Source organism: Dasypus novemcinctus, chromosome 18, assembly GCF_030445035.2.
Source record: "Dasypus novemcinctus isolate mDasNov1 chromosome 18, mDasNov1.1.hap2, whole genome shotgun sequence".
Taxonomy (NCBI): domain Eukaryota; kingdom Metazoa; phylum Chordata; class Mammalia; order Cingulata; family Dasypodidae; genus Dasypus; species Dasypus novemcinctus.
The window spans coordinates 74,471,391-74,543,479 of record NC_080690.1 but is presented as its reverse complement, the minus strand read 5'-3'; the positions used below and the strand labels follow the sequence as shown (position 1 = coordinate 74,543,479).

The window sequence follows — 72,089 nt, the reverse complement described above, 5'->3', positions numbered from 1 at the left end:
AAAAAAAAAAAAAAAAAAAAGATGAAGCGCAGTAGAAACCAGGAACTGAGGTGGTACAAATGACAGGGAGTTTCTCTCCACATTGGAGGTCTCCAGGATTGAATCCCAGTGCATTCTGGAGAAGAGAAAATAAGAAGAGAAGACAACACAGACAGCAAAAACAACAAGGCAGGCAGAGCGGAAGGGGGAAAAATAAAATAAATAAATAAATCTTTCAAAAAAAAGACACTATGACCCAGACTTGGTAAAACCAAGAAAGCCTAAGCAGGCAATCTACACCTAGACACAACAGAATAAAGCTACAGAATTCCAGAGGCAAAAGAAAGATTATGAAAGAAATTAGAGAGAGAAGACACATTACCAACAAAAGACAAAATTTACTGACAACTAACTTTTCTACCAAGTCAATGGAAATCAATGGAAGCCAGAAAAGTGGAATAATATCAAAGTCCTTATCCTGTGGCAGCCCTGACTGCCAACCAGAATGAATTGGGACCCACATGTCAACTGAACTGCCGCTCTCCTTTCTCAACACACCTTACAACAGTATGGCAGTGCGGGAAATTGAGGCAGGCAAGATCTAAGGAAAAGCTGATGGGACAATCTGTTCCTATGACATAATAAAGATTTTTCATAGGAAATAAAGCAGATTTACTAGAGGTTGTGAATTCTTAAGCCTGTTAATCTGATCTGATGATATTCTGAACTATTGCATGTCAAACATAAATCCATTTGGAAAAAATAAACTTAGTTTCCTACCTAATTTCACACTCAAAAATAAACATTAAAAAAAAAAAAGAACCTATGAAAGTAATAGAGGCAAATATGAAATAAATTTGTGACACAAGTTAAAAATCCATAAGGGAAAAAGTGACAAATTTTGTAGGAGGAAAAATTAAAACTTCTACACTGAAAAAGATCATGAACAAAGGAAAAGTGAAAAATAATTTACATTAAACAAAAGAAAGGATCAAAACAAAAGAGATATTAGTCAGTAAGAAAGCAATTTTTTTAGATGCAAAAATGATAAGGTCAGACATTTTATAAGAAATCCAACTGACCAAAAAAGACACAAGAAATATTTCAACATCACCTCTGATTAGAAAAATGCAAAATAAAACAAGACAAAAGATTAGTGATCCATTCAGAATGTTGAAAATTATGCAATTTGATAAAGTTTTATTAAGTGCTGGCAAAGACTTAAGGCATGGATGATCTTATATCACTCATCTAAATACTATTCATAGATCAATTCATTTCTTTTGGGTATGACTAAACAAATGGAATTATATATGGTTACTATTCTTCAATGAATTGCGATCATCATTAAACCATACAATCTTAAGCCAAAGGGGTGGCTGCTATATTTTTGAAATATGAATCCATTCATGCAAAAAACGCCATAACAGATGTGTTTTGTACACACACATATATATACACACTGATGCACACACAGGTTCAGTGACAGCAACTATACATTACTAACCATTTGTTAAGGCAGCATGAGGGGATGAGGAAGGAAGTTAGGAAGAGGGAATTAATTTTTTTGCCATGTGTACTTTATATTTGGAGTTTATATTTGAACCTTTAAAATGTACCCACAAGTCATTTGTATAATTACAATAAATAAAGACAATAAAAGAAAAGCCGGTAAAAACTGGATTTGAAAATAGGAAAGATTCTGCATTTCTTAAGATAAGGTGAAGTTAAAAAGGAAACACCGTGGAGCCCACCAACTCAAGTCCCACCAGACATTTCTTGCATCTCCCCAATGCCACCTCTTTGTAGAGGACCATTTGAGGGACATACAATCGTTCCATTTTCTTAGGATATTTAGGTTTTATTCTTGGATAAACCCAGATAGCCACAAGGCTGGGCCCTTCAGTGACCTTGGTTGGCTCCCTGGAAAACCATGTCAACTGAGCTTGCTTGACTAGCGGCTATTCTACCCAGGGTTTCTCTGGAATCCTGTAATAAAAAGCCACAGGACATTTGCTTTTGTCTTATTAGAAGACTGCTGTTCTAAATGCCATCCACCCATGACATACAGGAAGAATTATCAAATTTTTCCTCAGACTTAAGTGCCAGAAATACTGACATCCTTTGAGACACTTGTCAGTTTTCTCCTCACGGTCACTGTGTATCACAGAACTCTTGATGATTCTCTTGTTGTGTTGGCTGTCAGAAATATTAGATATAAACTGACAGCTAACGGAACCCACAGCATTCTCCAGGCATACATTATGTGCCAACACTAGTGATTTAGTAGGAATCCTACAAAAAATATCTACCTGACCTACTTTGCCCTGATGCTGAAGTTGGAGTCAAAGTTTCTTTCTTTCCGGATCCTGAACTGATTTTTCAGAAGTCTCCACACATCCATTAGCGAATAAGGAAATAATAAAACAAATCAAAAGTCACCTGGACCTTGATCATTTTCTTCTTTTTTTGGGAAAAGGCCAGCACCTGGGATATTTTGTCTTTGTCTCTTCTGGATATACCCGAAATTTCTAGTAAGAAATCTTGGTCTCCAGTCAAAAGTATGCCCAGAAATGATGGTATCTAGGTCGCCGAACCTCCTCTTCCTTCATTCACTTCTTGTCTCTTGCTCCTTGGAGCCAGGTCCTAAGGACTGAAGAGCAAATTAACTTTCAGTGGCACATTCCTTTTGGGCCCAGGTACAAAAGCTGCAGTGGCTATGCACTCACCTTAACACAAGGCCCCAGGGATTTAACAACAGCCTCTTTATTTGGTTCCCCTGAGGCTTTAACCCCTTGGGCCAAGGAAACAGAAGACTCTCAGTGTGTAAGAGGGGTGCTTTCCGCTGTGAAATGGAAACAGCAGAATGGGAAAGTGGAGGTGGCAAAGGGGAATCAGCACTACCCAATGCCTCCAAGGCTGGTAATTCTCACCCAGCTAATTTTAGAAGTGAGACCATGTGGTCGGTGAGTATCTGGATAGTTTTCCTTTAAATGTGTTGCTCCTAACCTCTTTGTACACCCCAATGTACACACAGTTCAATATGACGAACAATGAACTAAGCAAATCATAAGCATTATCTTATTTAATTTCTCATTACCATATACCTCTTAGTATACTATAAGGTATTCGAATTATCAACCTGTAAAAGCATACCTGGCAAAAATATCCTTCAGGAACAAAACTGAAGTAAAGACATCACATAACAAAGGAGAGACTTCTTTAACAACAGGCTGCCTTACAGCAAATACTAAAGAGTATTCTTCAGGTAAAAAAGATAAGAGCCTCATGTAAACAGAAGAGAAAGAAAAAATGAAGAGGCACAAAAATGGTCAATATGATGTTAGTCTAAATGAGTACTGGCTGGACAAACAATAATGATAATGATATTTTCCCCCTACCCCAGATGGCTCCCTCATCTGTCTGCTTGTTGTCTGCTTGTCTTCTTTAGGAGGGTACAGGAACCAAACCTGGGACCTCCTATGTAGGAGGCGGGTACCCAAGTGCTTGAGCCACATCTACTCCCTGCTCATTGCATCTGCTTGTCTTCTTTAGAAGGCACCGGGAACTAAACCCAGGACCTTCCATGTGGGAGGTGGGTGCCAACTGCTTGAGCCACATCCGCTCCCATTGATATCTTACGAAGTTTCAAATACATGAAGAATTAAAATAGATAATACATGTGATGGATTGAATGTGTACCCCAGTTTGGACATGTTCTTGGTCTTGGTCAGCATTCTGGTAAGTGTGGACCCATTTTAAATAAAATCCCTACAAAATGTTCCTTCAGTTCAGGTATGCAATAAAATATACACATTTGTAGTGAGACAAATATAGTCAGCAAGGGAAAACATGCAAATAACAAATATAAGGAATTAATGGAAGATATGAGTACAATAAATTAGAGCTATAATTTTTTAGAAGAATACTATGAACATATTTTGTCATTAACTTTGAAATTCTGGATGAATTAATAATTTTGTGCTGCTAACTCCCAGAAAGATCCAGACAATATAGCAGGTAAGTTTCAAGTCTGAACAAGGAAACAGAGATGCCCATTATTACTCTCCTTTCACTGCTTTGTACTAGAGAGCCTAGTCAATGCACTAAATTAGAAACAGAAATAAGAGGCTTAAATATTAGCAACAGGGGGAGTGGGTATAGCTCAGTGGTTGAGTGCCTGCTTTGTATGAACAAGGTCCCTGGTTCAATTCCTTGTACTTCCTTAAAAAAAAAATACATGTGTGTATATATATAATATACACACAAATATAAGAAAGAGGGAGAGAAATTTATGGGTTTTTTTTTTCAGTTAATATGATCATCTATATACAAAACAGATTCAAGAATGGGACACACTCTTTTCAAAATAAGAAAAACCCTTCCCCAGAAACATCCACGCAGATTTCCTCTGACATTTATAGTTGTCAAGCATTGCACCACACACTTATTCCTATTTCTATAGCCTATGCTATCACAAGCACTGGGAACTGAAATCACCATTATTGGCTCAGACCATCGTGGATTTACCAATAAAATGGGATAAGGGTCACTGGGTCAGAGGAAAGGACATTTAACCAAAATGGAGATTCTATGATAAAAAGTGTGAACTGATGTCATCAGGTAAGTAACAGTATCAGCTACAATATGTTAACAGATCAGAGCAGGGGTTGGCAAACTTTTTCTATAAAATGCCAGATATTAAATACTTTAGATTGATGGATCACATGTTTATGTGGCAACTAAGCAGCCATAGAAATTAAGTAAATGAACAGGTCAGGCCAGACTCAACTCTATTAAAAAAAATAGGTGCTAGATTTGATTTAATCCATGGGCTGAAGTTTGTCAACTTCTGAATTAGAAGAGAAGAGCCATAATCGATCATCTAAATCTAGAATGGCAAAGTACTACCAAAGTCCTGGCCACGGAGTTTTGTAAACACAGTTTTACTGGAACACAGCAAGGCCCACTCATTTACATGTCTCAGGTTGCTTTCACTTTTAATGGCAGAGTTGAGAAGATGTGATAGAGACCCAATGGCCCACTAGCCTAAAATATTTATTTTCTGGTCCGTTACAGAAGGAATTTGCCAACATCTGATCTAAAAAAATTACATATGTTTCTTTTATAAAGGCTTCATTGTCAGCAACAGGTCATTTTTTCCCCTTAGTATTACAATTCAAAACCAAATAAAACTTTATAGATAATGTAGAAAAAAATGTACACATAAACTACTGTCTTAAAAACACTCAAAACTAAGACTTATACCTTGTTTGTGGATATATACATATTAAGCAAAAATATACTAACGTTCATGATATAAAGCAATGACAAGATAGTAATTAATATCTGGAAAGGAAAGGAAGGTGATAGAAGAGGGAATATGATTTGATCTTTATTAGTATTGGTTTATTTCCAGAAAAAAGTATCAGAAACAAATGATAATAAAAATCAAATGAGTAAATCATATATGTGTTTAACTAAAAATGAGGGGTCAAGGGAAGACCTCCTACTGAAGACATGAGGAGGCCAGGATGCACAGAATCACCACTATTTTTCATTAGTTTTGGAAACAGTAACCAAGATGTTTGAGAAAATAATCAAATGAGAATTATGAATTATGCCTAATTTGACTGTATAACTCTTTAGTCAGATAGCTGGTTACACAATTTAAATATAAAAATTGATAGCACTCTGGAAGGATAGTCTAGGGATGTAAATGTCTAAAGAAAGTTAGAGAATAATCTAGGGACTGAATAACCCTGTGAACCCAGAGGTGGATGAAAATTGGGTTAATAGTACAAATGCAAGAATGTCCTTCAGTGAACTAGAATGGATGTACATCACTATCGCAGGGTGGTGGGAAGATAGAGAAGCATGGGAAAAATACAATTAATGTAACCTTTGGATTATAGTTAAGAGCAATAGTGTAATATTCCTCTATCAATGCCAAAGATGTACTGTGTTAATAATAGGTGGGTATGGAAAAATATGCCAAATGTACATTATGAACTATAATTAGTGGTAATAGTCTGATGATATTATCTTATAATCTACAACAAATGTTCCACAACGGTTTGGCGTGTTGGTGAAGGGGTGTTGTATGGGAATTCTATACATGTGCACAATTGTTTTGTAAGTTCACAACTTCTGTAATAAAAAAGTATATTTTAAAAATTGATAGCACTCTATACAATTCACATCAGAAGCATTTCTTAGTTATGATTTAACACTATGTATTGAAAACTGCCAAACTGATATCATTACTAACCCAAAGCTCCACTTGTAGGAGTTCCTCAAAAGAAATCTTGGCAAAAATGTACAAAGATATATATAAAAGCATTAGGTCTATTAAAAGAAGATTAATTAATTGAATACTACTACATATATACAATGGAAGACTACAGAGCTCCTAAAATGACATCAATCTATATTTAGTGAATAAAGTTACCCAAAGTTTTACATAGTGTATTAGTCCTAAGTTTGTGAATCCCAGAAAAGCATTATATTCTTGAACTAATCCATTCCTACAGTTGTGGAGCCCTTTAATTGCATTAAATTTGGTTGAGAGGCCTTTGATTAGGTTATTTGATAAGACTACTTTAGGGCTTTAGACCCGACTGCGCAAGTAAGTCGTGAGCAGGCTCAGGTCTCCGCCCTCTTGCTGGGTCTGATATAAATAAAGACACAGAGAGAGACATACACACCCAGAGAAAGGATGCTGCCATATTGGTCCTGCAGTGTGAGAGAAAGGACTGGAGGAAAACAGAGAAGCCCTCTCTTTCAGAGAGGCTGAAAGAGAGGTCCTAGAGTCTGGAACCAGCAGAGCAGATAGGAATGGCAAGAGGCCCCTGAGGGGCTGGGCCCAAGAAGCAGGTCAAGGCAGAGGAGACAAGCCCTGCCATATAGCTGACTTTGATGAGAAAGCATCTCTGATGGACATTTCACAGCCTTGGAACTATAAGCTTTTACCCTAAATAAAATCCCCATTATAGAGAGCAAATGTGGCTCAAGCAGTTGAATATCCGCCTCCCACTTGGGAGGTCCCAGGTTTGGTTCCCAGTGCCTCCTAAAGAAAACAAATGGATAATGAGCAAAAACAATGAGCAGACAAGTAAAAGCAAACAAGCAGGGTGCTGATGTGGCTCAATAGCCAGAGAGTGAGCAAAAAAAAACCCAGAAGCAAACTCCCATTATAAAAGTCAACCCATTTCTAGTATTTTGCATCAGCAGCCCTGTGGCAGACTAAGACACACAGCATAAGTCTGTTTTTCTTTCTGAAAATAAAGTGTATATTTATGTTGTACACCAATGCGTGCAAAAAAACCCACAGCAGACATTGGAATTGTCCTGAATGACACTGCAGTGATGAATACAGGCCATTGTATATTGTTATAAGCTATAAAATTGTGCAGGACAGAGTGTAAACTATAATGTAAACTGTAATCTATGGTTAGTAGCATTGCTTCAGTATGTGTGCATCAATTGTAACAAATAATCACACTAATGAGGGATGTTGATGTGGGAAAGTGTGGGAGGAGGAGAAAGTGGGGTATATGGGAAGACTACATTTTTTTATGTAACATTTATGTAATCTAAATCTTCTTTAAAGACAAAAAAATTAACTAAAAAAGGATCCCCATAGCAAAATGTTAATGATGATTACAAGTCATTTTAAATTTCCTCTTTATATTTTTATAAGCACATAATAGAGTTTAAATCAGAACAATATCAGATCTCCACTGAAAAACAAAATGTCAAATCATTACTGTAAGTGCATGGTCTTTGGAGCTTTGATTACCAAGAAACGATGAAAAAGAGAAGGAAAATGGGTATTAATACAAAAAATAAATAAGGAAAACACAGCCATTACATACTCATATAGAACCTGAAAAGAAATATGCAGCAAACTTGCAGGAAAAAGGGGGAGAAAAGTACCATATAAAAAGTTTATTAATTTTAGATAAGTTGAATCTTTAATTTCTGCGGGTTCAAGAAGGGGTGATGTGGGAAGTCAAAGGGGATTAGGAAATTAGTTATGAGGAGACTTGCACCTGAAGGGCTTATAGGGAATGTTACTGTTCAAGTCTGTTCCATTTGCCCCGGTCTGAGCTGAGACCATCCACCAGTTCTGCTGAGCCTCCAGCCTTCAGCATTCGCTACACTGAATTAATATCAATACTTCAGATATTTAATCACCGATTACCAGAGCACCCCCATGACTGACCCCCAAAGACACCTCAACCACAGACATTCCATTACGGACTCCTATCTTCTCCCTCTCTAGAAAACACCGACGTTATCCCCACGGACTCCTACAAGCAACACACGACGAGGTCGCCGCTCCCCCCGCCCCCTCCCCCTAATCATCCAGTTCCACGGCCAGACCCACACCTTGGCCCTATTCTCTCTTGAAACCCACAGCGACCTCTTAAGGGCTAAATTTACTTCCCAGAACTTCTTGCACTTCTGGTCCCTGACCCAGCTTTCCCACTGGCGACAGTCGTCCGAGAAGGTTCCACAGCGTTTCTATGGAGAGGGCATCACTGGGTTTCCGGCTTTCCCTTATGAGGTAATAAGCGCGCGCCGTCGCCGTCCTGGCTTCCTCGGGGCGGCCATAGGGTGCCTGACGTACAGAATGTAAAGTGGCAGCTTTTGAGCAGGTACCCAGAGGGGCGCGACGGTGGAAGGGGGGCTCGAGGACACACAGGCAAACATGACTTAGGGTAAATTGCTTTGAGCGATTGGGCACACGAATGTCAGTCACCGCCTCCTCATACGCGGAAGAGTGGACAGCACAAACTTCACGACCCAAATGATGGGGTGCGCATTTTTGCCAGCGGCCGTTACGGCTGGGACGCCTCAGCTCGACGGGAAGAAACTGAAATAACGTCTGGGCACCCGAATCACTATGCTAAATGCGAAAAGGTTTAGCGGCTGGATAAAAAACTTGAGCAGGCTCGGAAAAAAACACAACTTTGGCGACGCGGTGGCATATGGTGTTTGCACCGTTAGGAACAGCGCGGGCGCGGCCATCTTAGAGGAAGTCCCAAGTCCGTAAGGCAGAGAAAACGCTACCGGAGGAGTCCGGAGCGTTACCGTACGCTACCCGTGAAATGGAAGCCTGGGGGAAAACCAAGAGGGTTTAGAGGGCAGACGTGGCGATCAGGACGCGCCGATCCCGAAGCGAGCCGGAACTAGTCATTGAGAGCACCTTTCCGGTCGAGTACAAAATCTGCGGCACCCTAGACGAACGCTGATCACCTGTCACTGTTGATTGGTTTTTATTTTTATTTTTTGAATGGAATCACACCGTGCATATATACTCTGGCTTCTTTCACTCAGCTTGTTTTGAAATTCATCCGTGGTTGTGACCGTTATTAATAGTTCGTACCTTTTGGTTGCTTGATATTCCATTGTGTTCCAAAATGTGTTTAATCGTTTCACCCGTTGGGCATTTGGGTTGTTTGCAGGATTGTTTTGCTTTAATTTAAGTGGGACTGCTATGGACATTCGCGCCTAGAAAATAAAAGGACTTCAAAGAACTGGACATTACATAATCCTAGGCATCTGCACCAACTCATCAAGACTTCTTGCTGGCCATTTGCAAGCCTGTTACTCATTTCTGTCCCTTTCCTAACTCAGATTCTGCTCCCTCCCTGGCTAAAGAACACGTACCTTGAGAACACAGGTTTTTCATGTTGCCTGCCACCCTCTGAGGTCATCATGACCCTTACAATCCACCTGGATGAGGTCATATCACTGGTAAAATAAGAGGTCATCTCCGGCTTCAATAGTTATCTCAGTACTCCGTTCCATCTAACCAATTCTCACATCGCTCATCAATACTCTGGTCCAAACCATCTTTCATCTCTCACCTGATAGTATGGGATTGTCCCTGCTTGTACCATTTGCCCATACTATTTAGTCACCATAGAGCAGGCAGGTAATTTTGATAACAAATGTATATTATGAAACTTACTTGTTCTCAATTATCTAAAAACTCAAGTGTTAGGATGGCCTACAAGGGCTGCATCTAGCCTCTATCTCTCATGTCTTACCACTGCCTCCCTCCCTCCATACAAGCCAGAATGGTCTCTTTGCTCTTAGGAGTTTGACAAACATATTCCTGCCTCAGAATCTTTGTACTTGTGGTTCCCACTGCCCTGGAATATTCATCTTTCATATATACACCTGTGCTCCTAAGCTCTTCCTTCATTCAGATACCTACTTACCCTACCGCCTCAGATCAAAAAGAGTATGTTCCCTCCTCCCTTCCTCCCTCGCCTTTTCTTTCTTTCCTTCCTTCTCTTCTTCCTCCCCCCACCCCCGACTCCCTCATCTGTTTGCTTGTTGTCTGTTTGTTTCTTCTTTAGGAGGCACTGGGAACCAAACCCAGGACCTCCCATGTGGGAGGTGGGTATCCAACTGCTTGAGCCACATCTGCTCCCTGCTTGTTTTTGCTCACTGTGTACTTGTTTGCTCGTTGGCTTGCTCATTTTTTTTTGTTTTCTGCTCCTTATTTTTGTTTTGTTTTTTTTCCCCCTCAATCTGCTTGTCGTTTGTCTTCTTTAGGAGGCACTGGGAACTGAATCCAGAACCTCCCATGTGGGAGGCAGGCGCACAACTGCCTGAGCCACATCTGCTTCCCCTTCCTTTTTTAAAGTTTTTTTTAAAAGATTTTTTATTTTTTTATTTCTCTATCTCCCCCCACCCCCCGTTGTCTGCTCTCTGTGTCCATTCTTCTGTGTCTGCTTGTATCCCTGTCAGTGGTGCCGGCAATCTGTGTCTCTTTGTTGCGTCATCTTGCTGCATCAGCTCTCCGTGTGTGTGGTGCCATCCTGAGCAGGCTGCACTTTTTTCACGCTGGGCGGCTCTCCTTGTGGGGCTCACTCCTTGCGCACATCAGCACTACGTATGGGCCAGCTCATCACACGGGTCAGGAGGCCCTGGGTTTGAACCTTGGACCTCCCATGTGGTAGGCAGATGCTCTATTCATTGAGCCAATTCTGCTTCCCTTAAAGCTTCTTAAGAGAATCCTGAAACAAGCAGCCCACAGGGTAAGCATATCCTATAATGTTCTGTCATTCCACATATTATGCTGCCTGGCTCCCTTCAATTCATTTAGATCTTGATTCAAATGTCCCCAGAAGACCTCAGAAAACTCTTTTTTTTTTTTTTTAATATTTATTTATTATTATTTTATTTATTTATTTATTTATTTTTTTTTAAGATTTATTTATTTATTTAATTTCCCCCCCTCCCCTGGTTGTCTGTTCTTGGTGTCTATTTGCTGCGTCTTGTTTCTTTGTCCGCTTCTATTGTCGTCAGCGGCACGGGAAGTGTGGCCATTCCTGGGCAGGCTGCACTTTCTTTTCACGCTGGGCGGCTTTCCTCACGGGCGCACTCCTTGCGCGTGGGGCTCCCCCACGCAGGGGACACCCTTGCGTGGCACGGCACTCCTTGCGCGCATCAGCACTGCGCATGGGCCAGCTCCACACGGGTCGAGGAGGCCCGGGGTTTGAACCGCGGACCTCCCATATGGTAGACGGACGCCCTAACCACTGGGCCAAAGTCCGTTTCCCGATTTTTTTTTAATTACATTAAAAAAATATATGAGGTCCCATTCAACCCCACCGCCCCCGCCCCCCACTCCCCCCACAGCAACACTCTATCCCATCATCGTGATACATCCATTGCACCTGGTAAGTTCATCTCTGAGCATCACTGCACCCCATAGTCAATGGTCCACATCATAGCCCAGACTCTCTCACGTTCCATCCAGTGGGCCCTGGGGGGATCTACAGTGTCCCGTAATTGTCCGTGAAGCACTATCCAGGACAACTCCACGTCCCGAAAACGCCTCCACATCTCATCTCTTCCTCCTGTTCCCCACACCCAGCAGCCCCCATGGCTACCGTTCCCACACCCATTCCACATTTTCTCTGTGGACATTGGATTGGTTGTGTCCATTGCACACCTATGTCAAGTAAGGGCTTAGATTCCACATGGGTACTGGATGCACTCTTCCCGCTTCTAGTTGTAGACACTCTAGGCTCCATGTTGTGGTGGTTGACCTTCTTCAACTCCATGTTAGCTGAGTGGAGTAAGTCCAATAAGTCAAAGTGTAGGAGCTGAAGTCTGTTGAGGCTCTGGGCCTGGGTGTCATATTATCAGTCCAGAGATTCAAATCCCCTACATATATCTTAAACTCAGCACCAACTACAATTCCAATAAAGTAGCATGCAAGTCTTGTGAAAAGAGATCCCCTCTGAGTCCATTTCCATCACGCATAAACACCAGTTCCAAAGAAGGGCCATCTGTCATGGCAGTGAACCCCTTCTGCCATGACCATAGAACCCGTGGGTCTCTTTATCCCTCAAAAGAACCAATACCTGGGGTTGTATCTACCTTATCTGTCTCTTAGACTCTGTTCAGTTGTACATAGGGATATTCCTTCTGACAACCTCCAGACTCTTTTTTAGAGACTCACAGCCTTATAATCTCATTTCTTCTTTCCATTTTCCCCTTACATTAGGTCAAACCGCTTCCCGAAGTCATGTTATTATATGTAGACAGGTATATTCTGCTGTTCCGCATTGAATCTTTAATTCAAGGTCATTTTCTAGTTGCTTCTTCAGCTGGTATGTGGTAATGATCCCTCGGTGCCAGGGAGGCTCATCCCCGGGTGTCGTGTCCCACGCTGGGGGGAATGCATCACATCTACACGCTGAGTTTGGCTGTGAGAGTGGCCACATTTGAGTAACATGAAGGCTGTCAGGAGGAAACCCCCAGGCACAATGCTACTCTAGGCCTTGTTCTTATTGCAGGTGCATAGGCTCAAAAGTGTAGCCATTAGTATCAAGAGCCCACTGTTGGGCCCTCCTTCCTTCCTGGTTCTTGCCGTTGCACCTGGAGGATTGCCGCTGCTCTCCCAGGGCCCACAACAGTGACCTCCCGGCCAGGAGCCCAGTACCCCCCCAGCTGTTGTTTTTAATTGTTTCCACTATGAGTATATATAGACATTACCATATACCCTGGGCATATGCCCTGTATAACTCCCTGTCAACCATATATATCCTGTCAATAACATCCCATATCAGTATTCCTCCGCTGCCATTGTTGAACCACTCTGTGATCCAAAACTTCCCGTAAAGTGAATCCCAACATAATGTCAGCTTCAGAAGAGTCTTAGATCACCAAAATTCATATATACCATATACAGTATTTCCCCAGATCCACCATAAAACCTTTTCCCTTCCACAGCAATAATCTTTTAACTTATTCATATCATATTTCCTGAAACTGATGTACAGATTCCGAAACTATAGTTTTCAAACAAGGTAACATTTGTGCTTACTATGTGGTCCATACTTTAGGTTGTACAGTTTTCTACATTTTTTAGTTATCCTATGTTTTGTCTTATGGTTTTCATTATTAGTCTGTCGTCCCCTATATGTTTTTGGTGTAATATTAGCTGTTTTATATTCATCCTCGTGTACTCTCACATAACTCCTCTTTTGCCCCCTTATTTACCTTTGTTCTATCCATTGCACGTCCATTTTCCCCTCCCCTTAGGGCCCACAATGCCTGCCAATCTAATGCCCTGGGAGCCGTCCTTTCTCACGAGAGATACAGTTCTCTCTATTCGATGGCATTAGTCTTCCCCAGGATATGGGTCCACCCCACCCAATGGTAGAACCCACCTTGGCAAAATGAGCCTTCAGCTATTCCCTCCGGAGTCCGTCCCGCATCAGACCATACCCGCTGAGCGTCCTAACCAGGTGACCCTCCTACTTATACTTTGATACGTTTTACTCAACATTTAGTTCTCAGTGAACTTCTGGCACTCTCCCATGTTTGTATGTTGCCCCTCCCTCCCACCTATTTCTTGGACCATATTACCCCTCTTCCCATCCCCAGCCCCCCTCAAACCCAGAAAACCCCACCCGAAGGTAACCCCTTGCCCCCATTTTGTCCCTTCTTTGTGCTCATACTTACCCCCAGCTCATCACAGATTCCACCCCTACAGACATTAACTCACATCCTTCCTCCACCCCCCGATTTCCAGTAAGCCACTTTTCCAGACTCTAGCTCTCTGAGGCAGTTAACCTATTTCATATCATTGAGGTCATATAGTATTTGTCCTTCAATGCCTGGGTTGCTTCACTTAACATAAGATTCTCAAGGTTCATCCATGTTATCACGTGCGATTGTAGTGTATTGGTTCTTACAGCTGAGTAGTATTCCATTGTGTGTATATACCACATTTTATTGATCCACTCATCTGTTGATGGACTTTTGGATTGATTCCAACTTTTGGCGATGGTGAACAATGCTGCTATGAACATTGGTGTACATATATCAGTTTGTGTCCTTGTTTTCAGATCTGATGGGTATATACCCAGCAGTGGTATTGCTGGGTCATATGGCAAATCTATGGATAATTTTTTGAGAAACTGCCAAACTGTCCTCCAGAATGGTTGGATCCTTCTGCATTCCCACCAGCAATGGATGAGTGTTCCCCTTTCTTCACATCCTCTCCAGCATTTGTATTCTACTGTTTTTTTCATGGCTGCCAATCTTATGGGAGTAAGATGGTATCTCATTGTAGTTTTGATTTGCATTTCCCTGATAGCTAGGGATTTGGAGCATTTTTTCATGTGCTTTTTAGCCATTTGTATTTCTTCTTTGGAGAAGTGTCTGTTTAAATCTTTTTCCCATTTTTTAAATGGGTTGTTTATCTTTTTGTTTTCAAGATATATGAGTTCTTTATATATGCAAGTTATAAGTCTCTTATCAGATATATGGTTGCCAAATATTTTCTCCCATTGTGTGGGTTCCCTTTTTACTTTCTTGACAAACTCCTTTGAGGTGCAGAAGGCTTTAATTTTGAGGTAGTCCCATTTATCTATTTGTTCTTTTGCTGCTCGTGCTTTTGGTGTGATATTCATGAAGCCATTTCCTATTACAAGGTCCTGTAGATGTTTCCCTACACTGCTTTCTAAGGTCTTTATGGTCTTGGCTCTTATATTTAGGTCTTTGATCCATCTTGAGTTGATCTTTGTATAAGGAGTGAGATGGTAATCCTCTTTCATTCTTCTACATATGGCTATCCAGTTCTCCAGGCACCATTTGTTGAATAGGCCATTCTCTCCCAGTTGAGAGGGTTTGGTGGCTTTATCGAATATTATATGGCTATATACATGAGGTTCTATATCTGAACTTTCAGTTCGATTCCATTGGTCTGTGTGTCTCTCCTTATGCCAGTACCATGCTGTTTTCACTACTGTAGCTTTGTAGTATGTTTTGAAGTCAGGAAGTGTGATTCCTCCTATTTCGTTTTTCTTTTTCAATATGTCTTTGGCTATTCGGGGCCTCTTTTTATTCCAAATAAAATTCATAGTTAGTTTTTCTAGTTCCTTAAAGAAGGCTGTGTTGATTTTTATTGGGATTGCATTGAATGTGTAGATCAGTTTTGGTAGGATAGACATCTTAATAATATTCAGTCTTCCTATCCATGAACAGGGAATATTCTTCCATTTATTTAGGTCTTCTTTGATTTCCTTGAACAATCTTGTATAGTTCTCGATGTATAAGTTTTTTACCTCTTTAGTTAAATTTATTCCTAAGTATTTGATTTTTTTATTTACTATTGTGAATGGTATTTGTTTCTTGATTTCCTCCTGATCTTGCTCATTATTGGTGTATAGAAATGCTACTGATTTTTGCGCATTGATCTTATAACCTGCGACTTTGCTAAACTCATTTATGAGTTCTAGGAGCTTTGTTGAAGATCTCTCAGGGTTTTCTATATATAGGATCATGTCATCTGCAAATAATGAAATTTTGACTTCTTCCCTTCCAATTTGAATGCCTTTTATATCTGGTTCTTGTCTCAGTGCTCGAGCCAGTACTTCCAAGACAATGTTAAATAGGAGTGGAGACAATGGGCATCCTTGTCTTGTTCCTGATTTTAGAGGGAAGGATTTCAGGATTTCGCCATTGTAAACAATGTTGGCTTTAGGTTTTTCATATATACTCTTTATCATGTTCAAAAAGTTTCCTTGTATTCCGATCTTTTGGAGTGTTTTTATCAGGAAGGGGTGCTGTATTTTGTCAAATGCCTTTTCTGCATCTATAGATATAATCATGTGGTTTTTTTCTCTCAATCTGTTTATATGGTGTATTACATTGATTGATTTTCTTATGTTGAACCATCCTTGCATACCTGGGATAAATCCCACTTGGTCATGGTGTATAATTCGTTTAATGTGTTGTTGAATACGATTAGCAAGTATTTTGTTAAGAATTTTTGCGTCTAGGTTCATTAGAGAAATTGGTCTGTAATTTTCCTTTCTTGTGGTGTCTTTGTTTGGCTTTGGTACTAGGGTAATGTTGGCATCATAGAAGGAATTAGGCAGTGTTCCTTCTGTTTTGATTTTTTGGAATAGTTTCAACAGGATTGGTGTTAGTTCTTTCCGGAATGTTTTGTAGAATTCACCTGTGAAGCCGTCTGGCCCTGGGCTCTTCTTAGTTGGGAGATTTTTAATGACTGATTCTATCTCTTTGCTTGTGATTGGTTTGTTAAGATCATCAATTTCTTCTTTCGTCAGTATGGGCTGCTTATGTATTTCTAGGAATTTGTCCATTTCCTCTAAATTGTCATTTTTGTTGGAATATAGTTTTTCAAAGTATCCTCTTATGATAGTCTTTATTTCTGTGGGGTCAGTGGTGATATCACCTTTCTCATTTCTTATTTTGTGTATTTGCATCTTTTCTCTTTTTTTCTTTGTTAGTCTCGCTAAAGGTTTGTCAATTTTGTTGATCTTCTCAAAAAACCAGCTCTTGGTCTTGTTTATTTTTTCAAGTGCTTTCTTATTTTCTATTTCATTTAGTTCTGCTCTTATCTTTGTTATTTCCTTCCTTCTTCTTCCTGTTGGGTTACTTTGTTGTTGTTTTTCTAATTCCTTCAAATGTGCAGTTAATTCTTCAATTTCTGCTCTTTCTTCTTTTTTGATATATGAATTTATGGCTATAAATTTCCCTCTCAGTACTGCTTTTGCTGCATCCCATAAATTTTGGTATGTTGTGTTATCATTTTCATTTGTTTCAAGGTAGTCATTGATTTCTTTTGAGATTTCCTCTTTGACCCACTGTTTTTCTAAGAGTGTGCTGTTTAATTTCCAAATTGTCGTGTGAAGTCTGGGTCTCTGTCCCTTGCAAATTTCCAGCTTGACTCCACTGTGGTCAGAGATATTGTTTTGTATGATTTTGATCTTTCTGAATTCATTAAGCCTTTCTTTGTGGCCTAGCATATGGTCAATCTTGGAGAATGTTCCATGTGCGCTTGAGAAAAATGTATATCCTGCTGTGTTTGGGTGTAATGATCTATATATGTCTATTAGATCCAGCTCTTCTAATATACTGTTCAAATGTTTTGTTTCTTTAGTGATTCTCTTTTGAGATGTTCTGTCCAGAGTTGATAGTGGTGTATTAAAATCCCCCACTATAATTGTAGATGCATCTATTCTTTCACTTAGTTTTTCCAGCGTTTGCCTCACATATTTAGAGGCGCCCTTGTTAGGAGCATAAATATTTATGATTGTTCGATCTTCTTGACAAATTGTCCCTTTCACTAAAATATAGTATCCTTCTTTGTCTCTCACAATTGTTTCGCATTTAAAGTCTATTTTGTCTGATATTAATATAGCTACTCCTGCCTTTTTTTGGTTGTTGTTTGCTTGTATGATTGTTTTGCAGCCATTCACTTTCAACCTCCATGAGTCTCTGGGTCTAAGATGTGTCTCTTGTAGGCAGCATATAGATGGGTCGTATTTCCTTTTCCAGTGTCCCAGTCTGAATCTTTTGATAGGTGAGTTTAATCCGTTGACATTCAGTGTTATTACGTTTAGAGAGTTATTTATGGTAGCCATATTTTGGTTGGATTTGTGTTTGTTATATTTTGTTTGTATTATTTTATTTTCCCCTTCTATTTTTGTCTTTCTTGTTGCTTTTACACTCTCCTCCATCTCTGACTGTCCTGTTTTTTCCTTTCTTCCTGCAGAATTCCCTTAAGAATTTCTTGAAGGGGAGGTTTCTTGTTGATATACTCTTTCAGTTTCTGTTTATCTGTGAATATTTTGAACTCTCCATCATTTTTGAATGCTAGTTTAGCTGGATAGAGTATTCTTGGTTGGAGATTTTTTTCCTTTAGTACCTTGACTATATCATACCACTGCCTTCTTGCCTCCATCGTTTCAGATGAGAAATCAGCACTTAATCTTATGGAGTTTCCCTTGTATGTGATGGTTTTCTTTTCTCTTGCTGCTTTTAGAATTTTTTCTTTGTGTTGAGCATTGGATAATTTGACAAGTATATGTCTTGGTGTGTGCCTGTTGGGGTTTATGACCAGTGGAGTGCGCTGTGCTTCTTGGATATGTACATCTGTCTCTTTCAGTAGATTTGGGAAGTTTTCATTCATTATTTCCTGCAACACTCCTTCTGACCCCTTTCCCTTCTCTTCTCCTTCTGGAATGCCTATAATACGTATGTTTGAGCGTTTTGCGTTATCATTCAGGTCCCTAAGTCCTATCTGGATTTTTTCTACCTTTTTATGGACCACTTCTACTATCTGTTTGATTTCCAGTGCACTGTCTTCCACATCACTAATTCTCTGCTCTGCCTCTTCTAGTCTGCTGATATTTGCTGCAAGTGTATTTTTTATTTCTTGAATTGTGGTGTTCATTTCCATCATATCTGTTATTTTTTTGCGCATGTCTGCAATTTCCCCTCCAAGTGTTGTCTTCACGCTGTTAACCTCTTTCATTACTTCATCAAATTTGTCGGTGATAAATGTTCTGAGATCTTTCATTGCTTGTGCGAAGTCCTGCCCCCCTTCCTGATTTTCAGTTTGTTGATTGGATTCAGCCATGTTTTCCTGATTACTGGTTTGGTTTGTAGATTTTTGTTGCTGTCTTGTCAACATTTTTTCTTGACGGGTTTAATCAGTTCCTTAGCTTCTTTGTCTAGTCTTGGAGATTAATTAGCTGTTGTTTTTGCGTAAGTGTTATATCTTCTCTTTGTCACTTTGTTCTTCTTATTCCAATTTCTTATTGCTAGTTAAGCTCACTTTAAAGGAAAGTATTAGTGCTGGGGAAAGTCAATTGTGTAAGGAAGGAAAAAGTGTGAAGTAGTATTGGTGATATATGTTTACAAAGCAACAATATGAGTTCTGGGAGGATGGAGGTTAGATCATGTAAATTGTGTAGAGTTATAGTAGTGGGAAAGTACCTATAATGAGGTAGACGACTGAATATGGGAGGAATGTGGTACGTACTAAGAGGCTATTGTTTTCGTGAGAGAGGGAAAGAGAAAAGAAAGGTAATAGTTTCAGGGACGAATACCAGATGGAAAACTAAGCAAAGGTATTAGAAATTAAGAGTTAGACACTTTGTGGATCAAAGAAAGGGAGATGGAATATAGGAGAGATAGCAGATGGTGGAGGATATCAAGTTGTAGGGGAAAGGGGATAGTGTAGATAGGCTAAATCTATTCACAGAGAAATGAGGCAGTGGAGGGTGAGGAAACCCAGCAAATGTGAGGTATTTCCTGTAGGACCTATTGTATTGTTAAGGTAAAATAGTATAAGAAGAATATTGGGGACAAGAAAGAGAGGATTGAAAAAAAAAAACAACAAGAACAACAATAACAAAAAATAAAAAAATAAAGAAAACAAAACAAACAAACAAACAAAAAAACCCAAAGAACAGAAACCCCGCCGCCAGGCTCGGCTGGGCTCAGCCGGCCCCGGTCCCCCGCCCGCCGCCCGCCGCGGCTCAGCTGGTCTCGGCTGGGCTCGGCTGGGCTCTGGTCCCCCGCCTGCCGCCCACCACGGCTCGGCTGGGCTCGGCTTCCCCTCCCGCCGCGGCTCGGCTGGGCTCAGCTGGGCTCGGCTTTCCCGCCCGCTGCCCGGCGCGGCGCAGCGTGGCTCGGCTCTCCCGCTCGCCGCCCGGCGCGGCACGGCTGGGCTCGGCCGAGCTCAGCTGGGCTCGGCCCCCCCGCCCGCCGCAGCTCAGCCGGGCTCGGCCGGAGTCGGCTTCCCCGCCCACCGCCCGCCGCCGCGGCGCAGCGCGGCTTGGCTCTCCCGCCCGCCGCCCGCCGCAGCGCGGCTAGGCTCGGCTGGGCTCGGCTCCTTCACCCGCCGCCCGCCACGGCACAGCGCGGCTCGGCTCTCCCGCCCGCCACCCGCCGCAGTGCTAGCTGCCTCGGCTTCGCCTACCCAAGGAGGGAGTCCTCCACTCGTAGCTGGGATCTCCGTGTATATTTCACAGATGGATCCTCTCTGTTACCTTCCCTCCAAATCGATGTCCAGATACCTCCGGACCAGGAAAAATCCCGAAACAGCCGGCCCCAAAGAGTCTCCGACGCCTCCCAGCCGATTCCCCCCAGGAGCTAGTAACCGGGAAGTTCACTCAGCTGCCATCTTGCCTCCCCCTCCTGAAAAGTCCCAAATTATATCTTATAGACCAATCCTTTCCATTACCTTCCCACCAAATCGATGTCCAGACACTTCCTGCCCTGAAAAAATCCTGAAAAAGCCTGGTCCCGGAGAACCTCCAGCAGTGCCCAGCTGCCTCTTCCCAGGAGAGACGGCAAGGCAAGCTCACTCAGCCACCATCTTCAGAAAACTCTTAAGTAGCTCCTTTGTGTACATAGTATCTTGGATTTTCTTCAAAACCCTAATTGCTACCTTATATTATATCTTTTACTGCCTGCCTGCCTCACTAACTGCAAGCAGTTACTTAGCCTCTTTCCCCCCCCCTCACTAATATATTCCCAGTTTTTACAACAGTACCTGCCACAGTTTAGGTACTTAAAATATTTGTTGGAGTGAAGTACCTGATATTCTAGCATTTGTGATGGAATTCTGAGATGGGCACTCACGGTAAATTTTAATTTTGTTCTATAAGCAGGACTCCCAGGTTCTGAGCAGGATATGTTAACTTCATTGGGCCAAGGGAGAGAACTCTGGAAAGAGAGAGGACAACAGCGCCACTCACAGAAGAGTTAGAATGATGAAGATAGGAGAAATCATATGTCCTAATTCAGCAGCTCACAAAACTGGGAACTTTGAAATAACGGCAAGTCTCAAATACGATAGGACTATGAACAAATAAATATAAGCATTTTTCAACAAAACCTCCCAAAGGAGTCTTAGCTCCTTTGACCTCCTCTACTTTCTTCCTTCTTAGACTGAGGCTTCATTCCTTTTTATTCTGTGTATTCTGGGGATCTTTTCCTTTTTCTGCTCTGTCCCTTTTATATTCAGACACTGACCCTCTTTAAGCCCCCCCCTCCACACACCCACACACACATTTTTGGGGACAACTCTGTTCTTTAGAACTGCCATCCAATGGCTAATCCCATACAGTGAGAAAATATTCTGACTCTAGTTCACTCACCTTCATTTTTTCAAGTCAATAAATAATAATTTTTATTCTTCTATGTCATGAGGAATATGATTCTAGAAGCCATCATGGTTTGAAAGAATACTAAATTTTAAAATTAATTTATATTTAAATTGTCACATGTGGCTAGCGTCAATTGAATTAGCACAAATCTGTTAAGAAATTTAGACTCCTGGGTTGCATAAACATTGTTCATAGCAATCCTTCCCCACCCCCGCCCCCACCCCTCAGGTCAAATCATATTCTGTCCCTTGGGAAAAAAATATTTTAGGATTTTTTTTAAACTCTACCTCATCCAAATCACAAAAATTCTAATTACTCTGTGTCCACCTTCACATAATGTGGATGTTTACATCCTCTGACTATGTTACATGGAGTAAAAAGTAACAGCTACAAATGATCTAGCTTACCCAATGTCCATTCCAGAAGGGCAATGACATTTCTGCTTTGTTCACCACTGAAAGGTGAAACAGTTACAAACTAGGTACTTGATAAATATTTACTGAATGAATGCATAGATTGAATGTAAGGCTATTGTTGCTAGGAGCCTCGGTATAATGTAAGATCCTAAAATTTATGTAGGTCCCAGGTTTCAATGGATCCTTCTTCACATTCTTCTGGGAAAATTGAACTGACATATGTGCTCCAAACTCCACTATTCAAATATTGTTCCTTTCCTACCAACCTACTATAAAGTTTTAATTTTTAGCAACGTTCAGATACCAATGATCTTATCTCTTTTTGCTTCATTTAGATGATACCAGGCATTCCAGGTATTAGTTGACAAAATCTAACAGCTCGTGTGTATGTGTCCTGTTTAACACTAGATTATGTCTCCAAATTTCTGTATAGATTTATGTAGGATAAGTGTATCAGACTTTCCCGGTATCTGCATCTATGTGATTTCTATACTTACTGGTCATATAGTGAGTCAAAAAGTTTTGCCCAACTGTTTTCTACATATAATATATCTGAGTTTCTCTCTTATGGGTCTTTTGTCACATGAAGGCACTACTACATTCGCTGCATGAGGAAGGTTTCTTAAATTCTCAGTTGCTTCCTGAGGGTGCTCATCTGGCCAGAGGCTGTTCCAAAAGGACTACATTTCCATTTGCTAGTCCACTGATGTTTAATGATAGCTGAGGGATCACAGAAGGCATTTCTGCAGGCACCGTATTAATAGGTTTTCTGGCATGTTAACACGGTTTCGCCTGTACGTAATGAGCTGTCATTCTCTGCACAAGGATTTCCAACCTTGACCGAACCTACATATTTCTCACTCATGTGTATTCTCTTATATATAGTAAGGCAAGACTTGCATTCAAAAGCTTTCCCACACTCAATCCATTCATAGGGTTTCTCTCTGTATGAGTTATTTTATGTACAAAAACCTGCTTCATTGTGATAATGCTTTCCTGCATTCACTACATTCATGGGGTTTCTCTCCTGTGTGAATTTTCTGATGTTTAATGAGTCCTGACTTCTATGAACAGCATTTTCCACATTCACTGTGTACATGGAGAATCTTTCCTGTGTGAAATCTCTTGATGGGATATGAGGCCTGTCTTCTGGATGAAGCCTTGTGCACCTTCACTGCATATATAAGGTTTCTATCCAGTGCGAATTCACCGATGCCCAATGAAACAGACTTTCTGGATGAAGCCTTTTCCACAGTCATTGCACAATGGGGTTTCTCTCCTGTATGAGTTTTCTGATATTTAATGAGATGTTATTTAATGAGGAAGCCTTTGCCACATTCACTGCATCTATGAGGTTTCTCTGCTTTTTCAATTCTCTTGTGGGTAATGAGCTCTCCCTTCCTATAAAAGGCTTTGCCACATGCAGAACATTCGTAACGTTCTTCTCCTGTGTAAGTTCTTGTGTTCAGTGAGCCAGGACTTTGTGGTATATGCTTTACCACATATTCTGCATCCAGGAGGTTTCTCTCTTGGATGAATTCTCTGATGATTAGTGGAGCCGAGACTTCCTGGGAAGGCATCCCCACATTTACCGCATATATGGGGTTTCTCAATTTTGTGAGCTCTCTGATGCTTAATGAGTTGACAAGTGGTGCTGATGGGTTTTCCACTTACAGAAACTTTAATTTCAGTATGAACTTGCTAGTGCTTTGCATAGAGAAAGGACTTTCCATCTCCATTACATTCAGCAGTGGTCTTTATTTCATAACTTCTGGTCTGGTTGGCTGAACTTAAATTTGATTTCATTTCCTTTGGCAATATGATATGGGAGGGTTACTGGTTTAGGATGTTGGATTTGTGGGGCATGCAGGACACGGCACACCTGGGCAGGCTTCAAGGGAGCATGTGAGTGTTTATCTTGTCATAATGTGTTGTATCATGGGTGGAGACCCACAGAATGAATGGGAAGGGTTGGATTCTCATCCCTGGCAGTCCTGCTGTGTTCTCAAATAGAGGGGTGAGAGTCTCTTGAGAGCATGAGGTGCCTAATAGAGGAGTTCAGACCAGTATGTCAAGCCCTCAATGCTGTTGCAAGTAACTATGGATCTTGTTCTTCAAGGAGTGAAACCTGGTAGTTGCCACGAGCTCAAAGGGGAGGAGGAGAGAGAATAGAATACATGAAACATGGGACATTTTGGGGGAAATGGAAGTGTTCTACATTATCTTGCAATGATGGACACAGCCATGTTAAATTTCATCAAAATTTATAAAAGTATATGGCCCAAAATATAAACCATAATGTAACCATTGACCATGGTTAGTAGCTATGTTTCAATATTTGTACATTATTTTAACAAATGTACAATCCACATATAAAACGTTATTAACAGGGAAAAGGGGAAAAGGGGGAGTATGTTGGGTATATGGGAATCCCCTCTATTCTGTACATGACTTTTCTGTCATCTAAAACTTTTTTTTTGAAGACAAAATGAAAAAAGTAAGACACTGGGGGAATAAATGGAAGAAAATGTCACTGTACCATACAAGACAACAGATCTTATAGTGATGAAAGACATATGTCAAACATTTTAAAAATATTTTTTCATTTTTTATTATTACAATTAAAAAATTTCTGTATTTTATATCTTATTTTAAAAACCATCATTATTACTGCATTTTCTTATTAATTGTATTTGGCTTTTTTATTGGCTTCATTTTTGAGGACGTTTTGGATCACAGAAGGGTTTCAACTATGACGGGGAGGATCATTGGTGTAAGGTGTCAGTGATGGGGGATACATGGGAGAAGGTTCACTTGGGGGCATACATATAAGACATAAAAATGTGTTCAAGTGTTCATAGGGCACTGTCACAGTGTGTGGAGATTCACATAATAACCAAAAGAATATCAAATTCCCATCAAGGGGAGCTCTCCCCCACTCTCTAATGGAATAGCAAGAATCCCCCAAGTACAGGGGCAATGACTAGTGAAGGAGGATGGTCCATTGATGGGCCCTTGATATTGGTGACTGTACTTATGAACCTTTACTTTTGAAATTGAAACTTAGCCTAGTATTACAGGATGCCTAAGAATTACCTCCTGAGAGCCTCCTTGTTGTTCAAATATGACTTTTTTCTAAGCTGAATTCAGCATATAAATGTATTACCTTCCTCCAAGTGTAGGACATGGCTCCTGGGGATGAGCCTCCCTGGCACGGAGGGATTATGACCAAGCACCAACTAGCAATGCAGCTGGAGAAAGACCTTGACCAGAAGGGGGAAAAGGTAAAGACAAATGAGTTTGTGTGCTTAAGAGACTTCAACGTGGGTCAAGAGGTTATTTTTATAACCTCAAAGTGGGTCCAGAGGTTATGTTTATGCATGTCTTAGCAGGATCTCATTGACAGTCAAAATAAATACTGCCTCAAATTTAGCAGGGCTCCTGAGGGCTCTGAAGACATCCAGATCCTATGATCAGGACAGATAGCTCAGGAGTTTAGCGCTATCAGTGGGACCTACTTTGGAATTTATGCTCCTCAGTGTGACAGAATTGGACTGCATTGTGGTTTCCCTACACATGGCTCTTCTGACCTTTCTGTTTAAACCTATAATTAGTCCTAGAGTTGGTAGGTGTACATCCAAGAGACTTAAATCTTTGGGCTGTCCATGTACCAGCTGGGCCCTGAATCTCAACAGAGTTGTAACACCTACTCTCTAGTTCACTGGACTCACCCAGGACAACTAACAAGGAGATGATGATGGACAATGACCATTCCAGGGAACTGAGAGAGTCTACAACTGCAAGCAAGAGAGTCCCATCCATCTGCCCTATGGGATTGAAGCCCCCTCTCAGTTAGAGGTGGAGTGAGCTTCACCATCCCAGAATCCTCAGGATTGGAGAATGAACTATGGACCAAAGTAGACTTACTGGTATTCTACTATAGACTTATTGTGATTCTAGCAATGTAAGAACTTATCCCATTGATGTGGAGGCAGTGGCCACTGGAGGTTCTGAGGCGAAGGAGAGGGAAAAACAGGTGTAATATAGTGGCATTTTCCAGACTTGGGAATTGTCCTGAATGACATTGCAATGACAGATACAGGCCATTATATATCTTGCCATAACCTACAAAATTGTGTGGCAGAGAGTGTAAACTTCAATGTAAACTATAATCCATGCTTAATGGCAATGCTTCAAACTGTGTTCATCAATTTTAATGAATGTACCACACTAATGAAGGATGTTAATGTGGGAAAATATGGGAGGTGTAGGAAGCAGAGCATAGGGGAATCCCCTTTACTTTTTATGAAACATTTATGTAATCTAAGTATCTTTTAAAATAATAAAAAACAATTTAAAAAATTTTAATTTCAGAGTTTTTCCAAGGTTTTGCCTTACAGGAGAATGACTTTGGTCTAGACAAATAATATTTTCAAAGGCAATACGTTCATGGCATTGTTCCAATCTCTTCAGATAGCCTTGGTTTGCGAGTGCCCCTGCAGATGACAGTTAACTTTCTTGATTTCTAGGAAAGAAGAGAACAATGAATGCCTAGTTATGGCTGGTTCTTAAGTGACACCTGCAGGATCTCAGTAAATAAGAATCTCCAATAATGTTCCTTATCTCTTGGACATAAGTAAAAACAATAATAAATACAAACAAAGTGACAAAAGCAATCAGTGTGTAAACAAGCTGAGATAATTCTTAAAAGAATAAATGTAGTGGGAAGCGGACTTGGCCCAATGGATAGGGCATCCGCCTACCACATGGGAGGTCCGCAGCTCAAACCCTAGGCCTCCTTGACCCATGTGGAGCTGGCCCATGTGCAGTGCTGATGTGTGCAAGGAGTGCCCTGCCACGCAGGGATGTCCCCGGTGTAGGGGAGCCCTGCGTGCAAGGAGTGCACCCCATAAGGAGAGCTGCTCAGCACAAAAGAAAGTGCAGGCTGCCCAAGAATGGCTCTGCACACACGCAGAGCTGAAACAGCAAGATGACGCAACAAAAAGAAACACAGATTCCGGGTGCCACTGATAAGAATAGAAGTGGTCACAGAAGAACACACAGGGAATGGACACAGAGGGCAGACAACTGGGGTGGGGGGGGGGAGAAGGGGAGAGAAATAAATAAAAAATAAATCTTTAAAAAAAAGAATAAATGTAGATATGGCTCATTTCTAAACAGGGCCTTGCAAACCATGGAGAGAAGGTAAAAACAAGCAAGTCACTGTTAGAAGAAAAAATAGAGGTTGAAAGAAAACCTAATCCAAAATTATAGGGCTGCATTCAGTCATTCCATAAATCCTTGTTAAATGCCTATTATGTACTAATCATGGTGCTGGTGTGACATATGAACATACTCCTTATTTTCATTGAGTGTGCAGTTTAGTTAGGGAAAACAAAATAAACAAAACTAAGAAAAATGGAAAGCAGATGTCAGTCATTCAAAGTGGTTTGAAGAAGCAAAAGAGACGGGAAGACAAGGAGGAAATGAGAATATATTTTGGGATAAGACAAGGCACACCAATGAATTAAAAATGGGATTGGACAAAATGAAATTTAGAAAGTGAGGGATTAAGGTTACTCCTAAGTATTGTGCTTATGTCAAGAGGTATGTAGATAGTGCCTTTGAGAGGGTGAATAGCATTGAGGTTTGGAATATGGGAAAAATAAATGGGCATTTTGAAGCATATAAAATTTCAGATTTTTATTAGCTATCAAAGTACAGACCAAATACCCAGTTGGATATCTAAATCTTTTTTTTTTTAAGATTTATTTATTTATTTTCCCCCTTCCCCTCCTCCTACCCTGCTGTTTTTGCTGTCTTGTTTTATTTTCTCTCCCCTGGGATTCACCGGGACTAGATCCTGGAAACCTCTGATGGGGAGAGAGGTTCCATGTCAATTGTGCCACCTCAGTTCCTGGTTTCTGCTGCACTCCACCTTGACTCTCCCCTTGTCTCTCTTTTTTTTTTTTTTAATTTTATTCATTTTGTAAAAATATTACATTCAAAAAATATGAGGTCCCATTCAACCCCACAACCCCCACCCCACCATTCCCCCCCCCCCCCCCAGCAACACTCACTCCTATCATCATGACACATCCATTGCATTTGGTAAGTACATCTCTGGGCATCTCTGCACCTCATGGTCAGTGGTCCATATCATAGCCCATACTCTCCCACGTTCCATCCAGTGGGCCCTGGGAGGGTTTACAATGTCTGGTGATTGCCCCTGAAGCACCATCCAGGGCAACTCCAAGTCCCAAAATGCCTCCACATCTCATCTCTTCCTCCCATTCCCCATACCCATGAGCCACCATGGCCTCTTTTCCCACACCAATGCCACCTTTTCTCTGTGGACCTTGGATTGGTTGTGTCCATTGCACCTCTATGTCAAGAGGAGGCTCAGATTCCACATGGATACTGGATGCAATCCTCCTACTTTCAGTTGTAGGCACTCTAGGCTCCATGGTGTGGTGGTTGTCCTTCTTCAACTCCATCTTAGCTGAGTGGGGCGAGTCCAATAAATCAGACTGTAGGAGCTGAAGTCTGTTGAGGCTCAGGGCCTGGCTATCATATTGTCAGTCCAGAGATTCAAATCCCCTAAATATATCTTAAACCCCAACACCAACTACAATTCCAGTAAAGTAGCATGAAAGTCTTGTGAAAAGAGATCCCATCTGAGTCCAGTTCCATCACGCAGAAACACCAGCTCCAAAGAAGGGCCATCTGACATGGCAGTGAACCCCATCTGCCATGACCATAGAACCCGTGGGTCTCTTTAGCCCTCAAAAGAACCAATACCTGGGGTTGTATCTACTTTATCTGTCTTTTTTTTTTTTTGAAGATTTATTTTTATTTATTTAATTCCCCTCCCCTCCCCTGGTTGTCTGTTCTCTGTGTCTATTTGCTGTGTCTTGTTTCTTTGTCCACTTCTGTTGTCATCAGCGGCACGGGAAGTGTGGGCGGTGCCATTCCTCAGCAGGCTGCTCCCTCCTTCGCGCTGGGCGGCTCTCCTTATGGGTGCACTCCTTGCGCGTGGGTCTCCCCTATGTGGGGGACACCCCTGTGTGGCAGGGCACTCCTTGTGCGCATCAGCACTGCGCATGGGCCAGCTCCACACGGGTCAAGGAGGCCCGGGGCTTGAACCGCGGACCTCCCATGTGGTAGACAGACGCCCTAACCACTGGGCCAAAGTCCGTTTCCCTTTATCTGTCTTTAGACTCTGCTCAGTTGTGCATAAGGGCAATCCTTCTGACAACCTCCAGACTCTTTTTTAGAGACTCGTAGCCATATAAACTCATTTCTCCTTTCCATTTCCCCCTTATATTAGGTCAAACAGCATTTTAAAGTCATGTTATATGTAGACAGGGATATTCTGCTGATCCGCATTGAACCTTTAATTCAAGGTCATTTTCTAGTTCTGTCATCAGCTGGTACTTGGTAGTGATCCCTCGGTGCCAGGGAGGCTCATCCCCGGGTGTCATGTCCCACGCTGGAGGGAAGGCATTGCATTTACATGCTGAGTTTGGCTTTGAGAATGGCCATATTTGAGTAACATGAAGGCTGTCAGGAGGAAATTCCTAGGCACAGTGCTGCTCTAGGCCTTGTTCTTATTTCAGGCATATAGGCTCACAAGCATAGTCATTAGTATCATGGTCTCACTGTTGGACCCTCATTCCTTTCTGGTCCTTACCGTTGCACCTGGGGGACTGCTGCTGCTCCCCTAGGGCCCTTGTCTCTCTTTTTGATGCATCATCATCTTGCTGTGTGAGTCACTTGCACAGGGCACTGGCTCACCACATGGGCACTCACGTGGGCACTGGCTCACCATGTGGGCACTCACGTGGGCACTGGCTTGCCACACAGACATGCTTTCCCTTCTTCTTTTTCACTAGGAGGCCCCAGGGATCAAACCCAGGTCCTTCCATATGGTAGGCGGAAGCTCTATCACTTGAGCCACATCTGCTTCCCTAATATTTAAATCTTGAGAAAGAGCTTAAGTGGGCATAGCAATGTGGGGAATATCAAGATACATATAGTTTAAGGACAAAGAACTAGATAAAATCATCTTCAGAGAATGTGAAGATTGAAAGAAGACTATGGCATATGGCCAAGATTTTAGTCTTTCAAACATTTAGATTTAATTTGGAAAAGCCCACACATGGAAACTAAACAATGACTACATTGATTGGGAAAGTCAGCAGACACATGTGACAATCTTTGCTATTCATCATCTTCTTTATTCAAAATCTAAATATGCTTTCTGCATATCATGCTATCATTCTCCATGCTCTCTACAACACTATAAACTCTATTTCCCTAAGTTTCTAAATATTCCATCTCTTCTGATCATCTTGACATTTAACTTCACACAGCTTTGAATTCTAGTGAAAATATCTTGTATTCAAAACCTGTATTATGTACGGACTTCTCATGTATTTGCTACAAAAATCTTGCTTTAGAAGTATTTTCTTTTTTCGCAAAAATTCAATTTGTTTTAGCATATATCAGGGTTGAAAGTCACCAAGTTAATGGTCACAGCAGCATCCCCGAGAGAGTTTTAGATAGTGAAATGTCCAGACTTATACCCTAACTATAATCCAAGCAGGCTTTCAGCGGAAGAGGTCTTGATGTATGTTTTATGCACATATACCACAACAAAAAATGAATATTTAAGAAATACTTGAGACATCTGGAAAAATGGTGGACTAGAAAGGCACAGGACTCTCTTCTCCAGAAAAATAGCTAGAGGATAGGCTGAAACAGCCTGGAAAAAGATCTGCTAGGGTTTGGGACACCAGGTGAAGGCTGGACACCACCCAGAGGAGAAAGGAACAAAGGAGGGGAATCACCATGACAGAACTTTAGAATTCTCAGGCCTCTGGGCCTGTAGTTACAGACAAAGGGGACTCCAGGGTCTACCACCCCAGGAAAGGAGAGAGGGATACAGTCTAAGGCTGACAGCTTTTTTTTTTTTTAACTCAGTTTTTGACCCACAGATTTGGTTGGTTGTGTCCAGGAGCCCTTTGAGGCCAGGTGGGGCTGCACCACTGTATGCCTTGGGGGCCAACAAAGGAATAAAGATATACAACCCTCTCAATCTCCTCCTCTACTAACAGGGACTGATTGTTGAGGACTCAGAAGGGAGTGGAAATATTTCCAACCCAGGAAAAGGGAGGGGGTTGCCAGAGAAGGCTGGAGAATTGTCACTGAGAAAGTTTGAATCGCAAGGCTCATAGCCCCCTGACAGGAAACTCAGTCACATTGGTCCAGTCTGTGTTGCAACAGATACACCCAACCAGGCATTGAACTGAGAACTGCCAAAGAGCACCATCTGCTGGAAGAACAAGGAAGTGCATTTGAGAAAGTGAAAAGTAGGAGACATTTTTCCGGCCTTTATAGCTTCCCTCCCCAAGGCCCTAGGAAGCTGGTCTGCAATCAATTACTGGGTCCAGAGCCCTGTTTTGAGCAACTAGCAGGGCCAATCCTAACAATCCAGGTCAAGCCAAGAATCTAAAAGCAGGATTAACACACAGCCTCCACCTACAAAAGAGAAAGAAATTGAGCCTCTGAATAAACTACATCCTAATCAGATGTCTAGACACCAGTAAAAAGTTATGAACCTTACTAAGAAAATGGAAGACATGGCCCAAGAGAAGGAATATAGCAAATCCCCAGAAGAGACAAACTATTTGAGAGAACTAGTTAGTAGATGTGCACAAATTTCCAAAATCAAACTAATGAATTGAAAGACAATATGACTAAAGAAATAAATGACATAAAGAAGTCATTGAGTGAGTACAAACAAAAATTGAAATCCTGAACAGAAAAGTAACAGAGCTCACGGGAATGAAAGACACAGTAGGTGAGAACAAAAACACATTAGAGGGAAGTGGCTGTGGCTCAATTGATTAGGCTCCCGCCTACAGTATGGGAGGCCCTGGGTTCATGTCCCAGGGCCTCCTTGTGAAGTCAAGTTGGCCTACCCCCATGGAGAGCTGACAGCCTGCACCTGTGGAGAGCTGGCACAGCAAGATGACACAACAAGGGGAGACAAGCAAGATACAGAAGAATGTGCAATGAATGGCTAGAGAGAGCAGATAGCAAACAAGCTGCAAGGGAGGGGATAAATAAATAAATAATAAATCTTAAACACATTAGAGGGAAATGGATGCGGTTCAACCAATTGGGCTCCCATCTACCATATAGGAGGTCCAGGGTTTGATTCCTAGGGCCTCCTGGTAAGGGCAAGCTGGTCCATGCAGTGAGCTGGCCCATGTGGAGTGCCAGCCTACATGGGAATGCTGCCCAGCATGGGAAAGCCGCCTTGGCAGGAGTGCCAGCCAATGTGGAGAGCTGGTGCAGCAAGATGACCCAACAGAGAGACAGAAGAGAAAATAAGAAGATGTAGTAGAACAGGGAGTTGAGGTGGTGCGAGAGAGTAATCACCTCTCTCCCACTCTGAAAGGTCCCAGGATCTGTACCTGGAGCTGCCTAATGAGAATATAAGCAGACACAGAAGAACACACAGCAAATGGACAGAGAGAGCAGACAAGGGAGGATGGGGGGAGAAATAAACAAAAAATAATAAATCTTTTAAAAAACAAAATACATTAAGGCAAACAACAGCAGACTCAAAATGACAGAAGAAAAAATAAGTGATACAGAAGACAGAACAGATAAAATTGAAGAAAGAAAAGAACAGAGAGAAAAGAATGGAAAAAATTGAGCAGGGGCTCAGTGAGTTGAATGACAACATGAAATGCAACAACATACATGTCATAGGAGTTCCAGAAGAAGAGAAGGGAAAGGGGCAGAAAGAATATTTGAGGAGGGAAGCAGACTTGGCCCAATGGATAGGGTGTCCACCTATCACATAAGAGGTCCACAGTTCAAACCCTGGGCCTCCTTGACCCGTGTGGAGCTGGCCCATGTGCAGTGCTGATGTGCGCAAGGAGTGCCCTGCCATGCAGGGGTGTCCCCCATGTAGGGGAGCCCCATGTGCAAGGAGTGAACCCTATAAGAAGAGCCACCCAGTGTGAAAGAAAGTGCAGCCTGCCCAAGAATGGTGCTGCACACACGGAGAGCTGATGCAGCAAGATGACGCAACAAAAAGAAACATAGATTCCCAGTGCCACTGATAAGGATATAAGCGTCACAGAGGAACACATAGCAAGTGGCCACAGAGAGCAGACAACTGGGGGGGGAGGGGAGAGAAATAAATAAAAAATAAATCTTAAAAAAAACAACAAAAAACCCCCACAAAAAACAAAACAAAACAAAAAGAATATTTGAGGAAATAGATGAAAATTTCCCAATTCCCATGAAAGAAATGAACTTACATGTCCAAGAAGCACACCATACCCCAATCAAACTAAATCCAAATAGACCTACTCCAAGACACATACTACTCAGAATGTCAAATGTCAAAGATAAAGAGAATATTCTGAGCACAGGAAGAAAGAAGCAAATGATCATGAACAAGGGGTGTCCAGTAAGTCTTAGTGCAGATTTCTCTTCAGAAATCATGGAGACAAGAAGACAGTGGTATGATACAATTAGGATACTGAAAGAGAGAAGCTGCCAGGCAAGAACTCTTTTTTTTTTAAGGGGTGATTTTCTATTTATTATGTATTACAAAAACTTCTTACACCAACTACAATGCAATTCAGATGCTAACTACCCAGTTAGGTGAGACTCCATGATTTAGGGCACAGTCGTAAAACTGCCATTACTTCAGACACCAGTGCAAGCTCAGCAATTCCCAGGCAAACCACACTTCTGACCAACTGGCTACAAATTTGGGGGTTCCCACCATCTCCTCAGGTTTGATAACTCACTAGAATGACCCATAGAATTCCTGAATGTGCTATACTTTTTATTATAGCAAAATGGTACACATAAGGAACCAAAAGAATTGCAGAGTGTGACATTAGAATAGTCCACACCAAGCTTCCATGTTCTTTCCCCATGTGATGAGAACACATCACCCTCCCAGGACACCACTGTGTATTACCAGTCAGGGAAGCTCACTTGAGCTTCAGGTGTCCAGATCCTCATACTATCTGCTTTATTTTATTTCATAGTTTTAAATCATCTTCATCTAATTTAGACTGAGCCTTGCAATATCTACAAAATTAAATATTAAAATGCTGACAAACAATTCCGATAAAAAGTTTATCTAAATAGCCACCTCAGATGAGAGCAGCAGTAATGGAATGAGTATGAATGTTTAGGCAAGAATTCTTTACCCAGCAAAATTTTCTTTCAAATGTGAAAGTGAGTATAAAACATTTACAAAGAGAAACTAAGAGAGTTTGCAAAAAAGAATCCACTTTTACAGGAAATATTAAAGGAAGCCTTACAACCTGAAATGAAAAGACAGGAGAGAGGGAAGTGGCTGTGGCTCAAGCAGTTGAGCTCCCATTTAATATATGGAGGACCTGGGTTCGATTCCCAGAACCACCCAGTTAAAAAAAAAAAAAAAGACATCCCAGACCTGCATGGTGCAGAGAGGTTCAGGTCCCTGTGTGGTGAACAATGCACCAAAAAGATGACTATATAACCAGACAAAATAAACAAATAAATAAGTAAAGAAAAAAAAAAAAAGGAAGGAAAGAAAGAAAGAAAAGGAGAAAGGCCTGTAGGAGAGTACAAAAGAAAGAAGAGAAATGAGTTAAAAGGCAGACAAAAATATGATATAAGAAAACCAAAGGAATAAAATGGTGGATGTAAATAATGCATTTACAGGGAAGCGGATTTGGCTCAACAGACAGCATCTGCCTACCACATGGCAGGTCCAGGGTTCAAACCTAAGGCCTCCTGACCCATGTGGTGAGCTGACCCACATGCAATGCTGATGTGTGCAAGGAGTGCTGTGCCATAGAGAGGTGTCCCCCATGTAGGGGAGCCCATACACAAGGAGTGCACCCTGTAAGGAGAGCCACCCTATGCAAAAAAAGTGCAGCCTGCCCAGGAGTGGCAGTGCACACATGGAGAGCTGATGCAGCAAGATGATACAACAAAAAGAGAGACAGATTTCTGGTGCCATAAGAATATAAGCAGACACAGAAGAACACACAGGAAATGGACACACACAACAGACAAATGGGGTGGGGGAGAGAAGGGCAGAGAAATTTTTAAAAAAATCTTTAAAAAATACATTTATAGTAATATCATTGAATGTGAATGGATTAAACTTCCCAATCAAAAGATACAGGCAGGGAAGTGGACTTGGCCCAGTGGTTAGGGCATCCATTTACCACATGGGAGGTCTGCAGTTCAAACCCCGGGCCTCCTTGACCTGTGTGGAGCTTGCCCATGCGCAGTGCTGATGCGCGCAATGATTGCCATGCAATGCAGGGGTGTCCCTCATGTAGGGGAGCCCCACATACAAGGAGTGTGTCCTGTAAAGAGAGCCGCCCAGTGTGAGAGAAAGTTCAGCCTGCCCAGGAATGGTCCCACACACACGGAGAACTGACACAACAAGATGACACAACAAATAGAAGCACAGATTCCCATGCCACTGACAACAACAGAAGTGGACAAAGAAGAAGATGCAGCAAAGAGACACAGAGAACAGACAACTGGGTGGAAGGGGAGAGAAATAAATAAATAAATAAGAAAAAATCTTAAAAAAAAAAGACACAGGCATTCAGAATAGATGAAAAAACAAAACAAAACTGTGAGCCATCCATATGTTGCTTATAAGAAACTCAGACCCAGGGATACAAACCAGCTGAAAGTGAAGGCTGGAAAAAGATACTGCATGCAAATTGTAACCAAAAAAGAGCAGGGGTAATTATATTAATATTGGATAAAACAGACTTTAAATGCAAAAAAATTATGATATAGAAGCTCACTATATATTAATAAAAGGGACAATCCACCAGGAACATACAATAGTCATATCTATGCACCTAAACAGGGTGCCCCAAAATATGAGGCAAACTCTGGCAAAACTGAGGGGAGAAATAGACATCTCTACAATAATCATTGGAGACTTCAACACCCCACTTGCATCATTAGATGGAACAGCTAGACAGAAGAGCAACAATGAAACAGAGAACTTGAAGAATATGATAAGCAAGTTAGACCTAACAGACATCTACAGAACACTGCATCCAAATTCAGCAGGTTATACATTCTACTCAAATGCCCATGGATCTTTCTCCAGGATAGACCACATCTTAGGTACAATGCAGTTATAAATAAATATAAAAAGATTGAAATTATACAATGCACCTTCTCAGATCACAATAAAATGAAACTGGAAGAAATAAACTTGCAAATGTGTGACAGCTGAACAACATACTCCTAAATAATCAGTGGGTCAAAGAAGAAATTTCAAGTGAAATCAGTAAATATAGAGAGACAAATGAAAATGAGAACACAACTTATCAAAATTTATGGGATACAGCAAAGGCAGTCTTGAGAGGGAAATTTATAGCCCTAAATGCCTTTGTTTAAAAAGAAGAGCTAAACTCAAAGATTTAACTGAACAACTAGTGAAACTAGAAAAATCACAGCAAACTAATCTCAAAGCAAGCAGTACAAAAGAATAAGCAGAAATAAATGAAATTCAGTTACTTGTAACAACACTGAGGGTTTGACATACTGGTCTGTCCTCCCCTATTGGGCACCACCCATGCTCTAGAGATACTCCCATCCCTCTATTTGAGAACATAGAGTGCCTCCCCAGTATGGAAGTCCAACTCCTTCCCATTCATTATGTGGGTCTCCACCCACTGATATAACACACTATGAAAAGATGAACACTCACATGCTCCCTAGAAGTGTGCTTCACATGCACCCTGTCCCAAATGCCCCCTACATCCAACACCCTAAACCACTAACCCTAACTTGCTATATTGCCAAAGAGCATTCCCAACATTGTAGTTTCAACCACATGCCTGCCAATCCCCAGTGTTCACTTGCTCCCTCCCCCAACCCTCCCCCCAGTTCCATGGACAATCCAACCCACACTCCCCACTCCCCCCCCAACAAACCAGCACCATCCAACCCAATAGTATCACTGCACCACTGTCATTCCCCTCCACTACACAACTATGCACTTCCACCTTATCGCAGATTTTGCCCATATGGGCCTTGGATCACAACATTCTTCTCCCTTTCTATTTCATCAAAATTTATAAAAGTATATGTCCCAAAATATAAACCATAATGTAACCATCGACCATGGTTAGTAGCTATGCTTCAGTATTTGTACATCAGTTGTAAAAAATGTACCAGCCACATATAAAATGCTATTAATAGGGGAGGGGGGGAGGATGTTGGGTATATGAGAGCCCCCTGTATTCAGTATGTGACTTTTCTATAACCTAAAATTTATTTGAAGACAAAATGAAAAAACTAAGACAATGAGGGAATAAAGGAAATGTCACTGTACATACAGGACAACAGTTCTTTCAGGGATAAAAGGCAAAATGTCAAAAAAACTTCTCAACTATTCTTTCATTTTTTATTATCCAAATTTTAAAATTTTTATCTTTTTAAAATTTTTAGATTTTATTTTATTTCTTGTTTTTAAAATTCATTATTTCATTCTCTTATTGATTGTATTTGGCTATTTTATATGGCTTCAATTTTTTAGCGGTTTTGGATCACAAAAGGTTTACAACTGTGGCAGGGGAGATTCATTGGTGCAGGGTGTCAGTGATGGGGAACACATGGTAGGAAGCTCACCTGGGCATACATATAAGACATATAAATGTGTTCAAGTGTTCATGGAGGGAAGCAGACTTGGCCCAATGGATAGGGCGTCAGTCTATCACATGGGAGGTCCGTGGTTCAAACCCCAGGCCTCCTTGACCCATGTGGAGCTGGCCCATGTGCAGTGCTGATGTGTGCAAGGAGTGCCCTGCCATGCAGGGGTGTCCCCTGCATAGAGGAGCCCCACACACAAGGAGTGCACCCCATAAGAAGAACCACCCAGTGCGAAAAAAGTACAGCCTGCCCAAGAATGGCGCTGCACACATGGAGAGCTGACACAACAAGATGATGCAACAAAAAAAAGAAACACAGATTCCCGGTGCCGCTCATAAAGATAGAAGCAGTCACAGAAGAACACACAGCAAATGGACACAGAGAGCAGACAACTGGGTGGGGGGGAAGGGGAGAGAAATTTTTTTAAAAATCTTAAAAAAAAGTGTTCATGGACCATTGTCATGCTGGGTGGAGATTTATACAATAACCAAAAGAATATTGAATTCCCATCCTGGGGAGCTCTGCCACATTCTCTGGCAGAACAGCAGGAATCCCCCAAGTACAGAGGCAATGACTAGTGAAGGAGGATGGTCCATTGATGGGCCCTTGATTTTGATGACTGTGCTTATGAATCTTTACTCTTGAGATTTGAAATTTAGCCTAGTGTTATAGGGTGCTTAAAAGTTACCTTCTGAGGGCTTCCTTGTTGCTCAAATGTGGCCTCTCTCTAAACTGAACTCAGCATATGGATACTTTGCTTTCCTCCCAGCATGGGACATGGCTCCTGGGGATAAGCCTCTCTGGCATGGAGGGATTGCTACCAAGCACCAACTAGCAATGCAAATGGAGAAAGGCCTTGACCAAAAGGGGTAAAAGGTAAAGACAAATGAGGCATACAGGCACTATTGTCAGAGCAGATAGCTAGGGAGTTATGTGCCTTACCAGTGCACCCTACTTTGGAATTTATGCTCCCCAGTGTGACAGAGTTGGATTCAGTTGTGGTTTCCCTATACATGGCTCTTCTATCCTTCTATCTGAGCCTATGATTGGTACTAGAGTTGGTAGGTGTATGTCCAAAAGACTTAAATCTTTGGGTTGTCCATGTGCCAGATGGGCCCTGAATCTTAATGGATTTGCAACACCTACTTTCCAGTTCATTGGTCTCATTCAGCATAACTAACAAGGAGGTGATGATGGAAAAGCACCATACCAAGGAACCAAGAGAGTCTACAACTGCAAGCAAGAGAGTCCCATCTATCTGCCCCATGGGATCAAAACCTCCTCTTGGTTGGAGGTAGGGTAGACATTGCTGTCTCACGGTCTTCAGGATTGAGGAACAACTATGTACTGGAGTAGACTTACTGGTATTCTACTGTAGATTGTTGTGATTCTGGCAATGGAAGGGATTGGATCATTGGTATGAAGGTGGTAGCCACTGGAGTTTCTGAGGGTGGGGGGTGGAATGGGTGTGGTATGGGGGCATTTTCAGGACTTGGGAGTTGTCCAGAGTGACACTGCAGTAGCAGATACAGGCCACTGTATATCTTGGCATGGCCTGCTAAATTGGGTGGGAGAGAGTGTAAACTACAGTGTAAACTGTAGTCCATGCTTTAGTGGCAGTGCTCCAAAATGTGTTCATCAATTGCAATGAATGTGACGCATTGGTGAGGGATGTTGTTGATGTGGGAAAGTGTGGGAGATGTGGAGGTGGGGCATGTAGGAATCCCCTATATTTTTTATGTGGCATCTGTGTAATCTAACAAAGAAAAAAAGAGAAGATGCAAATAAATACAATCAGAAATGAAAGGGGGAAAGTTACAATTGACCCCACAGACATAAAAAGGATCATAAGAGGATATTATGAGAAACTGAATGCCAACAAACTAGACAACCTAGATGAAATGGACAAGTTCCTAGAAATGCACAAACTACCTACACTGATGCTACAAGAAATACAAGAACTTAACAAACCAATCACATTTAAAGAGATTGCATCTGTCATCAAAAATTTCCCAGCAAAGTCCAACCTTCATAGGTGAATTCTATCAAACACTTCTAAAAGAATTAACACCAATCTTACGTAAACTCTTTCAAAAAAATTGAAGAGGGAAAATTACCCAACACATTTTATGAAGCCAACATCACCCTAATACCAAAGCCAGATAAGATACTACAAGGAAAGAAAATTACAGACCAATCTCTCTAATGAATATAGGTGCAAAAATTCTCAACAAAATACTTGCAAATCGAATTCAACAGCATATCAAAAGACTTACACATCAAGACCAAGTAGAATTTATTCCAGCTATGCAAGACTAGCTCAACATTAGAAATCAACGTAATTAAACCACATTAACGTTGAAGGAAAAAAACACATGGTTATCTTAACTGATGCAGAAAAGGCATTTGACAAAATCCAGCATTCTTTTTTTTTTAAGATTTATTTTTTATTTATTTCTCTCTCTTCCCCCGCCAAGTTGTCTGCTCTCCGTGTCCACTCGCTGCGTGTTCCTCTGTGACTGCTTCTATCCTTATCAGCAGCACTGGAAATCTGTGTTTCTTTTCATTGCATCACCTTGTTGTGTCAGTTCTGAGTGTGCAGTGCCATTCCTGGGCAGGCTGCATTTTTCTTTTGTGCTGGGTGGCTCTCCTTATGGGGCATCCTCCTTTTGTGTGGGACTCCCCTATGCAGGGGACACCCCTGTGTGGCACAGCATTCCTTGTGCACATCAGCACTGTGCTTGGGCTAGCTGCACATGGATCAAGGAGGCCCGGGATTTGAACTGTGGACCTCCCATGTAGTAGGCAGACACCCTGTCCATTGGGCCAAGTCCGTTTCCCCCAGCATTCTTTTTTTTTAAAAAAAATATTTATTTTTCTCCCTCCCCCATTACCTGTTCTTTGTGTCCATTCACTGTGCATTCCTCTGTGTCTGCTTCTCTTTAGGCAGCAACAGGAACCAATCCTGTAACCTCCCAATGTGGGTGAGAAATGCCACCTCAGTTCCCTGGTCTGCTCTGTCTCTTATTGTCTCTCCTCTGTGTCTCTTTTTGTTGCATCATCTTGCTGCACCAGCTCTCCTCTTGGGCCAGTTTGCTGTGTGGGCCAGCTTTCTGTGTGGGTCAGCTCACCATGCAGGCCAGATTGCCTTCACCAGGAAGACCTGGGAATTGAACCCTGGACCTCCCATATAGTAGACTTGAGTCACATCCGATTCCTGAGTATCCTTTTTTGATAAAAACACTTCAAAAGATAGGAATTCCTCAATCTGATAAAAGGAATATATGAAAAACCCACAGTCAACATCATACTCAATGGGGAAAGGTTGCAAGCTTTCCCTCTAAGATTGGGAAAAAGACAAGGATGCCCTCTGTCACCACTGTTATTCAATACTGAGCTAGAAGTTCTAGCTAGGGCAATTAGACAAGAAAAAAAGTTAAAGTATCCAAATAGTAAAAGAGGAAATAAAACTTTCACTTTTTGCAGATGACACAATCTTGCACTTAGAGAATTCTGACGTATCCATGACAAAGTTAATAGAGCTAATAAATGAATTCAGCAAAGTGGCAGGATACACATCAACATGCAAAGATCAGTAATGTTTTTGTACACTAGTACTGAACAATCTGAGGAGGAAATCAGGGGGGAATTGCCATTTTCAATAGCAACAAAAAGACTCAAATACCTGCAAATTAATTTGACCAAAGAAGTACAGGATATATAAGCAGAAAACTACAAAACAATGTGAAAAGAAATGAAAAAGGCCTAAACAAATGGAAAGACATTTTGTGTTCATGGATGGGAAGACTAAATATTATGAAGATGTCTATCCTATCCAAACTGATTTATAGATTCAAGCAATACCAATAAAAATTCCAACAGCCTACTTTATGGAATTAGAAAAGGCAATTACCAAATTCATTTAGAAGGAAAAGTACACCTGAATAGCCAAAAGCATTCTAAAAAGGAAGAGTGACATGGGAGGAATTTCTCTGCCTGGATTTGAAACATATTACAAAACCACAGTGGTCAAAACAGCACGGTACTAGCATAAAGACAGACACATAGATCAGTGGAATAGAATTGAGAACCCAGAAATAAACCCTCACCTATATGGTCAACTGGTTTTTGACAAACCTATCAAGTTAATGTTAATGGGACAAAACAGTTTTTTCAACAAATGGTGATGGGACAACTGGATATCTATAACCAAAAGAAGGAAAGAGGACTCCTATCTCACTCCCTATACAAGAATCAACTCAAAATGTATCAAAGACCTAAATATAAAAGCCAAGATGATAAAACTACTAGAAGAAAATGTAGGGAAACATCTTCAAGACCTTGTGATAGTAGGTGGTGGCTTCTTGAAAATACACCCAAAGCATGTGCAACATAAGTAAAAATAGATAAATGGGACCTCCTCAAAATTAAATACTTTTGCACCTCACAGGACTTTGTCAAAGGGTGAAAAGGCAGCCCACTCAGTGGGAGAAAATATTTGGAAATCACATGTCAGATAAGGGCTTAATATCCAGGATATAAAAAGAGATGTTACAACTTAACAATAAAAAGACAAATGACCCAATTGAAAAGTGGGGAAAAGACTTGAACAGACATTTATCCAAAGAAGAAATACAAATGGTACACACACACACACAAAAACAACACATGAAAAAATGCTGAACATTACTAATGATTAGGGAAATGCAAATCAAAACTACAATGAGATTTCATTTCACACCTATCAGAATGGCCACTATTAAAAAGACAGAGAACTAAAAGTGTTAGAGAGGATGTGGAGAGATAGGAACACTTATTCACTGTGGGTGGGAATGCAGAATGGTACAGCCTCTATGGAGGACTATTTGGCAATTTCTAAAGAAGCTGAATATAGACTTGCCATGTGACCCTGCAAAACCACTACTGGGTATATACCCAGAAAGACTGAAAGCAGTGACATGAACAGACATCTGCACACTGATGTTCATACTGACATTATTCATGATTGCCAAAAGTTGGAAACAACCCAGGTATCCATCAACAGATGAATGGATAAACAAACTGTGGTCTATTCATACAATGGAATATTATGCAACTGTAAGAAGAAATGAAGTCATAAAACATATGACAACATGGATGAACTTAAGAGGACATTATGTTGAGTGAAACAAGCCAGATACAAAAGGACAAATACTGTGTGATTGCATTACTATGAACCAAATATATTGTGTAACATATTGCATGATTTAAAAAAAAATTTATAGGTATCTAGTACATTTAACTGAGAAATGTATGTTTTTATTCAACTGTTTTCTTTTTAGTTTTTAATAGTTTATATTTTCAATTATTAAATGTACAAAATAAAGTTAAAAAAGAAGCTGTACAGTTTAAAAAAGTGGTTCAAGTGAAAAAAATATTACCATATTATGGAAGGGTTTCACAGTAGAAAACTTTCAATGTCATATGACAAGTAAAACAGTTAACTAGGACTTAGTGCCATCAGACTATAAAAAGAAAAGCTCTAGGGAGATGAATAGAGCAATAACATCCCTTTAATAAGAGCTTAACAGATAGAGAAGATACACAGTAACACCAAGATGGGCAGATAGAAGATGTACCATAGTTCAGAAGAACCTAAACTTAAGAGAAGAAAGAGGAAAGGGGTTTTCTTTGAGGAAGATGATTCCAGTTCCTTGAACAAAATGTCTGAATTCATAGGGTAGCTGTTCTGGAGATGGTAAAATATGATACTAGCATACAAATTAGAAATTAAAGGAGACAATTTTGGAGTCTCCATAGAGTACAAGAGCTTAATGCATTAGAATGAAGGAGACTTTTTTAAAAAGATTTATTTATTTACTTTATTTTTATTTTTTTAATTTTTATCCCTCTTCTTCCCCAGATGGTTCTCTGGTCTGTCTGCTCACTGTTCTTCTCCAGGAGGCACTGGGAACCAAACCCAGGAACTCCCACATGGCAGGTGAATGCCCAATGGCTTGAGCCACATCTGCTTCCTGTGGGCTGTGGCATCTGTTGGCTTGTGGCATCTGCTTGTTTAGGTGTCTGCTTGTTGTGGCAGTGTGGTGTCTAGCTCATTGCAGCAGGTGCGGCATCTAGCTCATCTTCTTTAGGAGGCACCAGGATCTAAACCTGGGACCTCCCTGTGGTAGGCAGGCCCTCAACTGGTTGGACCACATCTGCTTCCCTAAAGGAGACTTTTAAGGATTGTAAGAACAGGGCAGGAAATGGAAAACAGAAACTCTGGAGACCCTCAGAAGTGGGCAAAGAAGAAGCTAAGGAAATATACAACACACAGGGAGAGAACAGTTTATAGTGGGGGCATAGCAGCCAGATTGAATGTTAGGTAGGGAAATCAGTATTTCCCAATGAAGCAAGAAGATGCGCTATTTAGACGATGCCACTGAATTCAAGATCTCTCTTTGGAGAGAGGCTCGGAATGTGGAGTTTCACAGCAAAGGAGGTAGAAGAAATAGGCAGAAACACTGTGACAGTGGAGGAAGAAGAAGAGAAGTAGGCAAACAACTAGAAGAAATCAGAATGTAGATAAAATAAATGAGAATTGGATTCCAGAAGAGAAGAAAGCGGTGTATTTTCCTCTAAACTCCTACTAAGAAAAAGAGCTCATGTATGGAGAAGTTACCTGGAGGCTGTTTATGTATCCTCAGACATCCTCCCAGATGTGACATCTCTAAATGACTAGACTATGACTCCTTGGCCATCCACCTGCTGGCTCACTCATTCACTCACCTGGAAAGGATTAAGTGTAGATTCCTTTTCCTATTATCAATTCTTCTCCTCATTCTAACTTGGAAAGCACATCTGGTTTGCTAGCTTGATACCCTGTCATGGGAAATGATAGAAGACTGATGTTGGAACTGAGGCACAGTGGCCTCCCAAGGAGAGACATGCTGTCTCCATGGCTACACTTGTGACACAAGGAATGCAATGGTTGAATGCTTGATGGCTATCAGGATGATGCCACAGGCAGAGGTTAAAATGAGCACATATATTTTTTTTTTTTCCCTTTTTTTTTTTATTTTAATTTTTTTATTTTTTATTGACTTTGTAATAATATTACATTAAAAATATATATGTGAGGTCCCATTCAACCCCACCCCCCCACCCCCCCTCTCCCCCCCCCCCAACAACACTCGTTCCCATCATCATGACACATCCATTGGATTTGGTAAGTACATCTTTGGGCACCTCTGCACCTCATATACATTGGTTCACATCATGGCCCATACTCTCCTCTATTCCATCATGTAGGCCCTGTGAGGATTTACAATGTCCGGTGATTACCTCTGAAGCACCATCCAGGGCAGCTCCATGTCCCTAAGACGCCTCCACCTCTCATCTCTTCCTGCCTTTCCCCATACCCTTTGTCCATTATGTCCACTTTTCCCAATCCAATGCCACCTCTTCTATGTGGACACTGGATTGGTTGGAGCACATATATTTTATAGTAAATAGAACACTTAGACTTTGCACCTTGAGATAAGATTTTTTTGAATTCCTTAGATCATGAGTAATGTTATAAGTTAACTGCATGTTGCTGCTTGTTCTCATGTAGACTGGGGTATATATAGATCCCCTTGTAAACAATAAAGTTTCTGATTAGTCTCTACTCACAGACCCCCTGACCCCAGCTCTCTCTTTCTTTCTCTTTGTTTCATTCTCCTTTTTCTCTTTCTTTCATTCCCAATACTCTTTGGGCTGACAGTCCAACAACTGGCACCCAACATGGGATCTGAAGAAGTAAGTGAGTCTTTCAAAATCATATCAGGAACCTGCAGAAAAGACCTCATCAAGGGTCAAGTGAGACGTCCAAAGCAGTGTGACTGGAGTCTTCAAGATTAAGTAAGAAACATTTCCATGAAGTCATCAGGGTAATGGGTAATCAAATGGGACATGTGGAAGAATATTTGCAAGTGTTAAAAACTTTATTGAAAGTTAATAGGGTGCCTGTAAAAAGCTATGAATTACTAGAATTGTTTGCTTTAATACAAAAGCATTGTTGCTGGCTTCGGCCTCAGGGATGTAATGTTTTAAATTTGAAACAGTGGAGACAAGTAATGAAAGCTTTAAGAAGAGCGTATCAAAAAAGGGAATTCATTCCATTATCAGTGTGGGCCTTATGCCACCAGATAGCAGCAGCTTTAGATCCTTTACAGTCTGAAGGAGAGAAAAATGAAATTACCATATTTTCTAAGCTCATAAGTAAATTAGATATGAAAGAAAGTAAATTGGAACAAGAACAGGAGCTTGAGGCGAATGGGGAACTGTCAGGTTTTCCCCCTCATCCTGATATTAACCCTTTTATCAACAAAAGCTCAGTGAAGTGTCCTAATGAAATATCTTCTGTGTATCCAATACAACCCTCTGCACCTACTGAATTGCCTTCTATTACTAAGCCTAAGTTAGAAATGTTTTCAGATGTTGCTGATGCTTTGCCTTATGTTAATCAATTATTGTCTGCTTTCCTGGTAACATTATATGCAATACCACCAGATGTAAATAATCTGCAAGAGAGTGTCATTTCATCCTGAGCCAATACCTTTTAAACTATTGAAAGATTTAAAACAAGTAAAAATACTAAAGTCCTTGTTAGTGAATTCAGGCTTGTAAGAAAACTCTCTGTTAAAGTGTTAACTAAGATAAGGAAATTATTCTGGCAGCAACTCTGTAAACCCCCTGCTGTCGACATGATAATGTAGCTGTGGGCTAGTGGGGGTTAATAGAATTAAACCACTGGAAAAGGAGAAAAACATGGCAACATTTGTGTTCTGTTTTGTTTCCATGATAATTCTGATTGGGCCTATTTAACCAAGATAATAAAATCAGTACAAAATTTTTATCAAGGCATTAAAAGAAATTTTCCATTTTAAAGCAATAGTTTACTCCGGAACTTCCACTCTCAGTATAGTCTTACAGAGTAGTAATCCAAAAAATGTGTGTTAATGGTCTGTCTAAACTGCTAAATAAGAGATTAACTACATTTATGCTGCTCAAGTTATCTTAACTGATTGCTGATAACTAAAAAAAAGTTTCCAAGCACAAGCTTGCATGTTACAGGCAACATGGATTCCAGAAGAAATCTTAAAAAGTAAAATCTAAGATGTGATATGATGGAGAACTTAAAAACAGCTATACCCAAAAAGTAAGAATTATGAGTCAATTGTAAGCTGTATGTTTCTATTGGTGTGTTTTAATTGTTTTATGTTTGTCTGTCTGTTCAATGTCAGTGTGTATTTTGATACCTCTGAATGGTGATATAAATTAATAAATAAAAATTTTTAAAAGAGCTCTATTCAAATGGCCAAAAATTAAATAAGCACTTATATTAACACATAAGTTTAAATGTTAATAAGATCTCTACAATGATAAAAATTGTAAGTCTTGATTAACAAAATTACTATAAGTCTTTTCATAAAAAGTTGTTCTTGCCTAGATTGAAATGAATAGTTTATTTTTCTTCACAGGATAAAATGAAGGATGTAAAACTTAAATGAATATTAAAGAAGGTTAAAAGTTTGTGGGAATGCTGCCTGAAATTTAATAAGTTTTTTCAAAAAGGTGTGTTTTGTCCTAAAATAGGATGGCTAATTTTCATAAACTCATGGGACCTAAATGCATGTGGCAAGTTGTAGAAAGTATTGTGGTAACTTTAAGTAAGGGAATGTGTTCCATGATGATAAAATTTGTCTTAAAATAATATAATTATAGTCTACATGTTTATAAGTAATTATAAGAAGTTTAATGAAGCACTGTTTAAATTAAGGTATTTAAATGGCTAATTCCAAAGAGTTATTATTAAACAAAACCTGAATTAATAATAATAAAAATAAAAGGTAATTTTATAACAGGAAAACTTGTTGGCATCCAGCCTCCCCTGCCGACTTACTTCTAGGGGACTGTTTCTGGTATTGCATGCTACTAAGTATTTAAAGTGAAGAAAGGTTCATTATTTTAACAAGTTTGTTTAGTGCTGATGGTAATTATGCATTGTAAGAAGTTTGCCTGGTAATTTATATATGTGGGATGTATAGAATGTGTTTTTATTTTTAAGAAAACAGAAAATAATGTAGTCCTAAAATAAAATAATTGGTTACTAAGAAAAGGTAAAATGTGGGACTAAACCTGAATAAATACAGAAAGTGCAAAAGGTTCATGAAAAAAGAAATTTCTATGGTTAAAGTTAAATAAAATTTGATGGGTCTGTCTATAAAGTTTTAAAAGGCTTAGTATCAAATAGTATGCCAATGCAAAGTTAAAATTTTGTTCTTTATTAAAGTCTCTCAAGTCATTAGTCTGTTTTAGTAAAAGTTTATGAAAAGTTTTTATTGTAATTCAGTATACAAAGAAAGTCTTTTATCAAAATAGCTTCTTCTGCTTTAACCTCATCATTTCTTCGGTGTTCAAAGAAGAAAAGATCTTATGTCTTTTAAAGGAAAATAATGTTCAAACCTGTTTTCTCAAAGTCAAATCCTGAAAAGTAGCTTTTTATTCCAAACTAATTATAAGAGATTTGTTCTTTTACCTTGAAAGAAAAATTAAAGTAACAGTTGAGTTCATTTAATATGTTATAAGTTGAATGGAAGGTGTTTAAAAGTGTTATAAGGGAAACGGACTTGGCCCAGTGGTTAGGGCATCCGTCTACCACATGGGAGGTCCGTGGTTGAAACCCTGGGCCTCCTTGACCCATGTGGAGCTGGCCTATGTGCAGTGCTGATGTACACAAGGAGTGCCCTGCCATGCAGGGGTGACCCCGCATAGGGGAGCCCCACGCGCAAGGAGTGCACCCTGTAAGGAGAGCCAACCAGCACAAAAGAAAGTGCAGCCTGCCCAGGAATGGTGCTGCCCACACTTCCTGTGCAGCTGACAACAACAGAAGCAGACAAAGAAACAAGATGCAGCAAATAGACACAGAGAAGAGACACCCGGGGGAGGGGGGAATTAAGTAAATAAATAAATAAATCTTAAAAAATAAAAGTGTTATAAAATTAACAGTTTTTTTAAAACCTCTTTTAATTAAAGTTGTATGAGTAAAATATTCATATGAATGCTTAAGAGTGTATAAATTCACCAATATTTCAACATAATATTTAACAAATGTACTATATGGTTAATTATGGTTTTAATTAATATAAAAAGGTGTGTGTCACAGAAACAACCTCTTATCAAAAAAAAATTTTTTTTAAAGATTTCCTTTATTTATTTCTCTCCCCTTCCCCCTCCACCCCGGTTGTTTGTTCTCTGTGTCTATTTGCTGTGTCTTCTTTGTCCACTTCTGTTGTTGTCAGTGGCACGGGAATCTATGTTTCTTTTTGTGGCATCATCTTGCTGTGTCATTTCTCCGTGTGTGCAGCCCCATTCCTGGGCAGGCTGCACTTTCTGTCACGCTGGGCAGCTCCCCTTACGGGGCGCACTCCTTGTTTGTGGGGCTCCCCTATGCGGGGGACACCCCTGTGTGGCAGGGCACTCCTTGCACACATCAGCACTGCACATGGGCCAGCTCCACACGGGTCAAGGAGGCCCGGGGTTTGAACTGTGGACCTCCCATGTGGTAGACTGACGCCCTAACCACTGGGCCAAGTCCGTCACCCCTCTTATCAAAAATTAAAGTAACAACATTGTAGTATGCAGCAGTCCCAAATATTGCTAGTTTGTTGCAAAAAATTAATATCCAACTAATTTATCACTTTGTTTTAAAATGTGCCAAGACTTTCTTTAGTATTTCCTTAGACAAGTCAAGTCAGCCTGCATTTTCCTACCAGTAGAAAAATCAACAGACTTTTGCAGTGCCTCCCCAAGGCTGTACCCATAGCCCAACCATCTGTCCTGGCATGGTGATAATAATCTGGCTGTGTAGAAAAATCTGTGGTTGAAACTCTACTGATGTAATCTTTTTTTTTTTTTCAGAATGTAAAAGAAACATCAGAGACAATAGTATCTTATCTTAAGAGCCTGAACTGGGCAAACAATTGGGACAGGCTGCAAAGTCCTTGCTGCTCTATCAAGTTCCTAAATGTTGCTTAGTTGGGTGGGATAAAACTATGCCCTCTGTTGTACTTGGTGGAGTGCAATGTTTTCTCATGTTAATAGAGTTTGTAATATTGTTGAAGTGCTGAAAATCTTTCATCCCTCATTTAGCTCAAATAGTAAAACCATTGTATGTATTAATTGGGGAAAGTCCTTCATGGAAGTAGGAAAACCTCCAGCAAGCTGCTTTAAATAATAATAAAAGGAAGGTAAATTGTGGACATTAACTTAGCCTATGAATTAGATGTGGCAAGCACCAATATTGGCTTTGGGTGGGGTTTGTGGCAAAGGCAAAATTCTAAACAAGTACCCCTTGGGTTTTAATCACAATTCTGGAAGGAGGCCAAAAGCAAAATATAAAAAATCAATTGTGTGCAGTATGGGAGGCTCTGCTAAAAGTGAAAGACTTAACCCAATAGTGTCTGGTCACTCTAAAGACTGCCATCCCTATCCAGGGGTGGATTGCAAATACTAAAAGCAAGACAGAGAGAAATGATGGACTGTTGTAAATCACCCTAAGATCTATGAAAAAACATCTGGAATACCTGCTAATAGTAACAGGTGACTGTCAAGTCCTTGCCCACCCCACTAACATCCCTTTTAGGATTGTTGACACAGATGCCTTTGTGAAGATCCAGGGCCCTACCACTGAAACCTGAGAAAAGGTAGAGTGGCTCCTCCAAAAAGGTGAACATCATGAGTACCAGAGCTTGTGGTGCCTAGCCCAGCAGTTCCAGCTGCCTATTACTTGCCAACAGCTCATGGATTTCACCCATGAGTGTCCACTGTGCTCACTTCAATGACTATACATTAGATTCCTTCTGCTCTTGAGAGGCATGAGCCCTCAGATGCACAATTCAAATACTCCAGGGTGTAAGTAATACAACTAAAAACCACCTGAGCTGTATTCATTACTTTGCTAAAACAAAAAGGGGGAAATGTGAAAGCAGAAATATGGCCGGAGGTTAAAATACTTCACTGAAACCTGTGGCAATTGCTGCCATGCATTACATTAACTTTAAAAATCCTGAAACTGTATTTGCAGCTTGTGTCTGCCTATGGACTTCGGGCCTGTAAGCTCTCTCCTTCTGCTATTGTGGCAGGAACTGTTAACATTACAAAGGAAAATGGATACTGGCCCCTTAGGCCAATGACACTCAAAGTTATAACCTACAAAAGACTTTGTGGAAAGTATTTCTTGGAATTGCCCCTATTTATGAATGGTTGGGAAATATAAATAAGACAGAACAGTATTTGACCCTTAATCAAACATATCATCTTAAGGCCTGTGTTAGAGATCCATTTGTTTTCATAAATGGGAATATAACTATTAAGAATGACTCTTTGGGAAACAGACTTGGCCCAGTGGATAGGGCATCTGTCTACCACATGGGAGGCCCATGGTTTAAACCCTGGGCCTCCTTAACCTGTGTTGAGCTGGCCCATGTGCAGCGCTGATGCATGCAAGGAGTGCCGTGCCATGTGGGGGTGTCCCCCAAATAGGGGAGCCCCACGCACAAGGAGTGTGCCCTGTAAGGAGAGCCGCCCAGTGTGAAAGAAAGTGCAGCCTGCCCAGGAATGGTGCCACACACACAGAGAGCTGACACAGCAAGATGATGCAACAAAAAGAAACACAGATTCCTGTGCTGCTGACAACAACAGAAGCAGACAGAAAGAAGAACATGCAGCACATGAACACAGAGAACAGACAACTGGGGCAGGGTGGAAGGGGAGAGAAATAAATAAAAATAAATCTTTTTTTAAAAAAGAATGACTCATTGTTTTATGAAAATGGTGCCTTGTATACATGTCTATCAGAAAGTGTGTTGCAGGATGGAGAAACAATAACAATGGCCAGAAGAAGAAAAGGCATCTGGATACCTGTGAGAATGACATGGATTTGGCAGTTGTTTCATGAAAGGCAATTATTGCTATATAAGAATTCTTGAAATGGACTAGATGCTTTATTGGACTGCTTATTATAAGCATTTTGGGACTGATTGGAATCATTACAGCTGCTGCTACTGCTGCAGTAGCTTTACATGAAAGTACAAATGCAACAATATGTACATGATTGGCATAAAAATGCTAGTGATTTGTGGCATATTCAAGAGCATATAGATGAGCAGTTAAATAATTGAGTTAATGATTTGGAATCAGCTGTGTTACATATTGGAGATCAATTGTATAATTTAAATTTTTTAAGGGGGTTGAGGTGTGATTGGAATGAAAGTATTTTCATATAACTCCACTTGCATATAATTCATTGGATATAGTATGGGAAAAAATTAAGAATCATTTATTAGGCCATATAAGTAATATTTCTCTGGAAATAATTGAATTAGAAAGGAAAATATTAGAGATGTCTCTTTTGAATTCATGTAGCAAATGATAAGGATATTTTCTCAGATATGATTTCACATATTACAAAATTTAACCCAGTTAATGGGTGGAAATCACAGCATTTCCTGTCAGCTTTAGGAATAGGGCTAATCATATTTGTTCTGTTGCTCATGATTCTTGCCTGTGCCAGACAGTGCTTTAGAAGAAAATTGCAAAGCATAACAGCCATGGGACAAGCTAATAATTTGGTGCTAACGAAAGCACTTCAATAATTTCCCGAAGTCAAAGAGCTTGGCTAGTAGTCTCTGACGGGTAAGGCTGTCAGAGGAGGGCAACCTAAGACAGGCACAGTCACCTTGACTAAAACAAAAAAGGGGAAATTTTGGAAACTGAGGCACAGTGGGCTCACATGGAGAGATGTACTGTCTCCATGGCTATGCTTGTGACACAAGGAATGCAAAGGTAGAATGCTTGATGACTATCAGGATGATGTCACAGGCAGAGATAAAAATGAGCACATCTATTTTATAGTAAATAGAACACTTAGACTTTGCAGCTTGAGATAAGATTTTTTGAATTCCTTAGATCATGAGTAATGTTACTAGTTAACTGCATGTTGCTGCTTGTTCTCACATAGACTGGGGTATATATAGAGCCCCTTGTAAACAATAAAGTTGTCTGATGAGTCTCTCCTTGCAGACCCCCTGATCCCACCTCTCTCTCTCTCTTTCTCTTTGTTTCATTCTCCTTTTTCTCTTTCTTTCATTCCTGATACCTTTTGGGCCAACATTCTGACAGACTGAGACATAATGAATCGGGCTGAGGTATGTCAAAATGGGAGAATGCTACATTTTAAGGACTAAATATTTTTCACATCCACAAAGTACAGTCTTTACTCTAAGAAGAGAGGACATTCTAGACTCTTGTCTGAAGCCAGAGAAGGATGTGAAATCCTGCCATGCAGAAATCTGAAGCACTGAGCTGCCAATAAAGGAAAAGCCTCACACCAGCTTTCTGTGTCACCACTGAGTGACACAGAACAGCTGTCCTCAGCCACTGGTACTAGGTTGCTATAGTTTTCCAACATCATGTCTCAGTTCAGGTCTTTCTGAGCAGGGTCCCAGCAACTGCCACTACTCCCAGGTGAATTTCACAGCCACATTGTCAAATGTTGGCAATTCCTATAATGATACAGTCCCATTTAATATGAAATGTTTCCCTTTTATTGATATGGAAGGAATGTAAAGGAAGTTATTCTGCTCATTTTAACTGTATAGGCAGCACAATACTATAATTTTAAAAATACACTGTGGTAGAAGGAAAATACTAAAGAATATTTTATACTTGTCCATTCTGCATTCAGTATTCCATTCATTCAATGAATTAGGAATATTTATCTTGCATAGTTATTAAACCTCTTACAAACCAAGAATCTATATACATACATATTTTTATATATGTATGTATGTATTTGATCACATATTCTAAGGACAAACATACACAGGTGACATCACAATGAATAGAATATATTCTTATATTTATCAAAAAGCCTTCCCAGGCTTGGCAGGTCAGAAGTAATTGTAAAGAGACTGAAAATGCCAGAATTACAAGATGGTATTTGTTTAATAAGTGTAGTTAAAATGTTGTAAGGAATGAAAGAAACCATCAAAAAATGTCTAAAGAACAGGAGACTATAAAATATTAGGCAGGGAAGTGGATTTGGCCCAACAGATAGAGCATCTGCCTACCATATGAAGGGTCCAAGGTTCAAACCCAGGGCCTCTTGACCCATGTAATGAGCTGGCCCATGTACCATGCTAATGCACACAAGGAGTGCTGTGCCATGCAAGGTTGTCCCCCACATAGAGGAGCCCCATGCCCAAGGAGTGCACCCCATAAGGAGAGCCACCCAGCACAAAAAAGTGCAGCCTGCCCAGAAGTGGCACTGCACACACGGAGAGCTGATGCAGCAAGATGATGCAACAAAAAGAGACACAGATTCCAGGTCCCGCTGATAAGAATACAAGTGGACATAGAACACACAGCAAATGGACACAGAGAGCAGACAACGGGGGGTGGGGCAGGGAAGGGGAGAGGAAAAAAGCTAGTTCAAAAAATATACTAGGCAGATTTGGGAAGAAAAAATATATAAACATACATTTATGCATATGTAAACAGGTTAAAATCATATTAGATGCCTTGAAGTGATGATTTAAGAATTAGGTATTATCCAAAATGCAGCACAGAATATAAATAGATGGAAAATTTAAAGGAGAAGCTAGCAAATATTGAGGATAGAGTGAGAACATATTATAAAGCATATTCTTATTCAAGTTCTGGGAGAGAAAATTGGATAATGTTCAAGCACTTTTATTTAGGTTATCAAAAATTTTGGGGGAGTCAATTTGGCTCAGTGATTGAGCACTGGCTCCCTACAAACAAGGTCCTGGGTTCAATCTCCAGCCCTGGTACCTCAAAACAGCAACAACAAAAACACAACCTACCAGCTTCCACAAGTTTCTGACACCAACTGCAAATACTGAAGTAGCTTAGTTAATACAATTCTGACTGAATACCTGGAGTTAGGCCAGACTCCATAGTCTAAAGGCCTTCCTTTGCAAGATTGTCCTCCAGGCACCAGTTGCAAGTTTGGGGACCCAGGCTGCCCACATTTCTGACCAACTGGTTTCAAATTTAGGAGTTCTCACTACACCCTCAGGTTTGATAATTCTCTAGAATGACTCAGAACTCTAGGAAGTGCTATACTTATGACTGTAGTTTTATTATAGTAAAAGGATACAAATAAGCCAAAAGAAGAGATGCATAGGGTGAGGTCTGGGAAGGCCTCAAAAGCAGGCTTCTGTATTCTCTCTGCATGGAGTAAGAATGCTTCACACCCCCAGTCCAGAGATGCATCTTATCAATCCTAGAAGGTTCTTTTGGGTTTTTTGTATGGAGTTTCATTACATAGGCATGATTGATAGATTCAGTGTTCAAGTGGTTGAACTCAGTCTGCAGCCCCCTCCTCTCCTAGAGGTTGGGGAGGTGGGCTGATCTGGGCTGATATAACATGGCTCAAAGCCCCAAACTGCCTAATCATGTGGTTGGTCTTTCTGATGTGGTCAACCCCCATCCTAGGGCTGCAGGTATGGCTGCCCCCCCCAGGTCATTTTGCTAGTATTTGAACTAACAGATGTGATCTTGGGCCCACCATGAAGTACCATGGAGAACAAATGACACTGCTATCATAGGGAATTCCAAAGATTCAGAGGTTGCTTCCTCAGGAACTGAGGACAAAGACCAGCCAAGTTTTTGATTATACAATTATCCAAACATCTGAGTGCTAAGAAATTTGCAAAACTGATTAAACACCTCAAACCTCAAATTCAGGAAACTCAATAAATCTTAAGAAGAGGGAAGGGATGTGGTTGAGTGTGGGAAACAAAGGCATGTTGTTTCCATGGAAGCAAGTTACTTCCTTGACCACTGAGTCAAACTGTCCCTTGTGATTATCAGTGTGGATCACAGTCTTGGCTGGGAAAGCACACCTGCAGGCAGAACATATAGAACAGAACAACCTGAGTAACAGGATTTATGAGTATAGTTACTGATTTTTATAATAATAGTTCCAGTAAAGTTTGTTGGTGTTCATCAATCACTAGTTAATATAGAATGAGGTAAGGGTAATAGGTAACTTGATTTTATGCTGAATGTCACGTATGTTAGGGGTATATATACTAGCCTCTTGACTCAATAAAGTTGTCTGATGAACTTGAGAAATCAATGCTCTCAGATCCCCTGAACCCAATCTTTCTTTGTCTTTCATTCCCGATACCTCGGGTCACCGACCAAGACTCCCACAGGTGGCACCCAAACGAGGGGCCTGAGGCAGAGGATTCATCAAGACACGGCAGCATAGAATCTTCCACCTCTGGATCAGGAACGCGGAAAGCTGAAAAGCTTTTTTAAAGGTAAGGAGCGTCAAAATTAATTAACCCAGGTAGATTGCTGCTTCATATTATTAAGTTTTGCTTTCCGCTAGCATCAGGGTATGGGCAATCAACCAGGACGCTTGGAAGAATATTCACAGGTTTTGAAAACACTGTTGCACAGTGTAGGCATCACAGTTAAGACTGCAGATTTGTTAGAATTGTTTGCTTTGGTTCAAAAGCATTGTTATTGGTTTCAACCACAAGGAAAGAATTTAATGAATGTTAAGCAGTGGAGGCAAGTAATGAAAGCATTGCGGAGAGCATATCAGAAAGGAGAGTATATACCTGTATCAATTTGGGCCTTAGGACAGCATATTGCTGCTGCATTAGATCCTTTGCAGTCTGACAAAGAAGAAGAGATTGTTCTTTTCTCAAGGGAGGAAACAGCTATGAATGATACAGGTAAAGACAGGAACTTGGAGGAGGATCAGGAAGAAGAGTTATTTGAAGTTAAAGATCTCCCGAACTGGCAGGGGCAGAGTCGAGGGGCCTGTGGGGAAGAAGTGGGGGCAGGAGACGAGAAGAATGGAGGCAAGACAGGATTCTGATCAAGCCTTGTTTATTGGGGGTAGGGCATTAGAATTTATACTGAGGGAAGGGAGTGTGTCCATAGGTGATAGGCTGGACTTGCGGGTGGCAGGCGTCCAAGGAGGGGACTGGCTGAAAGTTCACCCCAGGTCTGCAGAGTTTCGTGCCTTGTGCATGCATGCTGCTGTGGTTACCAGAGTTGTGGCAGAAAGGGGAGAACAAAGGGGAGGAAGAAAGAGGAAGTAGGAAACCAAGGAATGGCGACCTTGGAGCGCGACACAAATGAATCATGGCATTTTGTGTTGAGAGTGGGAGAGAGAGATGGCTCCCTACAGGTCCCCCTTCTCTCATAATTTTTTAGAGAGAGTAATGAAGGCTGGGAACACTGATTCTGGGGGGACTGTGCCTGTCTTAGGTTGGGGCATGCAATTGACTAGCAGCGTTAGACCTTACCTGTCATTGGGAATCGTGGCAGCGAAAGGCCACATCCCTGTCTTAGGTGGTTTTCGCTTGCTTGATCAATCAGCCCAGTTGCCCATCATTGGCTAGCCGGTCCAGTGCCTCAGAAGACTGCTGCCTCTGTATAGGCTTGAGAGCATTGCTTGATGTTACCCAGGACACTTGTTAATATTTGTGGGGGACCTTGGACTAGGATTAGTCGGGAGCTTTCCTGTGTATTAATATGGCTCATTAGCTGGCTTGCCAAGACAGAGCTGGAATAAGAAAAGGGTGATTGAAGCATATAGACAGGGGGTGGATGATTCAGAAAGTAGGGGTGTGAGAGTATTAAAAGGCAGTCCCAGCCGCCTCTTTGTTGTCATTGTTTTCGGGCTGCTCTTCTTGTTTCAGAGGGTTATACTGCTGCAATCGTGCCAAATATACTGCATAGGCTGATATGGCTTTCACATGTTTGATTACTATCATCAGAAGTTGTAGAAGACCCCATTTCTTCATTCTGGGGTTTAATTCTCTTTGCAGGTAACCAAATTTGTTCTCCATTTTCTGAAATGATAAGAGCATAGCCTCACCTCCTTACTTTAATCTTGCCTTTTTTCCATTCATTGCTTAAAATATCTTTCTAGACTATTGGTTGATTTTCATTTTTTGCGTCCACTGTAGATATTTGACATTTTTCAAAGTGACATTCCACAGGTGTTAATGAATTATAAACATTAAGAAAATGTAAAGTAAATAAAACTTTTGCCAATTGATCTTTTGGTGTTATAATACCATTATTTCTCCCTTTTTGTTATAAAAGCATATTTTTTAGGGTCTGATGGCTGCGTTTAACTATGGCTTGACTTGTAGGATTATAAGGAATGCCGGTAACATTTTTAATACTATATTTTAAATAGAAAGATTCAAAGGATTTATTAATGTAAGAAGGTGTATTATTAGTTTTAATTTTTAGAGGGCATTCCATTACATTAAAAGCAGACTATAGATGTGAACGAACATGATGAAGCCATTCTCTACTTTGAGCAGTGGCCTACATAAAATGACAATAAGTGTTAATATAAACATGAACATATTGTAGTTTACTAAAGGATGGTATGTGAGTAACATCCATTTGTTATAATTGATTAGGAGTCAGGCCTCTGGGATTAGTTCCGGCCTGAAAAGGCACCACTGTTAGTGGTTCACAAGTAGGACAAGCGTACATAATTTTTTGTGCCTGTAGTTTTATTAACTTTTGATATTTATTTTGCAGGCCTTTAGCATTAATGTGATTTAGAACATGGTAATCATGAGCACCTTGTAAACACCCTGCTAATAAATTGGCTTGAGCATTATTTGCTGTCATAGGACTAGGCAAAGAGGTATGAGAGCATATGTGAGTAATGTAAATAGGATGCTGTTTTAACCTGAAGAGATGTTGCAAGTTAGCAAAAAGTTGAGATAACTCATTAGTAGCAAAGATATGAGCTGTTTCAATATGCTTACAGTAAGGCATACATATTCAGAATCAGGGACAACATTCAAAGATTCCTTAAATATTGTTAACACCTTAATGATGGCAGCAAGTTCAGTACACTGAGCAGACGTGAATGGAGTCTGCCAAGCCTGTTCTTTTCAAGAAGTAAGGTATGCTGCTTTTTTATTATTATTACTATCAGTAAATATTGTACAAGATGGTTGGGCTATGCACATAGTCCTGAAAAGCACTGCAAAAGTTCATTGTTAGGTTTTTTATAGATAGAGGAATGCAGCTGGCTTGATTAGTGTAAGAAGACACTAAAGAAAGTCTTAGCAAGTTTTAAAACAAAGTGATAGCAATACAGCTGGACTTTAACTTTTTGCAACAAACTAGTGGTGTTTGGGATTGCTGCATACTATAGTGTTGTTAATTTAATCTATGATAAGAGGTTGTTTCTGTGACACATATTCTTTTATAATAATTAAAACCATAAATAACCACATTGTACTTCTCTTTAATATTATGCTGAAATATTGGTAACTTTATATACTTTTAAGCATTCATAGGAACCTTTTATTCATATGACTTTAATTAATAGAGGGTTTAAGGAAAGAAAAAACTTGTTAATTCTATAACACTTTAAAATACCTTTTATTTAACTTATAACATATTAAATGAACCTAATTATTTTATTTAATTTTTCTTTTAAGGTAAAAGTACAAATCTCTTATAATTAGTTTGGAGTAAAAGGCCACTGTTCAGGATTTGGTTTTGAGAAAGCAGTTTTGAACATTATGTTCCTTTAAAAAAGATAAAACTTTCCTTTCTTGGAACATGGAGGAAATGATGAGCACAAGAAGCACAAGAAGCTGTTTTGATAAAACAGACTTTTTCGTTTACTGATTATTGAGGATAAAAACTTTTACCAAAACAGATTAATGATGAGAGGCCTTGAGAAAGAACAAAAATTTTTAACTTTGCATCAGCATACTACTTGATACTAAAGCCTTTAAAATTTTATAGATAGACCGATCAAATTTTATTAAATTTTAACTATAAAATTCCTTTTCCACGAACCTTCTGCACTTTCAGTATTCACTCAGGTTTTGTCCCACACTCTACTCTTTCCAATAATCAATCATTTTATTTTAGGACAAAATTATCTTCTGTTTCCTTAACAATAAAAACACATTCCATATAGCCTACATACAAAGTTATCAAGCAAACTTCTTATAACATAATACTGTGAACACTAAACAAGCTTGTTAAAATAATGAACTTTTCTTTACTTTAAATACTTAGTAGCATGCAATATCAGAAACAGTTTTCTAGAAGCAAGTTGTGAAGGGAGGGCTAAGCTTTTTTGTTATAAAATTACCTTTTATTATTATTATTAATTCAGGTTTGTTTAAACACTTTAATTTAAACAATGCTTTATAAAACTTCTTATAATTATTTATAACCATATAGACTATAATAATTATATTATTTTAAAACAAATTTTACCTTTACAGAACACATTTCTTTACTTAAAGTTACCACAATACTTTCTATAACTTGCCACATGCATATAAGTTCCAAGATTTTATGAAAATTAGCCATCCTACTTTAGGACAAAACACACCTTTTTGCAAAAACTTATTAAATTTCAGTTAGCATTTTCACAAATTTTAACCAAATATTCATTTAAGTTTTACATCCTTGATATTATCCTGTGAAGAAAAATAAGTTATTTATTTCAATCTAGGCAAGAACAACTTTTTATAAAAAGGCTTACAGTAATTTTGTTAATCAAGACTTATGATTTTTATCATTGTAGAGATTTTATTAACATTTAAACTTAAGTATTAATATAAGCACTTATTTAATTTTTGGCCATTTGACTAGAGCTCTTTTATAAATTTTTATTAATTTATATTACCATCCAGAGGTATCAAAATATACACTGACATTGAACGAACAGACAAACAGAGAACAATCACAACACAGTAACAGAAACATACAGTTTACAATTAACTCATAATTCTTACTTTCTTGGTATAGCTGCTTTTAAATCTTCTGTTATATATCACATCTTAGATTGTACCTTTTAAGATTTCTTCTGGAATTCATGTCACCTGTAATATGCAAGCTTGTGCTTGGAAACATTATTAGTTATCAGCAATCAGTTAAAATAACTTGAGCAGCATAAATGTAGTTAAGTTTTTATTTTGCAGTTTAGACAGAACATTAACACACATTTTTTGGATTATTACTGTAAGACTGTACTGAGACTTGAAGTTCTGGAGAAAACTATTGATTTAAAACTGAAAATTCCTTTTAGACCTTGATAAAAACTTGGTACTAATTTTATTATCCTGGTTGAGTAAGCCCAATCAGAATTAGCATGGAAACAAAACAAAACACAAATGTTGCCACATTTTTCTCTCTTTCCAGTGGCTTAACTATATTAGCCCTCACTAGCCCAGAGCTACATTGTCATGTAGACAGCAGGGAGTTTGAAGAGTTGCGAAAGGTTCGCTGGAACAAAGTTGATTGCCCCATAAGCTTGTTTGGGTTTCGGGGCCTGTGGCTGGCCCTGCCTCCCGTTTCCCTGATGGGGAGGGAGAGGTTGACCCTGCATGCTGGTTTGGGACCGACAGCCACTAGTCCAGTGCCGGCTGCGGCAGCAACGAGGACAGACTCTAGGGGCACTACTAGGCTTTTTGTTAATACCAGGGGTGGGACGGTCTCGGGCAAAATGGCCAGGATCACCACACTTAAAACAAGTTCTTTTTTGCTGCAGCTGTAAAACCTCTTTTAAAGTGGCGGCCATAGCAAGGCCTTGTTGGTAGGCGGGGCCAATTTCAGAACAAAGCCTGATGTAACCAGACAAGTCCTCCTTCTTTCTATAAGGTTTAATTGTGGCCTGACAAGCCGCATTCGCATTTTCAAAGGCAATTTGCTTTACATAGTCTGTTTCTGTATTGGTATCGCCAAACAGTCTTTCTGCAGCCGTGCACAATTTGCCTACAAAATCTGAAAAGGGTTCCTCTGGCCCCTGCTTAATATTAGTGAGGGAGGAGGCAGGGCATTCTTTTGTGGGTGACCTTTTGCAGGCTCTAAGGGCTGCAGTTTGAATTTGGGCGAATAGGCCAGGGTTATAATTCATATGCTGCACAGTGCCTTCATAATCTCTTGAGCCTGTTATGGAGCAGTGGGTTCATAGGTGGAGGCAGCAGTTTTAAGCTCTTTTAAAGATTTAAAGGGGAAAGTGGAATGCACACGAAGTACCTTCATCTCACCATTTGCCTCATCATCTGCCTCATTGTTTTGCCCTTCGGTTTGCCTCTCAGGGACCAGATATGCAAAAAAGGGTTTTTGTTTTTGTTTTTGTTTTTTCACCGCAGGGGATGCACACCTGGGTGGCCTTTCTAAGCAGGTGCAGGTGGGTGGGAAGGTGATAAAAGGATTGTGGTTAACTGCCTTTCTGGATTTATGGTGTTGTAATTCTTTTAGCTGCTGTAGCTCCTTTATGAGTTGTAAATGCTCCCTTCCTGTGGAAACCAGGGATAAACTTCTTTTAGGAAGGTAAAGAATTTAGAGAGTTCTTTAACATTAACCTTTACTCCTCTCATTTTAAGCGTGGCCTGCAGGCTGGACAGGAAAAGGGAACAATCACTGGAGGATGCCTGCCCCAGTATTGCCGATCAGTTACCAAGACAGTCTTCAGAAGATAGGCAGTCTTTTGAAGGTCTCTCCCACCCAAGCTGATGGCTTGGGTCTTCCCACCCAAGCTGATGGCTTGGGTCTTCCTGCCCAAGCTGATGGCTTAGGCTCTGAGTACGTGTAGATCACCTGGCCAGGCTTTCCGTTGTGTTGGCTTGTTATGAGAACTTCATCCCCAGGCCCCACCTACATTGGGTGCCACTTCTCTCAAACCGGCGGGGGCAGAGTCGAGGGGCCTGTGGGGAAGAAGTGGGGGCAGGAGACGAGAAGAATGGAGGCAAGACAGGATTCTGCTCAAGCCTCATTTATTGGGGTAGAGCATTAGAATTTATACTGAGGGAAGGGAGCATGTCCATAGGTGATAGGCTGGTCTTGCGGATGGCAGGCGTCCAAGGAGGGGATTGGCTGAAAGTTCGCACCAGGTATGCAGAGTTTCGCGCCTTGCACATGCATGCTGCTGTGGTTACCAGAGTTGTGATGGAAAGGGGAGAATAAAGGGGAGGAAGAAAGAGGAAGTAGGAAACCAAGGAATGACAGCCTTGGAGCGTGACACAAATGAATCATGGCATTTTGTGTCGAGAGTGGGAGAGAGAGACGGCTCCCTACATAAAGACACAAATCTGTTCTTAACTAAATCCATGTCAGAACTAAATATTTCTAAGGCAAACATATATCCTAATTTGACTCATGAGATTCCTTCTGCACTTCCAGAACCTGGAAAAGTACCTAGTGGACTTTTCTCTATGGACCTGCCTTATGTTCATAGCAGCTTTAAGCCAAATCCTGTGCCTGTTACTCTATTAATGAGATGTCTTTTACCGGGATCTAGTCAAGGTGAGCCTCTGGCTATGCAAGCTGTAGCAGCTTTTCCTGTAACTATTCAACAAATTCCTCCTGATGCTCAACACCCACAAGGGGGTGTCAAGTTTCATCCTGAGCCAAAAACTTTTAAACTATTGAAAGATTTAAAATGGGCAAAGATACTAAATAATGTCCTTGTTAGTGAAATCAGGCTTGTAAGAAAACTCTGTTAAAGTGTTAACTAAGATAAGGAAACTATTCTGGCAGCAACTCTGCAACCCCCCTGCTGTCTACATAACAATGTAGCTGTGGGCTAGTGGGGGTTAATAGAGTTAAGCCACTGAAAAAAGAGAAAAACATGGCAACATTGGTGTTCTGTTTTATTTCCATGTTAATTCTAATTGGGCCTATTTAACCAAGATAATAAAATTAGTACAAAATTTTTATCAAGGTTTAAAAAGGAATTTTCAGTTTTAAATCAATAGTTTACTCATGAACTTCAAGTCTCAGTATAGTCTTACAGAGTAATAATCCAAAAATGTGTTAACGGTCTGTCTAAACTGCTAAATTAGAGTTTTAGCTACATTTATGCTGCTCAAGTTATCTTAACTGATTGCTGATAACTAATAAAAATGTTTCCAAGCACAAACTTGCATATTGCAGGCAACATGGATTCCAGAAGAAATCTTAAGAAGTGATATTTAAAATGTGATATAATGGAGAGCTTAAAAGCAGCTATACCAAGAAAGTAAGAATTATGAGTTAATTGTAAACTGTATGTTTCTGTTACTGTGTTGTGATTGTTCTGTGTTTGTTTGTTCAATGTCAGTGTATATTTTGATACCTCTGGATGGTAATATAAATTAATAAAAATTTATAAAAGAGCTCTATTCAAATGGCCAAAAATTAAATAAGCGCTTATATTAACACATAAGTTTAAATGTTAATAAGATCTCTACAATGATAAAAATTGTGAGTCTTGATTAACAAAATTACTATAAGTCTTTTTATAAAAAGTTGTTCTTGCCTAGATTGAAATGAATAGCTTATTTTTCTTCACAGGATAATATGAAGGATGTAAAACTTAAATGAATATTAAAAAGGTTAAAAGTTTGTGAGAATGCTAATTGAAATTTAATAAGTTTTTGCAAAAAAGTGTGTTTTGCCCTAAAGTAGGATGGCTAATTTTCATAAACTCTTGGAACTTAAATGCATGTGGCAAGTTATAGAAAGCATTGTGGTAACTTTAAAAAAAAAAAAAGTGTTCTGTAAAAGTAAAATTTGTCTTAAAATAATATAATTATAAAAAGTCTTATAAAGCATTGTCTAAATTAAAGTGTTTAAGTGGCTAATTCCAAAAGGTCATTATTAAACAAACCTGAATTAATAATAATAGTAAAAGGTAATTTTATAACAGAAAAGCTTGGCTGTAGCCAGCCTCCTTTGACAACTTGCTTCTAGGAAACTGTTTCTGATATTGCATACTACTAAGTATTTAAAGTAAAGAAAAGTTTATTATTTTAACAAGCTTGTTAAGTGTTGATGGTATTATGTTATAAGAAGTTTGCTTGATAACTTCGTATATGGGCTATATGAAATGTGTTTTTATTATTAAGGAAACAGGAAATGATTTTGTCCTAAGATGAAATGATTGGTTATTAAGAAAGAGTAAAATATGGAACAAAACCTGAGTGAATACTAAAAGTGCAGAAGGTTCGTAGAAAAGAAATTTTTATAATTAAAGTTAAATAAAATTTGATGGGTCTATCTATAAAATTTTAAAAGCTTTAATATCAGGTAGTATACTAATGCAAAGTTAAAATTTTGTTCTTTCTCAAAGCCTCTCAAATCATTAATCTGTTTTGGTAAAAGTTTTTATCCTCAATAATCAGTATACAAAGAAAGTCTGTTTTATCAAAATAGCTTCTTGTGCTTTAACCTCATCATTTCCTCGGTGTTCCAAGAAGGAAAAGTTTTATCTCTTTTAAAGGAACATAATGTTCAAAACTGCTTTCCTGAAAAGTAGCCTTTCATTCCAAACTAATTATAAAAGAGATGTTCTTTTACCTTGAAAGAAAAATTATAAGTTAAATAAAAGGTGTTTTAAAGTGTTATAAAATTAAAAAGTTTTTTCTTTCCTTTAACCCTCTGTTAATTAAAGTTGTATGAGTAAAAGGTTTCTATAAATGCTTAAAAGTGTATAAAGTTACCAATATTTCAGCATAATATTAAAAAGAAATGTACAGTGTGGCTAATTATGGTTTTAATTATTATAAAAGAGTGTATGTCACAGAAACAACCTCTTATAGATTAAAGTAACAACACTGTAGTATGCAGCAATCCCAAACACTGCTAGTTTGTTGCAAAAAGTTCATGTCCAGTTGTGTTGCTATCACTTCAAAACTTGCTAAGACTTTCTTTAGTGTCTTCTTAGACAAATCAAGCCAGATGCATTCCTCTACCTGTAAAAAACCCAACAATAAACTTTGGCAGTGCTTTTCAGGGCTATGTGCATAGCCCAACTATCTTGTTCAGTATTTACTGATAGTAATAGTAATAAAAAAGCAGCATACATTACTTCTTGAAAAGAACAGGCTTGGCAGACTCCATTCACGTCTGTTCTGCTTGCTGCCATCATTAAGTGTTAACAATATTTAAGGAACATTTGAATGTTGTCCCTGATTCTGAATATGTATGCCTTACTGTTAAGCATATTGAAACGGCTCATATCTTTGTTACTGATGAATTATCTCAACTTTTTGCTGATTTGCAACATCTCATTAGATTAAAACAGCATCCTATTTACATTACACATATACGTTCTCATACCTCTTTGATTGGTCCTATGACAGCAAGTAATGCTCGATCTGATTTATTAGTGGGGTGTTTACAAAGTGCTCGTGATTACCATGCTTTAACTCACATTAATGCTAAAGGCCTGTGAAATAAATATCAACAGTTAACAAGACTACAAGTGCAGGAAATTATTCGCACTTGTCCTACCTGTGGACCACTAACAGCAGTGCCTTTTCAGGCTGGAACTAATCCCAGAGGCCTGGCTCCTAATCAGTTATGGCAGATGGATGTTACTCACATTTCATCCTTTGGTGAACTACAATATGTTCATGTTTGTACTGATACTTATTCTCATTTCATGTGGGCTACTGCTCAAAGTGGGGAATGGTTTCATCATGTTCGCTCACATCTCTGGTCTGCTTTTGCTGTGATGGGATGCCCTCTAAAAATTAAAACTGATAATGGGCCCTCTTACATTAGTAAATCCTTTGCTTCCTTTTGTAGGAAATATGCTATTGAACATGTTACCGGCATTCCCAATAATCCTACAGGTCAGGCTATTGTTGAAAGATGCCATCATACTCTCAAGACTATGCTTTTAAAACAAAAAGGGGGAGATGATGGTATGATATCACCTAAAGATCAACTGGCTAAAGCTTTATTTACCTTAAATTTTCTTAACGTTTATGATTCTATGACACCAGCTGAATGTCATTTTGGGCATTCTCAAACATCCACAGAAATTGCAGAATCTGAGAATCAACCAGTATTTTGGAAAGACATTTTGAGTAATGAATGGAAGAAAGGCAGGGTTAAAGTATGGGGGCGAGGTTATGCTCTTATCATTTCAGAAAATGGAGAAGAAATCTGGCTTCTGGCAAAAAGGATTAAACCTAGGACTGAAGAAGTGGAGTCTCCTACACATATGGATCCTACTGATAGTGAGTGAAACCAGCAATGGTAATGGTAATTACACATATTGGGCTTATATCCCTAATCCCCCATTACCTCAAGTGTTAACCTGGAAAGATCCTTCTTTTCCTGTCTATTTAAATAAAACTATTATATTTCCTGGACCCATGGATGATAGACTACCACTTAAGCCACGAGAAGAAGGACAAAGGATTTATAATCTCCTTCTTCCATTTGATTTCTGACCTCTTTGCATTGGCAATCGCCCACTATGTATGGCTGTGAAAAATAGAACTATGATCAATTTTAGCAATAATAATATTAAATCTTTGGCAACTTTATTCCCATCCTATCAATAAACCAAGAATATAAGTATCCAAGTTATAGTTGTCCTAAGAGGAATGCTGGTGATATGCAAAGATGGTATGAATGCCATATGGGAAGGGGATCTGTCATTTTTAATGATTCCTATGGAATAGTTTGGGAAAGTGCCCCTATGGGGAATCCCAACAAATATAAGGGCAGATTTATTTAGTATGGTTTAAATAGCAAAGGACAACAAGTTAGTAATGTACAATATCCTTTCCATGAATTTTTGTTTCTTGATAAAAAAATAATTTTTACTAAAAATAATAGTAATTGGAAAAATATAGGGAAATGGGTTCCTTTTCCATGGTGCAATAGCACTGGAGTCCATGATCAAAAACAAATATGGAAAGTCTTCTTAGGAGTGGCATCTACTTCTGAATGGAAAGGTAATAAAAGTATGGATGGACAATATTTGCAATTAGATCAAATTCATCATTTTCAATCATGTGTCAGAGATCTATATGTGTTTGTGGTAGGGAAGGCTACCATTACTGAAAATGCTTTATTTTATAAGGATGGGGCTTTGTATACTTGCTTGTATGAGAATATTTTACAGAATGGAGATATTATCACCATGGCTTGCCGAAGACAAGGAGTGCGGATCCCGGTGAAAATGAATCGGATGTGGCAGTCATCTCCTGAAAGTCATCTTCTTTTCCACCTGGCTCAAGACTGTTGAAATGATCTAAGAGATTTTTGGGACTTCTCATAGCTGGCATTCTTGGCCTCATTGGTATCATCACTGCTGCTGCCACTGCTGCTGTTACATTGCAAGAGACGGTGCAAACACAGCAATATGTGCATGATTGGCACAAGAATGCAAGTGACTTATGGCATAGTCAAGAGCATATTGATGAAGGACTTAATGACAGAATTAGTGATTTGGAATCTGCTGTTTTACACTTAGGAGATCAAGTTTATAATTTGAATTTGTTAAGAGGATTGAAATGTGATTGGAATGAAAGTAATTTTTGTATTACTCCTTTGGATTATAACATTTCTATGTTTCAATGGAATAAGATCAGAAATCATGTTAGGACACAAAGGAAACATGTCATTAGAAATTGAGGAATTGCAGAAAAAGATTTTAGAAATGTCTCATAATCAGATATACATAGATAATGATAAGGACATCTTTAATGATTTGATTTCACATTTAAATAAGTTTAATCCTGTTGATTGGTGGAAGTCTCAGCATTTTTTATCTGCCTTAGGAATAGGGATATGTGTATTAATCCTGTTGCTCATGGTTGTCACTTGCCTGGGAAAAGGTGTTTGCCAGAGATTGTACCATTTGGACACAATGGGACCGGCTAATAACTTAGTACTTGCTAAAACACTACAATAGTACCCTGAAGTCAGTGAGCTTGGCTGGTAGTCAATGATGGGTAAGACCCCCTGGGGGGCAACTTAAGACAGGCACAGTCACCCTGACTAAAACAAAAAGGGGGAAATGTGGGAAACAAAGGCATGTTGTTTCCATGGAAGCAAGTTACTTCCTTGACCACTGAGTCAAACTGTCCCTTGTGATTATCGGTGCGGATCACAATCTTGGCTGGGAAAGCACACCTGCAGGCAGAACAATAACATATAGAACAGAACAACCTGAATAACAGGATTTATGAGTATAGTTACTGATTTTTATAATAATAGTTCCAGTAAAGTTTGTTGGTGTTCATCAATCACTAGTTAATATAGAATGAGGTAAGGGTAATAGGTAACTTGATTTTATGCTGAATGTCACGTATGTTAGGGGTATATATACTAGCCCCTTGACTCAATAAAGTCTGATGAGCTTGAGAAATCAATGCTCTCAGATCCCCTGAACCCAATCTTTCTTTATCTTTCATTCCCGATACCTCGGGTCACCGACCAAGACTCTGACAGTTGAGCACCCACCTCCCACATGGGGGGAAGTGTTCCAGGTTCAATTCCCAGTGCCTTCTATAAAAACACAGACAACAAGTAAAACAAATGAAAAAGCCAACTCAGGGAAGCTGATGTGGCTCAGTGGTTGAGTGCCAGCTTCCCACATATGAGGTCCAAGATTCAATCCCTGGCCCCCAATATCTCAAAAAAAAAATCTTTAGCAGAAAATACACACTTAGAATTATCAGGCTGAGATTATAGGACAGCAAAAGCAATATATATATATATATATATATATATATATATATATATATATATATATATATATATATATATATATATATATATATATATACACATATAAACCCTTCCAGAGAGAAAAGACAAATTATCTACAAAGGAGAAAGAGAAATTACTGACAACTGACTTCTCCGTAGAAATTATGGAAGCCATAAAATACTGGAATAAAATTTTCAAAGTCCTGAGTCCTTGGGCAACACAGCCCAGCCCTGAACATTTCTGAGACTGAAAGGCACAGCTTGTCAACCCTTCTACTACTTTCATGTCTCGGGTTGCCTTTCAAGGGTACTGTAGTATAGAAAGATGAGGTAAAAAGACACAAGGAAAAATTGATGAGGTAATTCACCCACAATTTTTTGGTAGAGCCCATTCCATAAGCAAAACTAGACTTGGTAGAGGGTGAAAGTGTTAAATTCAGTTTATTATGTTCTCAATTATTACATGTGAGACAATAATCCATGCAGAAAATAAAAATTACACCTCCTTCTTCCTCCAAACTAAAAAATAACTTCTTAGTGGATTGAAGACCAAAACATAACATAATATGAAAGTATAAGGTATAAATATAGAATATATTTATGACATAAGTCAAAAGGTATAAAGGAAAATGACAACTTTTGAATGCATAAGAAATTAAACCTTCTGTGTGAAGATACCATAAACAATGCTAAAGACAAGAGACAGCAAGGAAAAACAAAACCAAAAAGGATTTGCAACTTATAGAACAGAGGATCAATAGCCATTGGATATAAACCATTATAAATCGGTAAGATCAGATTACTTAAATGGGGAAAGGATAAGGTCAGGAATTTTACAGAAGAAATAATCCAGTCAATCAACAAAGATGTAAGAAGGATAGCAATCTCAACGGTGGTTAGGAAAGTTCATGTTGAAAAGTCAATATGTTTTACCACTGTGCTATGTTGATCATAAATTGGAACAGTCACCTTGGACAGCCATTGACAGTATCCTTAAAAAATGTAAAATGAGCACACCCAGAAGTTACTTCTCATTAGTAACTCCTAGAGGTAGCCATATAAGTCCAGAAAAAGACATTAAAAAGGATGATCAGGAGAGAAAACTATAGAAGCTGAGAGAGAAAAGCCATGGAAGCAAGAAGCTGAAAGCAACAAAGCCTGGAAGAGAAGGGAGAGAACTGCAGATGTCACCATGTGACTTGCCATGTGACACGAGTTCAGGATCACTGGCAGGTGGTCTTCAGGAAGAAGTTATCATCTTGATTATGCCTGAATTGGACATTGTCACAGCCTCAGAAGTAAAAGCTTGTAAGCTGATAAATTTTCATTGTAAAAACCAAAAAAAAAAAAAAAAAATCACTATAGTTTGTAATCATTAGGCACACAAGTCGTTTGGAGCACAGTGCAATAGGTAAAAGAAAAAGAAGAAAGTACCTCCATATGTACATGTACTCAGTGAAAATATCACCTAGATGTCAAAAAGTAAAAGAACAATGTTTACAGTACACTACTACTGATTACCACAAACTACTTCTAAAGACATATATAAGCTCTGAAAGAAATATGGAGGATGTACATCACCTTGGCAGCTGTTAAGTCCTTAAAGGGTCTTAATTCCTCAAGGGGACTTGAGGTTTATCAATTTATGTTTACATGGAAGGATTTTTTTAGGTCAAGGTCAAACTTCCACCAACCCTGCCACCCAAATTATCAAAATAATTAGTTGGTTCCCTATCAGCCTACAATGATGACCAATTTTTTGTGTGTGCAAGTATAGCATTCATGGAATTTTATATACTTAATACTATTCAATAAATAGATATTTTTTCCCTCAAACTATATCATCTTAGGTTATTGGGGATCCTCATCAACTTGGCTGCTCTGTTCTTGGGAGAATGATTACATTCATGTAATAGATATGTTTATGTATACAGATATGTACATACTACACATACATTTTTAATACACATATATGGAAAGATGGCATCGGTTTAAGTGTGCACTCACTATCTCTCTCACAAAAAACAGCCGAGTGGGGGTAAAATCTTGCCCAAGTGAGCTGTTCTGGTAACTCACAAAGCAGAAGGCTTCAGGGCATTGATATGTACAGAGCTGGACAAAAAGATAAATTGCTCAAGGCAAAACTCTGAGTTTTTTGCCTATGAGGCTGGAAATTGTGGGATGGCTAAGCCCCACCCTCAATGCAAAGCTGCTGTGAGTCCTGAGTCCTGACTCCCATTGGCCACCCAGTGGGAGGGAGTGTTCTCCAAGAGTGGGAGTGTTCTGGCAAAGGGTGGAAAGGGGTTTCCTTTCTGTGGGTTTGGTTGCCTGGACCCCCGTTGAGCTTTGAGGAGCATATCAGCTGGCTCGAGAAGAAACCAGGAAGAGGGGAGAGGTGAATCTGCTGAGACAGCCTGGTTTACCTAACTGCCCTGCGATAAGGAAACTTAGCCTGGAATAGGGTGGAGTCAGGCAATTGACTAGTCCCATGATGAAAAATATCAACATTTCAACTCTACTAAGGGAAGTGGGCAGTAGGAAGCACTTAATAAGCTTCCAAGAGCCTATTTAGGATTCCCTGGGGGAAGAGGGGATCTGGAAGGGGGTTGAGAGTTATTTTCCTGTGGTGACTTAAGATACCTGGGTTCCATTTGAATTCCAAAAGGGAACTCAACCTGCCCTGGAGAGGTGAGAGGAGATCCCCCCCCCCCCCCACAGGCTACTGCATCCTGCTGCCCTTGAGAGAAAGCAGTAAGAATAGAAAGAAGGCAGGGATAGCAGGACTCTATCAAATGCAAAAAGTCAAACCTGCCCAAGAGAAAGTGATTGAATAGCTTTCTGAAGAGCTAACTGAGGGAATTGGACTTGGCGCAGTGGTTAGGGTGTCAGTCTACCACATGGGAGGTCCACAGTTCAAA

At 39.8% G+C, this 72,089-nt stretch overlaps 1 protein-coding gene, 1 long non-coding RNA gene and 1 pseudogene across 19 annotated transcripts in view; 1 reads left to right on the top strand and 2 right to left on the bottom strand.

The window, feature by feature from the left end:
* Positions 1–8,851, bottom strand: part of LOC101446030 (zinc finger protein 432) — a 24,349-nt gene extending 15,498 nt beyond the window's left edge. The window contains exons 1-3 of one of the 18 annotated variants that reach the window (XM_071209594.1): positions 8,428–8,851; positions 2,709–2,824; positions 2,467–2,632 (exon numbers count right to left, since the gene is read on the bottom strand). Coding sequence is in view for 8 of the 18 variants with exons in the window: in XM_071209584.1 (XP_071065685.1) it covers positions 2,422–2,436 (15 nt within the window). In the remaining 10 variants the exon portion in view is untranslated. Of the gene's footprint in view, positions 1–2,291 lie in introns of all 18 variants that reach the window. The other 17 variants (XM_071209584.1, XM_071209585.1, XM_071209587.1 and 14 more) reach the window with 17 other exon arrangements.
* A 13,994-nt stretch (positions 8,852–22,845) lies between these two features.
* LOC111763223 (zinc finger protein 350-like) lies at positions 22,846–56,122 on the bottom strand (annotated as a pseudogene).
* A 7,491-nt stretch (positions 56,123–63,613) lies between these two features.
* Positions 63,614–68,035, top strand: LOC131274216 (uncharacterized). The gene is made up of 2 exons (XR_009181413.1): positions 63,614–63,695; positions 66,595–68,035. It is a non-coding gene; the product is annotated as an uncharacterized lncRNA (long non-coding RNA).
* Positions 68,036–72,089: the final 4,054 nt, after the last annotated feature.